Here is a 64,750-nt window from a genome sequence, read left to right on the forward strand (position 1 = left end):
ACAGGTTTCTGATGGCTCTGACACACTGCCGTTGGCAGGGTCAGGGTCTGGAGAACAGCAGTGCTCCATGGCAAGCAGGCCAGACTTTGCAGCATGGGGCTGGGAGAGAAACCATGTGGTGCTCAGGAGCCTGCTGAAGCTGACACTCGTGTTTGAAGGCTTGGGGGTGTCTGAGACGTGGGAAGGCAGCTCTGTCCTTACAGCAGGGTAGAGTGCAAACACTAGTTCCAGCTCAGAGATTTTGACTGGGGGGCAGCATCTGAGCAAGGGAACAACCAGGACCAGACCCGACTCAGGATGGAGGGCCACCCTTGTGGAGTGGAGAAGACCCTGGCCCATGCTGGGGCTTCCACAAGTCACTCAAACTCCAGCTGATGCCATGACCTTGCCACGAGTTCCACCATTCAATCTCAGCATTCTAAATAAAAGCTCACACAGGAGCTGGTGCTGTGCTTTAGCAGGTGAAGCCACCAACTGCTGTGCCAGCATCCCATAGGGGTGCCGGTGTGTGGCTCAGCTGTGCCACTTCTGATTCAGCTCCCTGCTAATGAGCCTGGGAAAGCAGCAGAAGATGGCCTAAGAACTTAGGGCTTGTCTAATACACTGCCCTTGGCTTTCCTCACTGACCTTAGCTTGGATTTTAGGGGCCTTCCTAAGAAGCAGGCTGCTTTCTTTGGGAAATGATAGGAAAAGGAGGTTTAGACTCCAACTGAGTGCCCTTCAACCTGGGATCCTGACCCCATCCAGGTCTCCCAGGCACTGAGGGATGGGGCTGTGTTTGCAGAATTGTGCACAGTCAAGGGGATGGCATCGGGGCAGGAGAGGAACAGTCAGCAGCCCAGAGGGCCTTGGGAGCTCTTCCTGCTGGAAGGGTCCATGTACTGGACCTGGAGGAAGTGACCTCATTTCCCTGGTGACGGGCCACAACAGAACATGGAACTCTGGTAACCAGGCACCCACATTCTAGTGGTAGCCATTGCCAGCTCACTTGATAGGAAACGTTGCAGGGAGAACTATGTTCCCTTGCTGCTTCTCATCAAGGCGAGGCTCTCGCAGAGCCAAAGCCCAGAATGAAGGTCTCTTCCAGTGTGTAACACGCTGGCTGAGCTCTCACTATGGATGCCTGTGGCCATGGGGGAGGAGGCAGCCACAGGTAACAGGGTTTAGCAGCCCTGGAAGTCCCATACAGGCCCGGAGTCTCTGGTGACCCCACATGGGCTGTCCTCCTGTCCCCACGAAGGGGACAAGAGGAGGGGCCCTTCCTGCACAGCACCAGGATTCAGGTGTTGGAGGACGGCTGTGGTGTCGTCCGTATCCATTCCAGGGATGGCGGATGGGAAAGTGGGTGTTGGGGCCATTTTGTCCACTCAGGAGTTACATCTGAGTTCTCATGTGTCACCTGGAGTCCTCCTAGCTAGGGGTATACCCAGATGTCCCTACATATGTGACCTGGAGAGTGGAAATACTCACAGAGTGTCTCCTGTGGGACACTGACGCCTTCTGGCCTGGCTCCGGGCACTCTGTTTGCAGGGCTCCACGCTGGAGATCAGCAATGATTCCCATGAGGAACTCATCTTCTCAAGCAATGGACAGGTGTGTCAGGCCAACAGCCATGGACAGTGCTGGGCTGGGCTGAGGGAGGGGCCTAGGGAGATACACAGGCGGGGACTCAAGATGAGCAGGCTGGGCCGAGAACCAGAGCCTGGATATAGGCACCTCTGGGCCCCGTCGTGGTGTTTTCCACCCGAGTGACTGACCCCAGTCTCGTTCCTAAGAGATCTCGCCCCTCTGCTGCCCACTGACAGCTGGGTTATGGCAACCCCATGTCGGGTCCTGGTGGGATTTTCAGGGGACAGGTTACTACTGGTTCCCTGGATACAAAGTCAAGAGCATCCGCTTGTGGGACAGCACTGTTTTCCCACCCAGCCTGGGAATCCCGGGCAGGGGTCAGCTCCGCTGTGCTTCCAGACCTCCCCACAACCCACGATGGAGAACCCAAACCCCACACACGGGTGAGGCTTACATGAGAGAGAGAGAGAGAGAGAGAGAGAGAGAGAGAGACTACTCCATGCACGTGTCAGCAGTGTGTCTCTTGGTCTCAGCCCTGGAGCCCACACACGTCTCCATCCTGTTCCATGGGAAAGGACATTTGATCTGCAGCTCAGCTGGGATTCCAGTGCTCATCCCCGGCTGCCCTGCTGCAGGTCACGACCTCAGAGAGCGCCCCTGGAAGCCTGGTCTGCTGGGCAGTCACAGCCCAGGGCCCACACGAGGGCGGCTCTCACACAGGAGTTTGCACACAGTGCTGGGGGCTGGATGTCCCTGTGTCTCCTGCTTGTACATGTCCATCTCTGTTCCCATGTTCTCGTGTTCTCCTGTGCTTCTCTGTGTCCTTGTCCCCTCTCCTTATCAGCATGGCAGAGCTGGGGCCCACACCATGGCCTGGCCTAACGTCCATCACCTCCTCAGGAGCACATGGCACATGCAACCACACTCAGGGACGCAGAGTCAGAGCGTCACCGTCGCTCTCACAGGAGCTAATGCCCTGCTGAGACAGAGGCCCAGACAGCACTTGCTGGGGAGAGGGGCTGAGGTGTCCCCCTGGAGCAGTCATGGTCAGATCACCATGCAGAAGGGCTGTGGCCGGGACACCGCCAGCTTCCATCTCTGCACTGCTGCTCCCAGCTGCTGGCCTCCCTGTGGGGATACTCTGCCCTCCCCACTCTCCCACGCTGCTCTCTATGTGGCCAACAAAGTCACTCTGGGCCTTTCATTCCCCACCCCCCAGGGATGTGAGGGGTCACTTGGTGCAGCTGGTTGCCCTCTGTGAGGGGATTTTCTCCCACCCCAGACTCCCGTGGTTGGGGGTTCCTGGAGCTGCCTCTGACTCCTGTCCCTGCTGGTCCCCCCTAGTTTGGAGGTGTGTCCACACTGCACCTGGCGGAGGTCTGCCCCCTGTGGAGCCTGCAGGCAGGCACCGGGGTGAAGCTGGAGGAGTCCCTGGTCCCGGCCTCCCCAGGAAGAACCATTGCTTACCTGTCCACTCTGCTGTGCTCATATGGTGACTTCAGCACTGTTCCGTATTTCCTGGACCAGATATTCCATAGGTGAGCTTCTGTGCTCTCCAGGCACATGAGGACTCTCCGCAAAGGAAAGGAGAACAGAGCTGTGAATGGGGTCCCAGACCTGTAAAGGAGAGGGGAGGCTGGAGCCCAGAGCAGCCAGGGGTCCATGCTCAGGACAGGTGCTTCCCAGCTCCACTCATGCACCCTGCCCACACCCCAGAAGGCCCAGACCTGCAGAGATCCTGAGAAACCTGCTCCTAAGTCTGCCTGGAGCCTCTGTGCTGAGCACCGGGGGCCCTCCCCTCAGGAAAGAAGGTCACTGGGAGGCTGTCACCACGGGGTGTGCACCAGCCCTGTTGACCAGGTCTCCCACGGCCAGGGCAGCCCAGGAGGGCTTGGGGGGTGGGGTCATGCTCTGGACAGGCTGAGGCATGCCCAGGGCCCCAGAGCCATAAAGGGGCCCAGGGCAGTGCAGTGTGATGGCCAAGGCCAGCCTCTGACCCCGCTACCCATGCTTGCGTCCCCAGCAACATGGCTTCCTTCCTGGGACACTGCAGAGACCTGTACAAGGCAGAGCTCCATGGCAACACCAGCCTTCCACTGCTGAAGATGAAGGTGGGCTGCAAGCCTGTCAGCCTGCCTGGAGGAGACCTGGGGACCCAGGTGTACTTTCTGTATGCCCTGCCCGGACACACCCAGCACCCTGAGGCCAAAGCAGATGGTGAGGCACAGCGCAGTCTGCAGGTCTCTCAGGGGTGGTGTTTGGGGCTGGAATCCCCTTCCAGGCAGTGCGACTTCTCGGGGTTTGCAGAGGCCACTGGAAGGTGATTCACGTTGGCAACCCTTTCTCTTCTTCCAGCTCCTGCTCTGCGTGCAGGGCCAGCACCCTTCTGCGCACTGGCTCTGGAGCCAGCTGCAGCACCACTGACTCAGCCAGGACCTGCTCCAGAGCCAGGGCCAGCTTCCCCATGGGGCCTGCCCCCATGTGCACAATCAGCACCAGGGCCAGCTCCACAGGCCTCCTCTGGCTGGGCTGGGACTGCAGAGGAGCTGCCTGGGGCAGAGATGGTTGACATCACCGCCTTCTCCCCCAGGACGATGGCAGAACAGCTCACACTTCTGGATGCGGTGAGCAGCCGGCTCTGCTGGGCAGGGCCAGGACCACGGCGTCCCTGTGGTACCTGCCGTCCCACTCAAGCCCTGGCCAGAGTCCAGTGTTCTGAGTCAGCCCAGGCTTCATGTCTCAGCCCCAGTGTGACCCGGGCTCGTTTCTCATGTCCTAACCCACCTGTCCCCTGTGCACAGCACAGATGGGACACACTCATGCCAGGTGCACAGAGCGACAGACAGAAAGCTGGGCACGGTGTGGCCTGGTGGTGGTGGAGGGCACTCACTGAGGTGCAGCCAGGCCCCCCGTCCCTGCTGGTCTGCCCAGAATGCCTACCTGTCTCAGCACTGATCAGGCTTCAGAGTTGGACGGGGTCCCAGAGCAGACACGCAAACAGAGCCCTTGTTGTAGCTGCCACAGGGAGGTGCGCTGGGATGGGCACAAGGAGCACAGGGCTGTAGGTGATGGGCTGAGGGATGGGGAGTTGGCCAGGATGTCCCGGAGAAAACACCTCTGTGTCTTCTTTCCAAGAATGGGCTCTGGGCCGTGGGGCTCTGGGCACCCTCAGGGTGCTGCTGCTCCCACCGCTGTGAGCCCCATGCACAGCACCCCTGCACTCTGAGTGGGGGTGGCTGTGCCCATGGGACACTCTCCTCCCCAGGAGCTGTTCCAGAAGGTCGTGCCCTTCCACTGCCTGGGCTCTGTCTGGACCAAGAGCAACAAGAGAGGCAAGGAACACCTGGCCTCCACTGTCCATGCCACCGTCCAGCAGTTCAACTGTGTGACAAATTGTGTAGTAACCACATGCTTGGGGGACCCCAGCATGAAGGCCACGGACAGGGCCCGTGTGGTGGAGCACTGGATCAAGGTGGCCAAGGTCAGCTGCGGGCGACCAGGGCCCTCGCTCACTGCACTCTGGGAATGGCCACTTTGCTTTATCAGCCCTCAGGAGTACACCCTGTGGCTGAAGACCCTGCACAAACCCTGGGCCCTCGCTGGCAGGGAGGGGCCTGACCTGACACTTCCCCCAGGGGTGCATGCTCCCCTCCCACCTGAAACTCTGTGTGGGTTGAACCCAATCCTCTCCCTGTGAGAGTGGCCACAGTGCCCTCGTGCCTTCCTGTGGCTCCATGGGCATCTGATGCAGGAGGGGGACGTCAGCCCAGGGGGATCAGGTGACTTCTCCCTCATCCGCTCTGCTCTCCAGGAGTGCCAGACCCTCAGGAACGTTTCCTCGGCCCATGCCATCCTCACTGCTCTGCAGACCTCCCCAATTTGTCGCCTGCAAGAGACGTGGGGAGAAGTCTCCAGGTGGGTGCCTTCTCCCACAGGAGCACCAGGGTGTACCTGGGACCCTAGGACTCAGCACTAACCCCCATGACTCTGGGAGGGGCCAGACGTGGACTCTAAAGGGGAGGCATGGGGATGGCACCTTCGAGACCCCTAGACCTTCTGCCTAATTTTTGCCGCAGGATGATATTTGCTTTGCTGTCAGGCACCAGTTCTTTAATAGTGCTCCTGGGCAGCACCAGAGCTCCCTGTGCAGGTGAACTTGAGGCAGAACAGTGTTGCTCAGTGGAGGGGAGGGGCCCAGGAGAACCACTTGAGCTCCCCTCCTGTCCCCTGGGCACCAGGGCTTAGGGAACTCAGTGGGGAACTCACCTGGGCTGTGTGCATCCTCCTTGCTCTCAAGCAAAGGGAGCTGCACTCACCACCCTCCCATCACACCGAGTAGCTCTTCCTGGTTTCCAATCTCCACAGGAATAGCTGCAAAAAATTTGAGCGCCTGTGTGAGAAGGACAATGGCTTGAGCAGAGATCGGCTCACCAAGGTAAGGGGGCTGGGAGGCGGGACAAGTGTTTGAGGGGTAGGGAGGAAGCAAAATGTCACCACCCAGAGCCTGTGCAGGTCCTGCCTGTCACTCAGAGATGATCCCTAAGGTTCACTCCCTGAGTGGCAGGGGAGATGTGCAGCAGAAGCTGTGGTTCATCCTCAACCCTGCCGGGGAGGGGGGGACCCAGTGGGGCTGGGTGGCTATCACCTGTCAGCCAGGCCTCCTGAGACCACCTGGCCCTCTCCCTCCATGGCTGTGCCTGGACAGGAGTGCAGCTGTAGTTGGGCTGAAGCAGTGGGGTGGTAGTCAGCTGGGGACAGGGCAGGTTCTCCTGTGTGGCCCTGGGCTGGTCACTGCCCATGGCCTCTGATTTCTCAAATGGAGGATGGGGCTCATGAACCTGTAGTGCAGGGCTCACGGGGGTCAGTGAGGCACCAGGAAGGGTGATGCATGGTGCAGGGGCTGGCCTTCCTCCCAGGGGACAGTGAGGAGGAGGAGGGCAGGCGTAGCATGCTGAGTCAGGACAGTTGTGAGGGGGGCACCCAGCACCGTCGCCAGCCAAGGACCAGACCCAGGGAGGCCCCTTGCACAAGGTGCCCCCAGTGAGGGTGGGAGCCACAGCATCCAGAGTGCACTTGGGGGAGGGGGTCAAACATGCAGGGCCCAGCAGAGGGCCCAGGTGTGGGCAGGCCCTGTGACCCTGATCTTGATCCTGGCAGAAGGGTGCCTTCAAGCTTGCTTCCCGGGAGAAGAATCCCCAGAGAGCGCAGATGAGGCTGCGGAAACAACAGAAGGTGTGTGTGCCCGGGTGAGGGGACTCCTCCGTCACACCGGGGCCCAAGCCACAGGAGCAGGGCTTCCACCTCCAGCCCTCCCTGCAGTCCCCACACTGCCTCAGTGGCCTCCACCGGAGAGACCAGAGCCAGGGTCTGGGGCAGCTGGGCTCTCAGTGCACTTGAGGCTGAGGTGGCGCTGGGGGCCACACGGCCTGTGTGCCCTTGGACATCCCAGCAGGAGTCCTAGGGGTGCCTGCTGTCCTGGGAGTAGCTGGGAGGATGGAGAATGGGGGAGGCTGCCAAGGTATGGATGGCTCCCAGGGGGAGACATGAGCCAGGGTCTAGGAGCTGGGGTGGAGGGGTCTCTGGGGCCAGGGCTCAGGGGGCAGCTGAGAGCAGGTGCTCATCACCACCCCCTGTGGCACAGGGAGTCGTCCCCTTTCTTGGCACCTACCTGAAATACCTGGTGATGTTGGACACTGTGATGGGGGACTCTGTGCATGTGAGTGATCCTGGGGCAGGTGGGGTGGGCCGGGTCCCTGAGGCTTGGGGGCGGGGCGGGGTGGGGAGAGTCTGGACTGCGCTCTTAGCCTTCAGCGCTGCCCCCCTCTCCTGAACCTCACAGCCATCCCTGGGGCTGGGGCTTCACTGCCTCTGCCCTGGGAGTGTCGGGGCCTCCAACCGGGTGCCCCTCCCTTTCCTGGTGGGACAAAGCTACACAAGGTCTTGGCTGAGCCTCCTTGGCCTCCCCTCGGGTAGGCTCCATGGGCAGGAGAGAAATTGGGCCCAGCAAGGTCAGGAAGCACTGACATGGCCAAGCACTGCCGCCCATCCCAGCCTCTGTTTCCCTCCTGTCACCAGGCAGGGGAGAACAGCAGGTGCCTGAGCCTCAGCTGCCACGTCCCCTCTCCAGAGCTCACCCAGATCCTTGTCCTTGCCTACCCACATCCCCTTGATGGCCTCATGAAGGGGAGGGTCGGGGCTGGGCCCAGCTGGGGGTGGTTCTTATGGACTCTGTCTGCCTTCCAGCAGGCTGATGTCAGCTTCCAGAAACTGAATAAGGTGAGCAGCTGTGGCCTCACTCAGGGCAGGAGGGTACTGGGGGTCACAGGTGGCCCCGGTCGGGACCCCCATGCATCACCCCTGCAGCTTTGCTCTATTAGGAGGGCTGGGTGCACATGAGGGGGAGACCCATCCCTAGGGTGGGTGAGGGTAGAGGACTGGAATCAAGGAGAAGCCCCTGGGGAGGGGCTGTTTGCACCCCCGTCGGAGGCCAGGGTGGGGCCTGCATGGGCTGGAGGGGAGGAGGCCTCTTAAGAGGAAACACCCAGAACACCACAGCCCCTCCCCTACCAGGTCCCCACAGCGTTCCTAGCCCAGGCCCTAACAGTGTCTTGTGTGTCCCTCTGTCCCCAGGAAATTAAAGTCCTGCAAGAAATCCAACTACTGCAGGTGGCAGCGAGCAAGTATTATTTTAAGCATGATGAGGAGTTTGGCCTGTGGTTCCGGTCTGTGGAGTTTCTCACTGAGAAGGAGAGGTGAGTGATGGGCAGGAATTAAGTGAAGCCTAGTGTGGGGGTGGGGAGGGCTCTCCCTGCTGTGCAGCTGCAGGAGGCATTGTCCAGGCCCCCTGGTGGGCAGCAGGCCCTGTCCCATGGGCACTGCTGGCCCCAGGACTGCAGCTCCTGGACAGGCCCTGGGAGGGAGGCCTGAGCTGAGGCTCTTGGTGGACTCATGGCTGTGCTCTCTCCGTTAGCTACACCCTGTCCCGCCAGCTGGAGCCCCCTGTCAAGAAGCCCACAGCAGCCTCAAGGCCATGAACACCATCGTGATGCCCTCATGACCAAGTGCTAGAACCTCAGGAGCAGATCTGAGCTCATTGTGAGCCTGGTGCCTGGGACAGTGGCCTCCCTGCTGTGAAGCTGAGGCCTGCGTTGTATCAGTTTAATTGCCCCACTTAATTTCCCCCATTTAACTATAGTCACTGTTAGTAACTCCCTACTAGAGTTTTATTAAAGTTAATATAAATATGTTGCACCATGAGTTTCACTCTTCCTCATCATTGCTTCCCCATAACTGAGGTTGTGAGCAGTGTTCCACCTGTGCAAATGCACCGCGGAAATAGACCCCTTCTAGTTGCAGCTCCTGGAGCTGCACCTCGCTGGTTGAGGTTCCCTGAGGTTCTTCTCCTAAGAGGATCTGGCAGATCATGTGATGCCTGGTGTAAAAACACTGCCTCACTCCTCCTGCACTTTCTGCCCTGGGTTTAGGATGTTGGGTCCAGCCTGGCCTGGCCTGGCTGTGGTGGGCAAATGGGAGGTGAACCAGCAGATGGAAGGTCTCTCTTTCACTTTGCCTTCTAAATATATAAAAGAGGGGCTGGTGGGCTGGTGCTGTGGCATAGTGGGTAAAGCTGCCACCTGCAATGCTGGCATCAGGGGTGTGTTCGAGTCCTGGCTGCTCTCCTTCTGATCCAGTCCCTGCTATGGCCTGGGAAAGCAGTGGAGGATGGCCCCAGTCCTTGGGCCCCTGCACCTATGCAGCAGACCCTGAAGAAACTCTGGCTCCTGGCATCCGATCAGCCCAGCTCCAGCCATTGTGGCCATTTGGGGAGTGAACCAACAAATGGAAGACCTCTCTATTTCTCCCACTAACTCTAGCTTTCAAATAAATAAATAAGTAAAATAATAAATTTTAAAAATAGAAAAAAGAATAAAAAGCATTTTAGATGGAATGTAAAAATACTACCACAATGTCAAAATGCTTTATCATAAAAGTTTGTTTTGATATCTGTATCACTACGGGACACATTAATGGCTAGTATCCCTAAGACATCCAAATGAATGTGTTGCTTATTTTCATAGGAACAAGCCGTCTGTTTCTGGAAATAATGGACACACTAAGGGCTGGGCTTCATGGCAGCAGGTGCTCCTTCCTGACACTTGCTTTGTTTTCTCATTCTCCATCTTCTCTGTATTAACTTTTCTATGTCCCCACATTTTCACTGGAACTTGCATCTTCAACCTGCGAGGCGACAGCAGTGCTGCAGGGTCAGCACCTGTGCCTGTGGATGGCACATTTGTCTTCAAGTCCCCTCAGGTAGAGCTGTCTTAGGAAACGTTCCTGACATACCTGGGAGCCACCAGCTCTGCAGAAGCTAGGCACACCTGAGGGGAGTCCCAGGGCCTCAGGCACCAGCACTGACACACAGTGGGTCCAACTGACACCTGACGCTTGCTGTAAATGATGTCGGAGGGCAGGGACTCGACCTGGCCTTTCTGATTCCAAAGGCTGACTTGAACTTGTCTTGCATTTTGCTGTGTCTCACCTTTGCCAGCGTTGAATCATTGCGTGAGTAGTCACCATCAGGCACATGGCAGTGTTTTCCGGTTGGGGCTCTGAGTGCTGGTATTTAAACTCTGGCACAGGTTTTGGTGACACGGCACAGATCTGTCAGGTATGTACATAGTGGAGGAGCTACAGTGTAGAAGCTGCATCTCTGCACCCTGGGAGACACTGCTGGGTTCCTGGAATGCTTGTAGCATTGCACACCCACAGCCCGAGCTTCCTTGCATGGCCGTGTCCCTGCCAAATGGTGCTGTCATTCCCATTGTGATTGCCTGACTGCTCTGTGCTTTCAGGCTCCATCTGAGTGTACCTGATTCCTAAAGAACTTGAGCATTGTTGCAGGTGTTGGTCACTGAAGAACCTCTTTTATAGAGACATTTAGGGGTGCGTGATGGGGTGCTGTGGGGTAGGCCGTTGCTTGGGACAGCTGCATGCCATATTGGTGTGCTACGCTGCTTCCCATCTGGCTCCCTGCTAGTGCAACCTGAGAGGTAACGGATGCTCAACCAAGTGCTTGGGTCCCTGCCGCCCACACCGGAGATCTGGATGTATTCTGGGCTCCTGGCTCCTGCCTGGCCCAGACCTAGCTGCTGCAAGCATATGGGGCCATCAGCAGATAGATCTCTCACTCACCTTGCCTTTCAAACAAATAGTTATTTTTAATTTATTTTAAAACATTGTTGCTGGGACCGGCTCTTCAGCTCACTGAAGAAAGCTGCCACACCTGCAGTGCCGGCATCCCATATGCGTGCTGGTTTCGATTCCCGGCTGCTCCACTTCCGGTCCAGCTCTCTGCTATGGCCTGAGAAAGCAGTAGAAGATGGCCCAAGTACTGCACTCATGTGGGAGACCCAGAGGAAGCTCCTAGCTTTAGATCCATGCAGCTCCAGCCACTGAGGACAATTGGAGAGTGAACCTGCAGATGTAAGACCTCTCTCTCTATCTCTGTAACTCTGACTTTCAAGTAAATAAATCAATCTTTAAAAAATAAACACATTGCTGCTTTTTAATTTTAGGTTTATTTTATTTACTTGAAAGTTACAGAGAGAGGGAAAGAGATCTTCCATCCATTGGTTTACTCCCCAAATAGCCGCAGCAGCCAGGGCTGGGCCTGGCCAAAGCCAGGAGGATGGAACTGCACCCAGGTTTCCCACGTGGATGCTGGTGTTGCCAGCTGTGACTTTACTTGTTACGCCACAGCAACCTCCCCCGCCCCTAAATAATCTGTCTACAGGCACCTCTTCAGCTGCCTCACAAATACCTTGTATATTTTACCCACCTCAGCTGAGGCCAGAAATGTCAGTGGTCAAGGGAAGGCAGATGCTTCTGCTCCAGCACCCTCGGGCCTGGTGGGCTGTGGGGCTGCAGCTTCTACTCAGAGAAGCCCCTGGCCATGCCCCAGCCCTGCAGGCTCTCCAGACACAGGCTGCGGTCTTCCTGCCACCAGGTTCCTGGCTTTGAATCACAGCTGGGCGCCCTGACAGTACCTGGGGGTGGGACTGCCTCCTCTGGGCTCCAGTCCATCACAAAGCCCGACTTGCAGGCAAGACACTCACCGGAGAGCAGAGGGCTTCTCTCCCAGCCAAGTGTCCACAGCCCCAGGGGAAATGACCTTCCTGAGGCCAAGGACATGCTGGGCACACACGGGTCTGGCCAGGATGTCACAGAGTGGACGTCACAGAGGGCCCATCTTCTGCATGGCGATGCCCCCATCCCGGCTGACTAGAAACCAAGGGCCTCACCAGTTCTCTGAGGTCTGACTGCAGGGTTGGACCATGCTTCCTGTTCCTAGGCCAGTGGGTCCATCTACCCAGCAGTCACTGAGGCTACAAAGCCTTGTAACTGATTGGGTGTGTGGCAGAGGCCTCTTGGTGTGAAGTGACGGGGTGACATGGAGCACTGGGCACCTCCACCCAGCCTGCTGCCCAGCGGTGGGCCAGACACAGGAACACCCAGCTGATCCTGGCACCCTGACTCATCTGCACAGCCCCCAGGCCTTCTCACTGGAGCGGAGCTGACACAGCTGCCTCCCGGGAGCAGCAGCACCAGCTCCTGGTGCTCAGCCTCACTGCCCGTGGCTGGCCATGCCTGGCCCACAGACCCTGCAGGGGATACCAGCCCAGGAGGCAGGCCCTGCAGTCTGAATCCCGCTCCAGCAGGCTCAGGAGGGAGGGCAGCAGTGCAGGTGTGGGCAGATGTGTGCTCTCCACCTGTGCCCTGTGACTGCGGTGTAGACAAGTTCATATGGGAACAGTGACTTACGCCAGGCATTGTCTGCTGAGGGCCTGCTTCTCGGCTCCATCACAAATCATTCCCCTTGTCTCACGTTCATCATCCACAAGGTCTGCCTTCCACAGGGCATGGATCGGGGTACCCCCGCTCAACCCCTCCCCTGTGTGACCAGGCCTCACCCACGCACGTGTCCACCAACAACCTGTTCTCACCGCACAGGACCTGAGGTTGGCCCCCGAGGACGGCGCTTCCCTGGCCCCGAGCCCTTGCCCGGGTATTCACAGCAACACAGCTTTTTCTAGGACACAGCCCAGACCCTTCCAGCCTCTCCACAGCACCCAGCTCAAAAGCCACGCCCACACATGTTCTGTCAGCCAGCACCTGCTGCCCTGTGTGCCAGCCTCCCCCAGGTGTCCTCGGCAGGTGTGCTGAGGGACCTTCAGGGTCACAGCGGCCTTCCTGTCACTGTCCCCGCTTGGCAGAGGGGCTAGGCAGCTGGCGGTCTCTTACCAGCTCTTACCAACATCTGCTTGGAGACTAGGATTTCAGACCCTGATTCTGAGGGATGCACACATTCAGACCCTTGCAACAGGGGAGAGGATGAGCTGGAGATGGGTGGGGAGGAGCCCCAGCAGCACACAGCTCAGGGCTGGATGTGAGGACAGGCTTTCTCCCAGTGCTCCCAGCAACACCTGCAGACCACCATGGTGCTCACCCCCAGTCTACTCTGAAGGTGCAGTGTGAGGTGGGCATCGGCTCCCACGCCCCCCTGAGAAGGGATGCAGCAAGGGTAGCACTGATGCGCCCAGCAAAGTGGTGAGGTAACCCACAGGCAGCCTCCAGGGACAGACACACGCGCACCAGCGAGAATGAGTCAGGAGGAGCATGGTGCAGAAGGCAGCCTAGCTGGTCACCGTGTGCAGGGCACCCAGAGAGAGGGGAGGGTCCAGAGCAAAGCAGACCCCAGAATAGACTATTCGATCACATGAACAGTTTAAACCATTGTTATCTATACTTTTCAATAACCTTTCAACATTCTGCTGCTTGTAGCTGGTGATACAAACAATTTCAAATCAATTGTGTGCATGGTCATTCGTTAATGTTTTTGATATACGGGTTCAGGATGGTATTTCCACCTTAATCTGCAACAGAAATACTTAATTTACAGCAGAATCAGCCCATTATGTCCCATCCTCCTAAATTTAGAATACCTATAAAGACTGAAATTGAGCAATAAACTAGGATAACTTTGAAATAAATGTCAATGAAATATTTGCATGATGGAAAACTTGGGATTTCATGGATAAAATAGGTAGTCACTCTAAGTAGGGTGACTGCATCAATCCTCCATGACTGGCATTCAAGGAGAAGTCAGAGAAATACTTTTGAACCCCCACACCCCCCCCCCACACACACACACAGACCTAGCTCCATAATTTACTCCTGGTCACAGCTGCAGCTTTTCAGCAGCCTCCCGAGTGTGACAGAGAAAGGAAGAGGAGCTGTGGCTTCCTTTGAAGGTCATGGTCCTGCCTGATTGTAGATCCAACTGAAGCTATTTGATGCCATCCCTATGATTAAGGAGAAACAATTCCAAGGCTTTGCAGCTTAGCTTTTAAGTGGGAAGCCATTGAGGCTTCTCAGAAATGGGCAGGCACTGTGACTCATGGGTCGGGAACTCATTGGCTCTATGATGCAGCCATGAGGACTGCTCCATCTCCTCCACTTTGCACTGTTAAAAATGGTTGGGCTCCGGGCTGGCGCTGTGGCTTAGCAGTAAAGCTGCCACCAGGGATGCCGGTATCCCATATGTGTGCTAAATCCTCTCCTGATCCAGCTCCCTATTAATGACCCAGGAAAGTCATCAGATGGCCCAAGTGCTTGGGGCCCTGCCTCCCACATGGGTGACCCAGATGAGACTCCTGACTCCTAGCTTCAGCCTGGCTTAGCCCTGGTCTTTTCGGACAACAGGGGAGTGAACCAATGGATGGACATTCCCTCTCCCAATCCCTCTCCCTCTCCTCATCCCTCTCCTTCTCCCCCTCCCTCTCCCTCTCCCACTACCTCTCCACCTCCATCTCCCACTCCCCCTCCCCCTCCTCTTCCCCCTCCCCCTCCCTCTCCCTCTCCCTCTCCAACTCTGCCTTAAAAAATAAATTAATTAATCTAAGAAGAAGAATGATGTTCCCATGAGTGTGAGAACTGTCCATTCTAGGCCAAGTGCACACTTGCAGAAATCTGGAGGTTTGGTCTGTGTGTTAGGTGAATATGAGGCTCACAGAATTTAGTGTCTCCAATTATCCTAATCCCATGCCAAGGGCTGGCTGTGGCATTGAGTTTTTGGAGTTTAAACATAGAGTGTGGGGGCCGGTGGGTAGGGCCACCGCCTGTGGTGCTGGCATCCCATATAGGCGCCAGTTCAAGTCCCGGCTGCTCCACTTCTGATCCAGCTCTCTGTTGTGGCCTGGGAGGGCAGTGGAAGATGGCCCAAGTCCTTGGGCCCCAGCACCCATGTGGGAGACCGGGAAGAAGCTCCTGGCTCCTGGCTTTGGATTGGCCCAGCTCCAGCCATTGTGGCCAATTGGGAATGAACCAGTGGATGGGAGACCTCTTTCCTCTGCCTCTCCTTCTCTCTCTGTGTAACTCTGACTTTCAAATAAATAAATAAATCTGCAGTGAGTTACACCCACTCAGGTGTGCAAGGATCTTCTCTTCACCCCTCCTCAGCAGCACTTGCTAAATCATCGGGTCTGAGGAGATCATCATATTGAGCTTCCATGATGATGATTAGCTGTTGCTATTTACATGTTTTCTCAGAGATATGTGTCTGAATGTCCTTACCCATTTTAATCGGGTTTGCCTGTTCCTGTTCACTTGTACGGATTCTTGATTCTATAAATACACCCCTTAGCAGATGCATGATTTCCAGATCGCCCATTGTGTAGGCTGCCTTTATTTACATTCAGTAATGCTCAATGAAGAAGCAAATTCATTGAGAAAATAACATTCAAGGTAAGAAATGTCACAGTATGTGGTTGCATGAACACAGCAATGGCACTTTGTAATGAATCAGAAGGTGACTTAAAGTAGCTTCAATAAGCAAAAATATATAATCATTTTTTTCCTGAGTGAATATCAGTATGATTTAAGTGGTTTGGACCACAGATGAGAGAGACCAAAATTAAAGTTGGTTTGTATTATTTAGCAACATTTTAAATTTGTACTTGATTAGAACTCACAATAAAGATCTAATTATTAAGCCCTTCTCTTACACACACACTCACACACATGTACAGACACATACATCCACAGTCACACACACACACTTACACATATATAAACATACATTCACACATACACACAGGCACACACACACTCACACATACATGTATACACCCACACATACACATTCAGAAACTTCTTTCTTACCATCAATTTATGAATTTGGGGATGGTTAGGCTACCATTACTTAAATATAAATTTTCCCATAATTAATCCTTCAAGAAACTGGCTTTGCTCCACATCATCTTCCCATAATTTCACTTTCTTATCCATTTACATTCTTGCCTATGGTTCCAGTAACAGCCTTATTTGCAAAATGGTTTAAATCTCTATGCACATATTATCAACAACCAGTCCAAAATGATTTTTGATGGGGATGCAAAATTTGACCTCACCAAAAGTGAAATTCAATGAGTCAGGTATTTGTCAAAATGAAGTAAAAAATGTGGCTACAGTCAGGTTGCTTACCATAGTTTTTAACAGAGATTATACTGTAAGAAATTAAACTGACACATTCTATGTTTCTTAGGTGGGGCCAAAAGAGTAACAAACAATGGAGTCACCAGAAAACAGAGAAAGCTCGAATATGACATCAAAAGCACAGGCAACAAAAGGAAAAAATAAGTAACTGGGCTTCATCAAATTAAAAACATCTGTGTAGGCCGGTGCCGTGGCTCACTAGGCTAATCCTCCACCTTGCGGCACCGGCACACCGGGTTCTAGTCCCGGTCGGGGCGCCGGATTCTGTCCCGGTTGCCCCTCTTCCAGGCCAGCTCTCTGCTGTGGCCAGGGAGTGCAGTGGAGGATGGTCCAAGTACTTGGGCCCTGCACCCCATGGGAGACCAGGATAAGCACCTGGCTCCTGCCATCGGATCAGTGTGGTGCGCTGGCCGCAGCGCACCAGCCATGGCGGCCATTGGAGGGTGAACCAACGGCAAAGGGAGACCTTTCTCTCTGTCTCTCTCTCTCACTGTCTGCTCTGCCTGTCTTAAAAAAAAAAAATCTGTGTATGAAAGGACACTATCGGCGGGATGAAGAGGCGACTCATGGAATGGGAATGATTATTTTCAAATAATATACATGATAAGGAATTGATGTTCAGAACATATCCATATAGGGAACTCAAGAATAGTAAAACGGCTCGATTAAAAATAACCCAATACAAAAATGGGCAAAGGATTTGAACTGACTCTCCAAAGAAGATATACAAATAGTCAATAAGCACACAAAAATACATTCAGACTCACTAATTATTAGGGGCATACAAATTAAGACCATACAGTGATAGCACTGTGATAAAGTGAGTTGTCTATTACTCACAAAACAACAGAAATTAACATTTGACAAGGATGCAACAAGTTGAAGTCTCTGCTCCCTGTTAGTGACAACACAGTGGTAATTCCTCATAAGTGAAGTGTGAATATCTGTCAGTTGTAAAAAATTAAACATTTCAATGCATGTATGATACATGAATTTCATTCTTGTTACGTATTCAGAAGAACTGAAAGCAATACTCAGCCAGGCGTGCTGATGGAAGGCTTTTCCCAACACCCAGGAGGTGGTGTGACCTGTGTGCCCATCAGCAGGTAACAGGACAAGGGGAATTGGATTATTCAGTCATTTAAGAAAATGAAATTCTGATCTAATTTAAGAGAATGAAATTCTAATCTCTGCCACAACAGGAATAAACCTTGAAACATTAAGCTAAGCAAGATAACATAGACCACAAAATGGCAAACATCTTTGGGTTCCGCTCACTAGAGGTTCCGAAAATACTCAAATGCATGCAAAAGGAATGTAGATAGTGTTTACTGGTGCCTGGGGTAGGCAGTGATGGGGGGGGGGGGGGTCCTGCTTTAACTGCTTCAGTTTGTGTTGACTGAAGATGTCTGGAAATGAGTGGTAATAATTGTACCACATTGTGAGTGTACATAATGCCGCTGCAATGAACACTCAAAGAGAAGAAATGTAAATTTTATGTTACATACTTCTTACCACAATGAAACTAGAACTATGCACCCATCGTCAGTCATGCAAATATTCATTTAGAAAAAGAAACCACATGAGGCTTGGGCATTTGGCGCAGAGGTTACGTCGCCACCAGAAGCGCCCGCATCCTGTATTGAAATGCTTGGTTCAGGTCTCAGCTGCACAGGCTCTGATCCGGCTTCCTGCTAATGCACACCCTGACAGGCAGCAGATGATGACACAAATACCTGAGTCCCTGACACCCACATGGGAGACGCAGATGCAGTTCCAGGATCCTGGCTTTGGCTTGGTCCAGCTCTGGCTGTTCAGAACATTTGGGAAGTGAACCAGCAGATGGGAGGCCTCTCTCTGTCTCCATTTCTCTCTCTCTCTCTCTCTCTCTCTCTCTCTGTTTCTCTGCCTTTCAAATAAACAAAGGTTTTAAAAATAAACTTAAAATGCTATTTAACCTCTCTATTTGTGCGTATGTGTAAACAACATATGAAAGACATGCGCACATATGTGAGAGAATTTATGAAAGTGCATGAGAACTTTGCAATCTATTTTTTTTCCAAAAACAACCTACAACATCTTTTTTTATTTTGTCAAAACTGCTCCCAAAACGAAACACAAACCAGGCAACACAAAATATGCTTTATTTAGATATTTTCCTGAACCATGCCAAGTAATCCAAAAGGGCTTTTAATTAAGGGGTTTCAGTTTCATGCTGTTTCTGCAGAAAGAGCTACTTTGGAAATAGTAATTTGTAAGTTCATTGTAAATAATTTTATTTAAAAAGTTTGTTTTTAAACATTAACAGAGAAGTTAAGAGCTGTATCTAATTAATACTGGATAATTCAAGCTTTAATGTTCTCTCAGCATTGAAATTTTAGCTGAATTTGAGTTGAACTTTAAGAAATGTTAACCATTGAAGGCACTGTGATTAACACCTCTGTATCCCCCAGGATTTAATTCCTGGACTGGCTCGTTTCCAACCAACGTAGACCCTGCAAGGCAGTGGTGGTGGCTGATGTAACTCGGTTCCTGTCACCTAAGTGAGAGCTCTGGATTGTGTTCCTGGCTCCTGCCTCCAGCCTTGCCCATGCTGTTGCATGCACTGGAGGAAGGAACCAGCAGATCGGAGATCTGTCTGCCTCTCACAAAAAATAATCATAAATTTGTAATAATTGTCCTATTGTAAAATGTGTAATTCATGTTTGCCTAGACAAAAAATTGTTGGAGGTGTTCCTTCACTATCAAAATTAAAGGATATGCATGTCGTTGCACACTGGAAAGTAGTCTGTAAACTGTTTATCATCTACAAATTTACACAAGAGATTCCAGTTCAAGTTGACAAACTAGGTTTAAAGTGCTATGTTAAAAAAACAAAAATACAGTCCATTTTGGGGCAACTGAATATTTCAGTTTTAAGAAATGACATTAAAAAGAATGAAAACTGCATGTATATTTTCATTCTATAATTCTTCAAATTTGCTTTTTTTATTCTGGAAACGTTGCCTTTTTCAGAACATGACAGCTAGCTGGTCAAGTCTGTTTAGACATTTATCTATACTTGACCAGAGGTTTCAGAAGCTACTCCGCCAGGTGGCTAGTCTTAATGCTCAAGTTAAATGTGAACATTACTTTTAAGTCTTCCTGAAGACTTGCATAGGCTTGTTTTAAATATTTTAAAGACTTGTAATAAGCTACAGAGTTTGCTACTGGTAGAGGCACTCTGGCTAAGGAACAAAATGGTGCAACCAGATGAGAAACAAGCATTATAAGTATGAATTCAATTCTTAGCAACACACACTGAGTCACTTTTCTCAATAAAAAGGCCGATCCAAAAAAGATCTTTCTATAACGATATGTCATGTCCAAATCACAGGGAAAGGAACTGGAATAATTTACCAATTTTGTTTCCTACTACGTGCCTTAGAGATACCTCATTCAAAATTGGTATTGGACACAACAGAATGGCATTTGCAGAATGTAAAATTGTAATGACAGTACTGAGGTTGATTGTGACATACCATTAAACTCTTTGAGTATGAAATGGCAACCTCTTAATTATGTATGTAGAACACTGGTCCAATAACAAAAATAGAGAACAACATCTGGAAATTTATCTCATTCAATGTTCGGAGATAAAAAGTTAGCCATGCTTTCCATTATTATTCTCTGCAGGTAAGTCCTTGTTCACAATGAAATTTAATGGCAATTACATTCTGGCCTTTCCCCAAGCTACTGTACGAAGAGGATGCTGAAGGCCATCACGACACAGCACACAGCAGCATAAGGACTCTTCACTCACCAATTCCAGCGCACTTCCAAAATATACCCAACAGTCCAATTTTATTTCTGTCCAGCAAGCTGGGTGCCAAGGATTGGATATAAGCACAGCTACATGTAAGCAGCAAGATTACAATCAATAGACTCTGAAAATTGAAAATGGCAGACATAGTGAGGTTGGCGGTGCCTCAGCCACATCACCCTTCCAGGCCTGCAATCTATTGTTTAAACAATCTTAAGCCGGCGCCGTGGCTCAATAGGCTAATCCTCCACCTTGCGGCGCCGGCACACCGGGTTCTAGTCCCGGTTGGGGCGCCGGATTCTGTCCCGGTTGCCCCTCTTCCAGGCCAGCTCTCTGCTATGGCCAGGGAGTGCAGTGGAGGATGGCCCAAGTGCTTGGGCCCTGCACCCCATGGGAGACCAGGAAAAGCACCTGGATCCTGGCTCCTGCCATCGGATCAGCGCGGTGCGCCGGCTGCAGCGGCGGCCATTGGAGGGTGAACCAACGGCAAAGGAAGACCTTTCTCTCTCTGTCTCTCTCTCTCACTGTCCACTCTGCCTGTCAAATAAAAAAAAAAAAAAAAGAACAATCTTATTTTTTCTTCATTTATTGGAGAGAGAGAGAAGGAAAGGAAGAGAAACAGAGACACAAGCACAGAAAGAATCAGAGAGAGCTTCCATCCATTGGTTCACTCTCCACACGTCCACAAAATCCAGGACTAGGCCAGGCCAAACTCAGGAGCTGGGCAGTCAATCCAGATCCCCACACAGAGACAGGAACCCGAGCCCCCAGGCCATCGCCTGTGGTCAGGAACTAATGCTGGCATGAGAAGGACATCTTTGTGATCTGTGCACTGAGACCCCCCTCTTACACCAAGAGCAGCCTTTTGGAATTACTCGTTCCCAACAAGATGCCATGGCCACTGTGAAGCACAGGATTTATGGTAGCAATGGGGACCTGGCCTTCATACTCAGCTCAGTGTGCTCCTTGGAGTAATTTCCTCATGTTTATAATTAATATATTTGAATTTTTGTTTCAAATAGTAAATAAAAAAGCAATGCAACCTCAGTCATGTTGACATTCTCAGATCGTTATTTTTTGACTGTCTAAACTTTATTATTTTTTAATTTTTAATTTTAATTAGTTTTTAACATGTGATTTATAGATACAATTCTAAGAACATACTGATATTCACAGATCATTAATATTAACCATTAAAATCATCTTATAAAAGTTTTCATGTTGAAAGTTCAGTAGCCAAGTTTCTAGGAAAGAATGCACATGATTGAACTGGGTGTTGATCTGGCCCTCCATGTCCACTGCACAATGGAGTGGACAGTGGGTTCTACTGTGTCCTTTGGCAGCGGGCACACCCTCCCCTGCAGACACTGAAGGAGGCACAATACACACAAAACCAGGGGGAAGCAAGCCTGAAGTGAAAGCCAAAAACTAAGTAGCTATTGTCATACTTCAATATCGGGCAACATTTAGAAGCTGGAACCAGAGTAGTTTTATTATCACATTAGAAAGGGACCAATTGCATTAATAAATAGAAAGTAATAATATTGAAAATAAGAAAGCAAAGAAGAAATGTTACACTAAAGCTGAGGACCTATGTAAAGCAGAGGTTCCTGATACAAGCTCTGCTGGAGCTCAGGTCACCTGGTTGAACAAGAATTTCACTTTTAAAAGACTGGAGGCACTGGGACAACAGCCACATATACGCCTTCACCTGTCTGCTCATCCATCTCTGTGAGTGATGGCTACAGGTGCGTGCTTTTCGATCTCTGTGATACCCTACAGAAAATTGTGCACTTCTCACGAGAGAACTGGACAAGGCTCAGGAAGAGTGAGTGTTGTTCAAGTTCCCGTTATCTGGGACAGCTTCACACAACTACAGGATTAGATGTGAAGAGTGTCCTTGGTAAAGCTGTCACTTCTGAGACCCTGAAGTTGTCAGCATACCGACATGCTTCTTGAAGGCATCCCCAAGAGCTTCTTTGACTTTCTTGTTTTGGAGGCTGTAGATGAAAGGGTTCCGCATGGGAGTCACAATCGTGTTGAGAACTGTGGCAAACTTGTTCACGTCCATCCTGTTGCCCTTCCTGGGGCGGACGTAGATGAAGATGGAGCTCCCGTAGTAAAGTGTCACCATGGTGATGTGAGAGATGCATGTGGAGGCCTTCCACCGTCCCTGGACAGAGGGGACCCTGACAATGGTGGTGATGATGCAGCTGTAGGACCCCCCTGTGACCAGCAAGGAGTCCAACAGCAGCACCGCAGAGGAAACAAAGTCAGCCAGCTCAGCCAGAGAGATGTCGGCACAGGCCAGCTTCAGCACAGGGCTGCTGTCACAGAAGAAGTGATGGATCACGTTGGGCCCACAAAAGGGCAGAGGAGCAGTTAGAACCGACGGTACCAAAATAGACAGAAATGCACCCACGTAGGACCCCAGAACCAGCATCAGACACATGCATCTGCTCATGATGATGGTGTACCTCAGTGGGTTGCAGATCGATCCAAGGACATGACAGCCAGGATGAAGAATTCTGTGGACCCCAGGAGGAAGTAGAAGAAAGATTGTGTGAGACACCCTACTAAGGAGATTGCTCTGGAGGGGGACAAGCTGGTGGCCAGCATCTTCGGCACCACTGTGGAGGTGATGGTGACCTCCAGGAAGGAAAGATTGGCTACAAAGAAATACATGAGTGAGTGCAGGCGGCGGTCCCCGCACACCAGGAGGATGATCATGGTGTTGCCAATCAGCAAAGTCACATACATGAGCAGGAAAGCAGACAACAGAAGGATCCCTGCCGCTCGCTCAGTCTGAAAGCCCAACAGGATGAACTCCATGACTCTGGTCTGGTTTCTGTGATCCATCAAGGTGTGACAGGAAGAGAAGCTTGTCATTGCCTTCGCATCTGTACCCTGGCAGCACCCCACCTGTACAGATTTACTCTGTGGTAGGCACAGAGGGCTGATGATGCAAACAGGTGACTGTCGCTCTACAAATAGGTGACCCAAACACGGCAAAAAGCTCAGGTGTGAGATTCTGCCATAGCTGTTGAGTCAGGTTCACACTAAGCTGATGAGCTTCCAGCTCTCCTCAGACAGACCCACGAGCCTCCTCCTACCGTGGGAACCAAACTGCAGCTCCCTCTGTACACAAGTCGTGAACTGGTGCAGGAGGAATGCCTTCTGAGAACAGACATCACAGTGCCCTTGATCCATTCAGATAGAAAGGTACGGACTCATGGCACAATTCTATGGGAGTGTTCATATGTGTGTATAAGGTGTCTTTATACTCTATTTATTTTATGATTAGGAACAAAAAATACAGAAAGAATAAACCAATCACCTGATCACATAATAGCTACCACCCCAAACTTACAAGCTCCAACCTCAGATGTGGTATGGACACAGTGGACTACTACTCAGCCATAAGGTAGGGTTTAATCTTCTCATTCACATGGGTGGAATTGGAGATCATTGTGTTAAATGAAGAAATCCAAGTGCAGGGAGACAAGTATTGCATGAACTCACTCATTTGTGTCATCTAAATAGAGGGCAATGTCATGGGAGTTAAAGCATCAAGGTGGTCACCAGAAGCTGGGAGTGAGGAGGAGTGGGGAGAGCTAGACTGATGGATGCTCACCTATAGCTGGACAGGAGTGAGAAGTCTTGCAGTTCTGCTGCACCTTGGGGTGACCACAGATGATGGAGTGTACAGTACATTTCTCTGTTTCAAAAACTGGAAGATGGGATTGAAATGTTCTTGTCATAAAGAATTGTTAAATGGTTGAATAGATATACGTATTTTTTCTCTGATTGGACATCACAGAATGAATACGTATTTTGAAACATCATATAATACTCCATAAATGCATATAATTTTATGCCTGTTGAGTTTTAAAACATCAAATAAACTTTAAAAATGAATCCTGTTCCTCAGAAAGCGCCTGCTAGCCTGCTGTCCCCTGGAACGGCCTGTAGCCCCACTGACACCACTCCCCACTTAGCTCCCGAGTAGATTTCCTTCTCTACCACAGTTGGAAGTCTGTGTCAGTGCTACATGCTCTTACCTCTACTGTATGAAGGGTCCTCAAGAAGTTCATGGAAAACACATATTTGGAAAAACTATGCCACATCTCAAGCTTATCTTGCACCAAAATGAACTCGTCTTTCAACTCCATTTTCCCCTGATCATTTTGAAGTACGCTCATATTATGTCTACACAAGGCCACCCACACATCAGAATCAGGAGCTAAGGGTCACCAGGGCCATCTTGAGGGTGATGACCACACAATGCAACCACAGTCTGAAGGGCACACTTGGATGAGTTCTAATGTACGTACCCATCCATGAAGCCCTCATCCCATCACCCCAGAAAGTCAACTTGTTCCCTTCTCACTCATCCTAAAACAGCTAATTATGTGGTTTTGTTTGTGACCATAGAACTCCATACATGTGGAAATATGTCTTCTTTTGCATCCATGTGTCTTTTGCTTCTTATTTCTAATAATCATCCATACTGTTGACTACTTCGGTGCTTCATTTTTAAAAATATTATTCCATGGCAGGGAATTTAATCTGTTTTACATATTTATTTTATACACTTAAAAACAGCATTCCATTGCACAGATAGATTAAAGCTCATGCAATGTGCACTGTTTCCAGTTTCTCGATCTTGTGACAAAGCTGCTGTGAACCTTCCTGTACGAGCACTTGTGTTTCAAGGAGTGGAGATGCTGATGACCAAGGACAAAAATGTGTTCAACTCTACGAGACACCACCAGATATGTTCTCAAAGTCACTGTACCATTTTCCATTTTTCTATTTCTTTTTATTTATCTGAAAGCCAGAGAGAGACAAATCTTCCATCTGCTGGTTCTCTCCTCAAAGGTCTGCAGCAGCCAGAGCTGCCAAGTCAAAGCCAGGAGCCTGAAACTCCATCCAGGTCGCCTATGTTGGAGGCCAAGACTCAGGTCCTGAGCCATCACCTGCTGCTCCCCCGGATGTGCACTACAAGGAACCTGGACCTGGAGCAGAAGCAGGGGAGCTGGTACATACACTGGGAACTCTGATATGGGATGTGGGAGTCCCGAGCAGGCACAACCACTGTATCAAACACCGGCCCCCATAGTGTCGTTTTACCCAGTCTGTGCCTTGTTTGCTCAATACCAAGGACTCTGGCAGAATGTGGCATGGGCTCTTCCTCAGAGGCAAAGTTAATAGCCATGTGTGCAAAAGGGTAGGGAACAGCCATGAGCTGAGAAACCTCAGCTACTGTGACCTTGGCTTCTCACCTACAAAGGAAGCCTAGGCTCACAACCAACAGGTGGAATTTAAGACAAGTTAAAAACATCGACTTCCTGGAAGTAGAAAGTAGAGCAGTGTTTATCATGAACCAGGGTGTGGCAGCAATGGGACACAAACTTTAAACTATAAAGGAATACAAACTGGGGAGCTAATTTAGAACACTGTTGGTGATTAATTCGGTTATCACTCAATGATACACTTTTTTAAAGATTAAGTCTAACTACAGTTATTTAAGTCATGCTATAAGACATGTACAGAGATAATAAAATAAACAAAAGGAACAAAACAAAAAGTAAGAGTTGATCAAATTTAAAACTTACAAACATCAAAATTCAAAATTAATTATCAGAATTTTATTGCAAGCATTTTGATAAATCATGCTGCAGAAGCGTGGGAATATATTTGTCATGCACACAACTGACAGATGGATTTAGCGCCTCCAAGTGTAAAACATTTCTACAAAACAAGGGAAACCTTGACAATCAAGATACACTAGGAAAATGACTTGAACAATCCCTTCCCAAACAGCCAATGAAATACAGGAAAATTGGACCAACACTGTTAGAGAAATGCTGATGAAGATTCTACAGCGGACAGCAACAGTGAGAATCGGGGCGCCAGGCGGGCCCGGGCCGCAAGAGTAACACAGAGAGCTGTTGGCCACGCCTGCGCAGAGCGCGCTGCACGTCGCGGTTCCTGAGGCTGTAGATCAGGGGGTTCAGGGTGGGGATGACCACGGTGTAGAAGACAGACACCACTTTGCTGTGCTCCAGGGAGGAGATGGCACTGGGCTGAGCGTACATGAAGAAGACTGTGCCGAAGAACAAGCACACGGCCGCGAGGTGCGAGGCACAGGTGGAGAACGCCTTCCGGCGGCCCTGCTGGCTGCGGATCCTAAGGATGGTGGAGACGATGCAGACGTAGGAGACCAGGACGACGGCGAAGGTGCTGACGATGATGGAGCCACACAGGCCGAGCAGGACCAGCTTGTTCACGGAGGTGTCCGAGCATGACAGGGACAGGAGCGGGGGCACGTCACAGAAAAAGTCATTGACCTGATTGGCGCCACAGAAGGACAGCGTGAAGGTCATCGCCGTCTGCGTGCTGGCATTCAGGACGCCCCACAGGTAGGACCCCGACACCAGCAGCGCACAGAGCGGGGGCGACATGCTGGCAGAGTAGAGGAGAGGGCTGCAGATGGCCTTGAAGCGGTCGTAGGCCATGGCTGCCAGCAGAAAAGCCTCCGTGGTCCCGAAGAAAGACAGGAAGAAGAACTGAGCGGCGCAGGCTCCGAAGGAGACGGTGTGGTCCCGCCGCAGGCAGTTCAGCAGGGCCCTGGGCGCAATGGTGGAGGAGTAGCAGAAGTCCAACAAGGAGAGGCTTTGCAGGAAGGCGTACATGGGGGTGTGCAGCTGTGTGTCCGCCTGGATGATTGCGACCATGCCCAGGTTCCCCACCACAGCTGCCACGTACAGCACCAGGAAGAGCAGAAAGAGCACCATCTGCACTCCCGGACCCCCTCTGAACCCAAGAAGAACAAACTCGGAGACGCGGGTGACATTTGTCATTGTGTAAGGGCAGCCGGAGACAGAGAAAGAAGGGGGCTCGGGGGAGAGCCAGGCAGCCACAGCTCCCTCGCTGGGGTCACTGGGAGCTGATTTCATCTCTCTAGAGTCATTTCTTCACGGCACACCCCTAGCATTCACAGTTTTTAATTTGGGGAAGTCTCAAAGTCAGAGCACACAGCCAGCATGGCGACTTCCACCCCCTTGCTCCAGAGCAGATCTGTGTTACAGGAATTTGCCCTTGGGCTGAACTGGGAGACTCGTGGAGCAGCTTCACTCAGACCCTGTGCCACACGGCCCCTGTGAGGCTCTCCTTGCTGCTGCAGCAAATGGTCCGAGTGTCTTGGCGTCCAGAGGACACACCTGCAGGTGAGGGCGTCAGCAGGCCCCTGTTCTGGACTCTCCAAGAGAGACCCATCTGCTGCTTCCAGCTCCCGGAGGCCACCTGCACCCCGTGGCTCAGGGCCCTTCTATCCTCACTGTCCACAGCGCTGCATCTTTTCTCCGCTCCCTCTGTTGCCAGCCTTGCATCTTCTGTCTCCTGCCATTCTGCATCCCCCTTGTGGGGACCCTGGTGATGACAAAACACACCAGCACTCTTCAGAATCACACCTGCACATCCCCTTCTGCTGTGCAGGGCGTGTGTTCACAGGTTCCCAAAGCACTCTGTGGACACCCTGGGCGATGCCACTCATTCTACATCACTGTCTATTTAATATGCATTATACAGATGATGACATCTTGGTTATAAGACAAAAAGATCAATGATAGATGCTAGGTGTTTTAAATGAATTAGACCTTTATAAAGGAAACTTTATTAAATCAGTGATTATTAATTTTGTTTTTACCTATGATGATTTCCTGTCTGCTATGTTCCACTAGTTTTTAAGTATTGAAAACAAATAGCTGTAACATACCTAAGCAGTAGATTTAGGACTGCTTTAGCTGCAGTGGGTTGGGATCCTGTTGTAGGGTGTGACTCCTCCTCTTGGAGTAGACAGCATGCATAGACAGTGTACATGGACATGTGTGCATGTCCCTGTGTGTGCCTGGATGTGTGTGCACATCCCTGTATGTGCACATCCACATGTGTACATGGATGTGTATGCATGTCCCTGTGTGCCTGGATGTGTGTGCTTGTCCCTGTGTATGTATTTGTGTGTGTGAACATTCATGTTTGTGCAAGTCCATGTGTGTGTGTTTGTGTGCATGCAGATTGCACGTCACTCAGAAATTCTCTGATACTATGTTCTGTTCTATACAAAACAGAAATAAATATGCGCTCCCGGGGAAGAGTAAAGGAGAGAGCACCTGGCAGTTTTTATTCAGAATGAACTTTCTTACAAACTCTACTATGGCATATAAAACTTGTATCACCAGTGCAATAAATGAATGTATTTTCTCAGCAAGAATGGCTCAAAACATTTTGCTTTAAAATTCACTACCAACTCTCATTCTCCAAGTCTTCAGGATTTGTAAAACTGAAAGCACAGTTCAGTCAGGCCATTTCCTTTTCCTGAGAACTCGAGCCAACTGCACATTTGTGTGGGGAGGCAGGGTTGATTCTCTGGAAACCCCAGTCCCCAGGAGGAGAGGGGATGTGCTATTCCCTTCACTGCCCTAAACTGAGCAACTGAAAAGTGCTTGGCTGATCAAGACCCAAATAAACGCATTGAACAATGAAAAAATAATCCCATCGGCAGCCACAACACTAAACAGGGCTTCGCAAGCTTTTTATAAAGCGCAGAGCTTAACACACACTGTTTACTTTGAGTATTAGGGTTTACAGTGTTCGATGTGTACTTTGCATCGGCGATCTTCAGTTTAAAAGATCCAGCACTGGTCTGTGTGCCCACAGGCAGAGAGCTGGTGGCATTTAACAAGCATAAGGCGAGCACCACCAGTACCGTCCAGTGCTGCTGCCCAGTGCTGCTTTACCTGGGGTCTGTATCAGCAAGCGGCGATGGACTTTGAATTTACTAGAATTTAAACTCTCTTAATGGGATGGATCACAGGGACTCTGACAAGCATTTTGGATTCTCAATGAAACAAACCTCACCTAAAAGTCCTTCGTGTCTTTCTTCCTGTTCTGACCGACTCCTAGATGCCTCACCAGCCCTGAGGTTAGCAGTGTCCACACCACATGTCCTCGCCAGCCTTGAGGTTAACAGTGTCCACACCACACGTCCTCACCACCCTGTAGTTGGCCGTATCCACACCGCACTTCCTTAGCGATGTGCACACCACACTTCCACAGCCCATTTTTCCCAGCAGCAACAATGAGAATTATACCAGTTTCCCAAGTGCCGGTCATTGGAGGTTTATCCCCCAAGGTGGCCTTTTAATGAGAGTGGTTTCACTCACTCAAGTTCTTAACTTGGCAATGAGACAGAACAAAGTCCCAAGGTAAAAATTTGAGAGCAAATCGAGCAAGCAACAACCACAAAATCATAATACCTATCCTTAAAAAATAACAAGTATGTCAACTTGTAGATGGTGGGAATGCAAATCTTGAAATTTTACCACCTTTCACATCAGGTCCATGGTCACTGATGTAGGACAGAGTGAACACGTGTGCCTCAAATCTAACCAAAGTGGATCAGGGCTCTAGCCTTCTGGCAATCTCATCAAATCCAAGGATAAAAATACAAGTACATTTTTGACACTCAAGTATTTCAGAATGGACTTTAGAATATGGTTTTTTAATTGATTCTGATAGTAAATCTGGTGAAAAGACTCTGTTCTCTGTATTTCTCACTACGACAGCTAACACAGCATGGAGAGGTGAGGAGAGTCTCAGACACAGGCCATACTGGCGCGTCCTCTTTCCCTGCAGACACAGTCTCTCCACGTGCCGCTGTGCTTCATCCCACATGGTCGAGTGTCTCTGAGCTGCATTAGGTGCTGTGGGAAATATCAAGTAAATGAATCCCCAATCTCTTTCCTTCCAATTGGTTATAGAGAGGTTCTCCCCCACTCTGGAAAAATATGTATGCAAAAATGTGTTGTGTATACGGGTGCATGTTGATGTACACACGGAGATTTTATGTATCATAGATGCCTGATATGTTTCATTTATATTGCACACTTGACATGTATGTAATATATACCCTACATACACACACACACACACACACATACACACACAGAACTCCAGAAGCTGTGTGGAGAATGGGATTAGGGGAGGGCATTTGGTTTAGTGATTGAGACACAGTTGCAATGTCCACATCCCATATCGGAGTGCCTGGGTTCAAGTTCCAGCTCCACTCCTGACTCCAACCTCCTGCTGTTGATCACTCTGAGAGTCAGCAATGCTGGTTCAAGCCTCGGGTCCCTGCCACCCACATGGTAGACTCAGATTGAGTTCCTGGCACCTGATTTCCACCTGTCCCAGCCCTGGCTATCCTGGGTGTGTGGGAAGCAGCATTTGGGCATTTTCAGCCGTGGCCGCCTCATGGTGGCGCTGTTTTCCAGCAGTCAAGTCACTCAACTTCAGACCCCGCCCCCAACCACCACCACCATGTTGCTGAGAGCAGTGCAGTCAGCTGTCTTGTGCACTTTGCTCACTCCATGTTGCACAGGCTATAGACATAATCTCAGAAAAAACCTCCACAAGTGCTCAGATCTCAGCAGCTGTGGCCTCTGTGCCTGACTCAAAGGGCACAGCCCAGTGACAAGAAAAGGTGTGTTGTGCCGTGGTCATGGCAGCAGTGATGAGAAGCCAGCTGTCATCAACATCTCCTTTACACTGGAAACTGCTCACCACTTTATAGGGCACGCGCATTTAATACTCACAGTAAGAGTGTAGAAAATTCCAAACTCATTTTTCAGGGTAGAAAAGTGAGTATTAGGAAAGCTAAACAGGATGCAGATACCATAGACTGTGGGCAAGAGTCTTTGCCTCCAGTATCTTAGTGCCTAAGTCACAAGATAAAGGTCTCTGCAATAAAATCCCTGAACACAGAGGACTGAAGTAAACTCCCCTGAAATGGGCCTGTGTGATGACAGCTTAGAACACTGCACTCTGAGGTAGCTTCTTCTGAACACAGCCTGGGTGAGTGAGGACACAGAACTCTCTACTCTGTGGTGTCTTTTCCTGAACACAGACTATGTGAGTGAGCACCCAGAACACTGCACTCGGAGTTAATTCTCCCGAACACAGCCTGTGTGAGGACCCATAGCCCTGCACTCAGTGGTAATTCTCCAGAACACAGCCTATGTGAGTGAGGACCCAGAAACTGCACTCTGAGTTATCTTCTTCTGAACAAAGTCTCACTGAGTGAGGACTTGGAATTAGATGCGCATGAGCTCCAATGTGGCTCCACCACATTTGGGGGAAAGTGTTGCTCTTGCTTTTTAAAGATTCGTCCTCTTTTAAAAATACTTAAACATGTACTCAGGATTTAGAGAAGGTCTGTTTCCTTCATGCAAATTTCACTTCAAATACTGGCTTCCAGCTCCTCAAATCATCCTTGGTGAAGTCAGGAATATAGGAGTACAGCCCTCAGCTCACAACTAGCTCTCCAGTTTCATAGGTAGAGGTTGCTCCTCCCTCCAGCCCTCAACACTAACACACAAACACCACGTGCCCCTCAGTCCTCTCCAATCTAGAAAAAGAGGTCAGGATTTCAGCTGTATTTTTCTTTTAGGGAAACCATTAACTTCCTCCAAGAGGAAGCCTTACCCCAAACTCGTGGGATTTTATGTAATGCTATTTTCATGAGAGAAAATACATAGCATGCAAAAAAGGATTCTATGTAGGGTCACTCAATTGATTAAACTCCATGTAGGATATTTGCCATCCAATCCAACATGGTTGTGGACTTGTCCATTCCAGTTCCTTTCTACATCACATCCAGGATTGAGACAAGATAATGCCTGCCTATGCTTGTCTAGACCTAAAATGTTTGCTTTGGGATCTCTGACAGTAATTACATGAATGGGTATGTGTGCTACATTATAAACTTACACACACACACACACACACACACACACATGTTTTCAAACAACGATGAAGATGTACGGACATAAAAAAGTAAAATCCATTTAGGAAAAAAAGTGTATATATGTATATATAGTAAGAATATAAAAATGTGTGAATGTCATATTATTTGGCATATGAAGTCATAAATTAGATGAATTATACCCTCTACATTATAATATACCCTTCTTTCCTCATTTTATGATCCCTGTCATAAATCACACGTTACATGATATTAATGTCCCCACTTTCAAAAAGACATACATGTGTTGGTATATAATGTTCACATATGAAATGAATATTAAAATATTATAAAAATTGTCAAATCTCAAAAATATAAAATTTTTTTAAATGTAAAGTAAATCCATTACTGTTAAAATGAATTACAAGGCAACTCATTACAAACACAGAAGTATTCTTAGGTTCAAAGGCATTGATAATTAAATTGTGTTTATGAATTCATTTTAAAACAAGTTTAATGATGACTTTTTCCCCACTAGATGCTTACAATCTCTCACACTAACAAATACCTTTAAAAATCTCTAGACATTAAGAATAAATCTGATATGCATAGCACAAACAAGAGGCCAAGAAGTTCTCAGGTAAGAGTAAAAGCAAACTTCTGGGGCAATATGAAAAGATGTGAGTAGTGTACATTAACCTATCTGTCCAATAAATATTTTCTGAATGCTTACTGTAGACTATATGCTCAGCTTGACATTAAGGATTTAAATGTGGAGAGTAACAATTTGGTTATAAAAAAATGCGCGGGACCGGCGCTGTGGCGCAGTGGGTTAACACCCTGGCCTGGCAGGTTAACGCCCTGGCCTGAAGTGCCAGCATCCCATATGGGCGCTGGTTCTAGTCCCAGCTGCTCCTCTTCCAATCCAGCTCTCTGTTATGGTCTGGAATAGCAGTAGAGGATGGCCCAAGTCCTTGGGCCACTGTGCTAACATGGAAGACCCAGAAGAAGTTCCTGGCTCCTGGCTTCAGATCGGGGCAGCTCCGGCCATTGTGGCCAATTGGGGAGTGAAATAGCGGATGGAAGATCTCTCTCTCTCTCTCTCTCTCTGCCTCTGCCTCTGTCTCTATTATCTATGTAACTCTGACTTTCAAATAAATAAATAAATCTTTTTTTAAAAAAAGAGACATGTGTGAAAGACTTAGAGAAATATATGTCAAATTGCAACTGAAGTAAGTTCCACATTGATCAGGCCAGTGGTGCTAAGAAATCATCTCATAGGAGAAACTGACAGTCTAGATAATCTTAGGCAAAGGTAATCTCATGGACAACACACACCATAAGATTAGGACTGGCAAAATAGCCCTGGGCCACAGTGGATTATGCATCCAGAATTTATGAGTACCTGGAGTTCTTTCTGGTAATAAACTCAGTTATCTTGGCAGCTGTTTTTGTCTCTCTGAACATACCATCAACTTAAATATATGAGACAGTAAATAAATAAATAAAGAGACTGTAAGTGAAAAGATGGAAAAAAGTGCTCCATTCAAAGGAAACTGAGGGGCCAGCACTGTGGCGTAGTGGATAGAGCTGCCGCCTGCAGTGCCAACATCCAATGTGGACATCGGTTAGATTCCTGGCTGCTCCACATGTGATCCAGCTCTCTGCTAAGGCCTGGGAAAGCAGTCGAAGATGGCCCAAGTCCATGGGCCCCTGCACCCACATGCGAGACCTGGAAGAAGCTCCTGGCTTCAGATCAGCACATCTCTGGCTGTTGTAGCCACCTGGGGAGTGAACCAGAGGATGGAAGACCCCCCCCCTCCGCCTCTCCTTCTCTAGCTGAGTAACTCACTTTCAAATCAATAAATAAATCTTAAAAAAAAAAGGAAACTCAAAGGAAGTAGGAGTGACAACACTGATTTCAAATAAAACAGATTTAAGTCAAAACCTCTAAGAAGAGACACTAAAGATTACTACATGATGATTGAGCAGTCAATTCAACAACAGGAAATAACAACTGTAAACATGTGTGCACTCAACTCAGGATTGTCTAATTATATAAACCAAATGTTTTCAGACCCAATGAGAAAGATAGGCTCCAATATCACACTGAAGGACTTCAACACCTCATCTTCAACAAAGTGGAGATCATCCAGATAGAAAATCAATAAAGAAACAAGATATCAATTACACCCTACACCAAATGGACATAACAGCAACTACAGAACCTTTCATCCAACAGCTGCAAAAAATACCATATTCTTAACAACATGTGAAATATTCTCCATGATACATGGTACAGTAGGTAAAAAATAAATATCAACAAATTTTGAAATTGAAATCATATTGAAAATATTTGCCAACCATAAAGAAATAAAACTAGAAACCAATAGAAAAGTAAACTTCAAAATGATGAAAACACATGGCAGTCAAACTAGTTACTGCCAAACAACCAATTGATCAAGAGAGAAACTAAGAAGGAAATTCAAAAATTTTCTAGAAGCAAGTAGAAATGGAAACACAATATATCAAAACGTATTGGATGCAGAACAAGTCGAACTAAGAGGGAAGTTTATAGCAATCAACACCAACATCAAAAAGCAAAACATCTCTAATAAAAAAACTTCCCATTACACATCAAGAGACTAGAAACCAAACCAAAACTAATGAAAGGAAAGAAATAAAAGTGAGAGGAAAAACAAACAAAATACAGATTTTCAAAACAATATGCAGAGCTGATTTTTCTAAAAGAAAAACAAGATAGACAAACTCTTAACTAGAGTGAGACAAAAAGCAGACTCAAAAAAATCAAAGATAAAAAGCACAACATCCACCAGCGCCGCGGCTCAATAGGCTAATCCCCCGCCTGTGACGCCAGCACACTGGGTTCTAGTCCCAGTCGGGGCAGCGGATTCTGTCCCTGTTGCTCCTCTTCCAGTCCAGCTCTCTTCTGTAGCCCGGGAGTGCAGTGGAGGATGGCCCCAGTCCTTAGGCCCTGCAACCGCATGGGAGACCAGGAGAAGCACCTGGCTCCTGGCTTCTGATCAGTGCAGTGCGCCGGCCACAGCGGCCATTGAGGGGTGAACCAACGGAAAAGGAAGAACTTCCTCTCTGTCTCTCTCTCTCACTGTCCACTCTGCCTGTCCAAAAAAAAAAAAAAAAAAAGGCAAAACATCATTGACATCACAAAAATATGAAGAATCATTAAAGATTAAATAAACAACTCCATACCACCAGATTTGATAATCCCTAGATACATGTGAGTTACCAAGATTGAATCATGGATAAATACAAATCTTGAACAGAAAAAGAATTGGTAACAGGATTCAGTCTATTCAGTCAGTAATACACATTATCCCTTTTGAGAAAAGCCCATAACCAAATGACTTCACTCCTGAATATGACCAAGCAGTTAAAGAATAAATAATACTACAGCTTCTTAAATTATTTCCAACAAAGATTCTTTGAATCCCATTCTACCAAGCCAGTGTCACCCTGATATCAAAATCAGACAAATATACAAAAGAAGACAAAGATAAGGCCCACAACCTTGATGAACATGGATGCAAAAATCTTCAACAGAATACTAGCAAGCTGAATCCAACAGCATACTACCGAGATTATTCACTGTGATCAACTGGGATATTTCCCAGTGATGCAAGGATGGTTTAATATATGCAAATCAGTAGATATGATACACAACACAGGACAAAAACTTCATGATCATCCCAAAGGATGCAGAAACGTCATTTGCTAAAATACAATATGCCTTCATGATTTGCAAGAAAAAGGTTAGAATAAATTGGGTATAAAAGGAATGTTCTTCATCATAATAAAGGCCAAGTATCGAAGCCCTTACTAAATGTGTAAAAAGTGGAAGCTTAATCTCCAAGATGTGGAACAAGGCTGTGATGCATAAGTTCAGCAGGTTTATTCAAGATGACACTGGGAGTCCTTGCACAAATAATAAGAAATAAATACATGGAACCCAGATTGTAAAAAAGGAAGCCAACTTTACACTGATGCCCAATGGGCATTAGTTCAAATACCAGCCACTCCACTTCTGGTCCAGATTCCTGCTAATGTACCTGAGAAAGCAGCAGAAGATGGCCCAAGTACTTGGGCCCCTGCCACCTATGTGGGAGACCCAGAAGAAAGCACCTGGCTCCTGGATTTGGCCTGGAAACCCCAGCCATTGTGTCCATTTGGGAGGGAACCAGTAGATGCAAGATCTCTTTCTCTCTCTCTCTCTCTCTCTGTAACCCTGCCTTTCAGATAAATAAATAAAGACTAAAGAACAAAAGAGAGAGAGAGAGAGAGAAAGAAAGAAAGAAAGAAAGAAAAGGAGGAAAGAACAAAAATGCCCATCAACTATGAATGGATAAATAAAATAAAATGTGGCTTGAACAAATAACAGAATATTAGTGAGCCATTAAAAGGATGAAAACTTGTCATTGTCAACTACATGGAAGTAACTGTAGATCATCATGTTAAATGAAATAAGCCAAGCACAGAAAGACAAAAGTCCCATGATCTGATTCATGTGTGCAATCTAAAACACTGACCTCACAGAGGCTTGGAGTAGAGTGGTGATGACCACACAATTGAACCCTAGACCATGGGTATGTGCACTGATCATCACATGGGAGCACACAAATATCGACAATTTTTGTGAATCAATTTTAAAAAATAAAAATTATAGCAACAAAAACAGGAAAATGTTTCCTTTTTTGAGTTACTTGTTATAAAGAGATGCCAGTCTAGTGCTTACGTGATTTCTCTTGTAGCTCTGCTATTGGAAAGGAAGAATCTTGAAGGTTGATCTAATTTACACTTTGAATGCTGAAACACAACTTTCTGCCCACACTCCTGGTGGCTGGAATAGCTGGGATGGATTTCTGCCCTCCTGTTCTGAAGGGCGCACACCAGAGGCAGTGGCAGCTAATGACGCTACTGAGAGTGCTCTCCCTAGGTTCCTGAGGCAACATTTCTGAGCCTCCTGATGCTCCCTGCCTCCTCCTGCTGCCAAGGGAGCACTCCCTGACCCTCACAAGGAAAGGCCCTGGGGAACCCAGGTGGAGGTCCCGGGTGGAGGGCGGCTCTCCAGGCCCCAGGCTCATGATCCCTGTGCTGCTCACGAGGGTCTCGCAGGCCTCACTTCTCCCTACTCACTGGCCACAGGGAAATCACAGCTGAAATTAACAAAAATGATATTAAAGAGTTTGGAGCTTATCCATAGTGCAGCAGGTCTGGACACCAGGACACAGCAGTGAGGAGACGCCTGGTCCATTCCCCTGTGATGCGATGGACACAGGATGCTCCCAGACACAGCCCTGCTGGAAAAGAGACTGACGAAGATCGACCTCATACCAGAACATTCTAGGAAAACACAAAACAGAACACAAGCAGTGAGTGTATCTCAGGGACACTATCCATGCTGTTCTCACCAACCCACTTAGTGAGGGAGGGGTGGGCCAAATGACGGGACCCCAGTGCTTCTGCAAGTTAGGATCCTCCTTTGGTCTGAAGCAATGCCCTCCCTCCCTCAGATACTCGTTTAGATATATGCATGCAGTTTACAAACTGAAACCGCAAAATAAAATTTAAATGTATGTAGATTCCTTTTTATATATAAGTGTTAGTTCATTTTCATAGCTGTATTGATTGATTATGATGAATTTTCTCTATCTTCTAGTTCCTTTCTAAGATTGTTCACATCTGAGGAATGTGCAATCCTTTTGTAGCTTAGGCTGAACTGAACAATCATGATCTGATTTAAGTAAAGCAAAGGGGTTTTTTTCATCTTCTTCTTTATGGTAACACTGGTCTGATTCTTTCCACAAGCTCTAGGTATTTTCTTTTCGAATTTTGTGAATAATAGGAGAGAGTGGTCCTCAGTATGCTTTTCATGATAGTAACCACAAAGCCTATGGAGCTTTGTTCTTGTATGAATCAAATAGCTCTGAGTGTTTTTCTTATGGCAGCAAATAATCAAAAATATGGGAGAATATTTTAAAAAGCAGTTCAAGTTCTTTCATGAAAAGTTTTCTTTTATAAGATTTATTTATTTATTTGAAAGGCAGGGTTACAGAGAGGCAGAGGCAGAGAGAGAGAGAGGTCTTCCATCCACTGCTTCACTCCCCAAATGGCTGCAATGGCTGGAACTGATGATTTTCAAAATAAGTAAAGTTAAAGTATAGAATGCAAAAAGGACAATTTCATTTCTGGCATTAACAACAATGGGGCAAAGCCTTAATGCTGTTGGAAATTGGGTCAGGAATTGGGACAGTAAAATGTCCCCACCACACAAACATCCCAGGACACCTTCACCAGGCATAAATTGTAATTTCAGAAAGTGTAGCTGAAAAAGGTCTGTGCCATATGAATGGAGCCCCACAGGGAGTGCCCAGACAGTGCACAATGCACAGGCACCTGCTTTCCTACAGTGTCAATGACTCAAAACCTTGAGAACAAATGGACACAGGCATCTACAGGCAGGAGACTGACACCTCCATGTTACCTTCCATTGCCATTTCCACTGTGAACACAGATGTCACGTCTGGATCTTTACTGCAGAAATTTAAATATGTTGGAAAGGTATTTGTCTAGACAAAAACAAAAACATTTTTATGGCTGCTAGGATGACTTTTCACTTTACTTTCACCTATTTTCTGGAAGCTTCAGCACTGAAGTGCATGAACACATCACAAGAGCATTAATACATCGCTGGTGGTGCCCATTTATCGAAGGACGAGTTTTCTGACCTTCTTTAAAATGTATTTGTTGACTCTTCCTAACCAATACAGGGAGACAGGGTGTCACAACCATTTTTAAGACAAACAGTCACAGATGAGGAAAGGCAGACGAATACTCAAGAATGAAACTTCTTAGCCATATTGAGTCGACCCTCACTTTGTCCTGCAGATGGGGTTTACTCCTGCAGCCATCTCCCTCCCATCTCTGACTCACAGGTGCACCAGGGGTCATGGGTTGAATGCTGTAAGCAACGTTTCATTCCTCAGGAGTCTCTCTCCACGGAGTAACTGTGAATGCAGAGGCCCCAGTCACCGGACCCTGCTGGCTTCATTGTTGATTTCCCCATTGCTGTGTTCACTTCAGGTTGTGAGATCATTATGGGGGCCAGGGCCATGCTCTTCCCCATACCCACACTCATGTACCAGTGTGGGCAGTGGTCCTTGCAGACAGCCCTCCTGGGCTCCAGACCTACCATGCCATTTGCGGGGGGGGGCCACTGAGGGAAAAGCTCTGAAACCTGAGTTCCTCTATTTGTAAACAGTGAGTTATTGGAAATATTTTTGAAAATCAAATAAGATAATCCATGCAAAGCCATCATTTCCTTTATTATCAGGGGCTCCATTACTAATTTCCTACACACACAGAATCATCCATTCTTGCTTCCTGCTTTCCTCCCTCTCAGACGACAGCAGATGAGACATGGGTGGAACAAACCACACGGCAGTGACAGAGTTCATTTTCCTGGGGTTCCCGGGCACGCCCTCTCTGCAGCACATGCTCTGCATGATGTTTCTCACCGTGTACCTGCTCTCCCTAGTAGCAAACACCCTCATCATTGTCATTGTTCTCATGGATCCCACACTGCAGACGCCCATGTACATTTTCTTGGGAAATTTGTCCTTCCTGGAGATCTGGTACACGACCACCACGGTGCCTAAATTACTGGCCACCCTCCTCTCCAAGGCTGTCACCATCTCCGTCGCTAGCTGCATCACCCAGTACCACTTCTTCTTCTCCATGGGGGCCACAGAGTGCATCCTGCTGGCCATGATGGCCTATGACCGCTACGTGGCCATTTGCAACCCTCTGCGCTACTCCCTCCTCATGAGCCTCCAGATTTGCCTGCGCTGCTCTGCAGGGTCTTGGATTGGGGGATTCATTGCCCCCCTTCCACCTACCATACTCATCACTCATCTGAACTTCTGTGGTCCCCAGAAGATCAACCATTTCTTTTGTGATGCAGATCCCATTTTTAAGCTCTCCTGCTCAGATACTTCCCTGGTGGAGGCCGTGGGCTACACTTGCACATCTGTTGTGATTTTCAATTCCTTCCTTCTCACTATGTCCTCCTACAGCAACATTGTGGTCACCATCATCAGGCTGTCTTCCCGGGAGGCTCGCAAGAAGACTTTCTCAACATGCGCCTCCCACCTCTCCATAGTCACCATCTATTACGGCACTATCATCTTTACCTATGTCCGCCCTCCCTCCAAGTACAACTTCACCACCAGGAAGGTGGTCTCGGTGGTCTACTGTGTGATCACCCCCCTGGTAAACCCTCTCATTTACACTCTGAGAAACAAAGATGTGAAGAATGCGTTCAGGAAATTCCTGCAACAAAAGAGATTTCTCTTGTTCAGAAACAGGCAGGAGTTTTGAGTTATCAACAGAAGTGAGCACTTCAGAGTAGATTCTCAAACCATATTTTAAAATGTTAAGTATCGAATATTTTATTTATTTATTTTTGACAGGCAGAATTAGACAATGAGAGAGAAAGAGACAGAGAGACAGAGAAAGGTCTTCCTTTTCCGTTGGTTCACCCCCCCAAATGTCCGCCATGGCCGGCGCACTGCTGCTGCGCCTATCCAAAGGCAGGAGCCAGGTGCTTCCTCCTGGTCTCCCATGCGGGTGCAGGGCCCAAGCACTTGGGCCATCCTCCACTGCCTTCCTGGGCCACAGCAAAGAGCTGGACTGGAAGAGGAGCAACCGGAACAGTATCTGGCGCCCCAACTGGGACTAGAACCCGGGATGCCTGCGCCACAGGTGGAGGATTAGCCTAGTGAGCTGTGGCACTGGCTGAATATTTTACTTTATACATTCATTTATTCATTTATTTAAAGATAAATTTTACTTATGTGAAATGCAGTTATAAAGCAGTCACTCCCCTGGTATTTTGTGAGAAATCAGAATATGGGAGTACTCTCTCTCTCTCTCTCTCTCTCTGTCTCTCCATCTTCCTCTCCTTTTTTTATTTTCTAGTCAATAAATAAGTAAAATTTAAACGGATATTTGCTTCATATCTATATACTTGAAAGACTGTCTTTCCCAAGGTTAGATGAACCCCTCATTAAGTTGCTAGGTGTACAGAGTTGTAGAGGGTTGTGGTGCTGGGTGCAGGAGGCTGCTGGATTCAGAGGTTATCTGTGTGAGGATTTCTAGCATTGCACAGGTCAGTCCTAGTAGGGTATGATGGCATGCCTTCAAATATTATATTCTCGAGGACTATGCCACCTACCATGGGTAATACTTCACTTTCATTCCTTTCCTTTCTTTCTCACCTGAGGTAGTCCAGTTCTCCACATTAATTTGTATTTCCTTTTGTCATTATTACTTTTTAAAAGATTCATTTACTATTTCAAAGAGAGGGTGACAAAGAGAGAGAGAGAGAAGGGTAGAGACACATAGAAAGAGAGAGAGAGAGAGAGAGATCTTCCATCTGCTATTTCACTCTCGAAATAACTACAATAGCCAGTGCTGGACCAGGCTGAAGCCAAGAGCCAGAAACTCCATCCAGTTCTCCTACACGGGGGACTTGGAGGGTGGGCAGAGACCCAGTTACTAGGGCCACCTTCCGTTGCTTTCCCAAGATGCATTAACGAAGCTGAACTGGAAGCGGAGCAGCAGGGCCTCAAACTGGCATTCATAGTGGATGCTGGCATTGCCAATGGCAACTTAACACATGGCGCCACAACACCATCTCCCACTTTTGTCAACTTCAAATCCTTAAATAATTTGCTACAGCCTCTCAACCACTTAGTAGCTTCTGAGAAAGAAAATAGTGATGTAGGTTTAATGAATTTAATCTTTTCTTCTCTAAATATCTCAGTAGCCAGCTGAAGTGCTTGAGATTATGCAACAGGAAACATTGTTTATCCACCCCTCAAAAATTCTTTGTGAAACCTAAGCTCCCTGATGACAGTGGACCTCGGTACATCTGAAATCCAGTAGGGATCCTGCAAGACATTGGCCCAGCGTGAATTCGGAGACCAGAATTAAAATGGACCGTAACCCAGACTGAGTGTATGAGGTCTCCACACCACCCCTGAGGGCCACGGCCTTACATAAATATGTGTGAAGAGATGTCTCCATTTTATACTGCATCACCATATAGCAGTCATTGCCATGTTTCAATGGGCTGCATCTGTATATTGATTAATTCTAAGTTTGTTACCTCAGCAAACCAGAGAAGCCAGGTGTAGTCTCCCAAACACATTCATAAATACGACTTCCAGGTATCTTTCCAACAGTAATTACCATTAAGACAGCACACTAGATTAATTACAAGACAACTGACTTGGTTATTTGTTTTCACCTGTGTTTCAGGGTAGGAAAAATCAGTTCCAGACTTAGCTGTGGACATTTTCCTTCCTGGACATGCACAGCACAGGTGGATGAGAGACAGGACACTGCAAGTCCTGTGGCTCAGAGGTAAGAGGGAGATGTGGGTGCAGACACCCAGGGCAGTCTCGTTCAGGAAATTTCTCTTTTTCTGACCCATTAACTGCTATTCCTTGCCCTGATCACCCAGTAGGAAATTTCAATTCCCACAAGAAAAGAAAATTTTTGAAATAGCCACAGCCCACAACCATATCGTACAACCACACAAAGTAATGCCATAGAAAACACAAATGTAGAGAATAGCTGTGATTATGTTTGAATTCTAACAAGAGGATTGAGCCTCAGAAGGGTTTTAGTCTTGCTGAATGCTGTCACAATCCAATAAGGGTGATTTGCAGCAAGAAAATGATAATGGAACAGCTGAAGAGAAATTTAAAGCAGATTCATATGTATTTTGTAGCATTGTCAATATTTATATTTTAATGAAATCTAAAAGTGTAATTAATTTCTTAAGCATAACTCACTTTGCACTTGGAATAAAATTTTAGGTTCCTTACTTCACACACATATAAACAAATAAATGATGATTAAAGATATGACATTGGCTGCTGTGTAGTATTTCATAGTGTACATATTCCATAATTTCTTCATCCAGTCTTCAGTTGATGGGCATTTAGTTTGGTTCCATGTCTTAGCTATTGTGAATTGAGCTGCAATAAACATGGGGGTGTAGATAACTTTTTTATTTACTGATTTAATTTCCCTTGGGTAAATTCCCAGGAATGGGATGGCTGGGTCATATGGTAGGTCTATATTCAGATTTTTGAGGTATCTCCACACTGTCCTCCATAGTGGATACAATCCCACCAACAGTGGATGAGGGTACTTTTTTCCCCACATCCTCGCCAGCATTTGTTGTTTGTTGATTTTTGTATGAAAGCCATTGTAACTGGGGTGGGGCGGAACCTCATTGTGGTTTTGATTTGCATTTTTCTAACAGCTAGTGATCCTGAACATTTTTTTATGTGTCTGCTGGCCATTTGGATTTCCTCCTTTGAAAAAATGTCTGTTTGGGGCCTACACCATGGCTCACTTGGTTAATCCTCCGCCTGTGGCGTCGGCATCCCAGATGGGTGCCAGGTTGTAGTCCCGATTGCTCCTCTTCTAGTCCAGCTCTCTGCTGTGGCCCGAGAAGGCAGTGGAAGATGGCCCAAGTCCTTGGGCCCCTGCACCCGCATGAGCGACCAGGAGGAAGCAACTGGCTCCTGGCTTTGGTGCGGTGCCAGCCATGGCAGCCATTTGGGGAGTGAACCAACGGAAGGAAGACCTTTCTCTCTGTCTCTTTCTTTCACTGTCTGTAACTCTACCTGTCAAATATATAAAAAAAAAAAAATAAAGAAAGAAAAATGTCTTTTAAGTTCTTTGCCCATCTCTTAACTAGGTTGTTTGTTTTGTTGTTGTGGAGTTTCTTGATCTCTTTGTATATTCTAGTTATTAGTCCTTTATCAGTTGCATAGTTTGCAAATAATTTCTCCCAATCTGTTGGTTGCCTTTTTACTTTCCTCACTGTTTCTCCTGCAGTATGGAAACTTCTCAATTTAATGCAATCCTATTGGTTAATTTTGGCTTTGACTGCCTGTGCTTCTGGGGTCTTTTCCAAGAGCTCTTTGCCTATCCCAATGTCTTGCAGGGTTTCTCCACTGTTCTCTAATAATTTTATGGTGTCATGTCGGAGATGTAGATCTTTAATCCATTTTGAGTGGATTAAGGTAGGGGTCTTGCTTCATACTTCTACATGTGGAAATCCAGTTTTCCCAGCACCATTTGTTGAAGAGACTGTCCTTGCTCCAGAGATTGGTGTTAACTCCTTGGTTAAATATAAGTTGGTTGTAGATGCTTGGATTGATTTCTGGTGATTCTATCCTGCTCCTTTGGTCTATCCATCTGTTTTTGTACCAGTATCAGGCTGTTTTGATTATAACTGCCTTGAAGAATATCTTGAAATCTGGAATTGTGATGCATCTGGCTTTGGTTTAGTTACATAAGATTGCTTTACCTATCCAAGGTCTCCTGTGTTTCCATATGAACTTCAGCATCATTTTTCTAGATCTGAGAAGAATGACTTTGGTATTTTGATTGGTATCACATTGAATCTATAAATTGTTTTCAAAAGAATGGACATTTTGATGATAATGACCCTTCCAATCAAAGAACATGGAAGATTTTTTCATTTTTTTGTATCTTCTATTTCTTTCTTTAATGTTGTGTAATTTTCATCATAGAGATATTTGACATCCTTGTTTCTGGTCATTTGCAACAAAATGGATGATCTGAAAAACATCATACTTAGTGAAATAAGCCAGTCCCAAAGGGACAAATTCCATATGTTCTCCCTGATCTGCAAGAATGAATAGAGCACATAAAACAAAATCTGCAGAAGTGAAATTGACACATCAAGAAGGGATGATTTGAGCTGCCCTTGTATTAACTGTCAAGGAACACTTGTATTCTTTTTATTTTTTCACTTTTTTCCCTTCTTACTATTAGTTGAAATCTTTACTTAACATAGAGTTAGTCATATGTGTATAAAGTCAATTAAGGATAGACCTCTATACTAAGCTGATCTTCTGTATATTAAGATAATCGAAAATGAATCCTGATGTGAATGGAAGAGGAGAGGGAGTGGGAAAGGGGAGGGTTGTGGGTGGGAGGGACGGTATGGGGGGGAAGCCATTGTAACCCATGAGTCGTACTTTGGAAATTTATATTCATTAAGTAAAAGATAAAAAAAAAAAAAAGGATAGACCTCAGTAAGAAACAAGAGCGGGAATAAAAGAGGGAGGAGGAAGTTTATAACTGTAAAGCTGTATAGTTCTACATACATGTTCCTAAGAACTAACTTCTAAGGGTACAGTATAAAAACTTGTCTTAGGACTCCAAATTCCATTAAGCTGAGTGACAAAAATGCCATCTAAGGTGTCAAAGTGATCACATTAAGTGTTAAAGTGAACATATAAATAGGATCAAGTGTCAGGTAATTTTTTTTTATTTTTTTTTAACTTTTAGTTAATGAATATAAATTTCCAAAGTACAGCCTATGGATTACAATGGCTTCTCCCCCATAACGTCCCTCCCACCCACAACCCTCCCCTTTCCCACTCCCTCTCCCCTTCCATTCACATCAAGATTCATTTTCGATTCTCTTTATATACAGAAGATCAGTTTAGCATACATTAAGTAAAGATTTCAACAGTTTGCTCCCACACAGAAACATAAAGTGAAAAATACTGTTTGAGTACTAGTTATAGCATTAAATCTCAATGTACAGCACACTAAGGACAAAGATCCTACATGAGGAGTAAGTGCACAGTGACTCCTGTTGTTGACTTAACAAATTGAAGTGTCAGGTAATTATAATAGAATTAAAAATAAGGGAATGCTCCAACATGGGAAACAGTCCATGCAGCAGACACATAGAATGACCATTGCTTTAAGTAACACTCTGTCCTCAGAGTCAGCCATTAAGTCTTCTTGGTCTGACTGAAAAGCCCATGAGAGCATTTCAGGCATGGAAAGCCAAGACACTGGCAAAAATATTCTACATGAAGATCTCTGTGAGTGAGATTCCCAGCAGAAAGAAGTGGCCATCAAAGAAGGATGTACTTTTCTTTGAAGGGAGGCCTTGTCTAAATACTGACGGAGTTTGTGGATTCAAAAGGCTTCCATCACATAGGCAGCTCATGTCAAGAGCCTTGGGTGGTCACTGATGTCATACATAAGAGTGTTAATTGTTAAATTAACAACAGGAGTCACTGTGCACGCACTTCCTATGCAGGACCTCTGTTCTCGATGAGTAGTATTATGAGAGTTAACTGTGATACTTGTTCTCAAACAATTTGTGTGTGTATGTGCGTGCATGTGTGTGCAAATTGTTGAAATATTTACTTAGTACAGAGTTGGCCTTCTGTGTTCAAAGTTAATTGAAAATGAATTTTAATGGAGAATGGGACTGGAAAGAGTAGAGGGAAGAGGAAGTAGGGTAGGAGTGTGGGTGGGAGGGCGGTTATGGAGGGAAGAATAACTATATTTCCTAAGTTGTAAATTTGTATTCATTAAAAAATAAATTGATTAAATAAAAAGATGACATTTGCAACAAAATGTGTGGATGTCATATTATTTGGCATATAAAAAGTCATAAATAATATGAATTGTACCCTCTACATAATAATAAGCCCTTCTTTCCTCATTTTATGATCACTGTCTTGAATTTCACTTTACATTAATTAATATCTCAACTTCCAAGAAAAATCATATGAATTTGTAGGTATATAGTATTCATATATGAAGTGAATATGGAAAAATGTTAAAAATTGTCAAATCGGCCAGCACCAAGGCTCAATAGGCTAATCCTCTGCCTGTGGTGCTTGCACACTGGGTTCTAGTCCTGGTCAGGGCACCAGATTCTGTCCCGGTCACTCCTCTTCCTGTCCAGCTCTCTGCTGTGGCCCAGGAGTGCAGTGGAGGATGGCCCAAGTCCTTGGGCCCTGCACCCACATGGGAGACCACAAGAAGCACCTGGCTCCTAGCTTCGGATCAGCGCAGTGTGCCAGTCATAGCTCGCTGGCAGCAGCAGCCATTGGGGGGTGAACCAACAGAAAAGGAAGACCTTTTTCTCTGTCTCTCTCTCACACTGTCCACTCTGCCTGTCAAAAAAAAAAAAATATGTCAAATCTCAGGATCAGCGCTGTGGCATAGCAGGTAAAGCTGCTGCCTGCAGTGCCAGAATCCCATATGGGCTCCATTTTGAGTCCCAGTCTAGGAAAGCAGTGGAAGATGACCCAAGTCCTTGGGCCCCTGCACTCGAGTGGGAGACCTGGAAGAAGCTCCTGGCTCCTGGCTTCAGATAGGCTCAGCTCCAGCCATTGCAGCCATCTGGGGAGTGATCCAGTGGAGGGAAGGCTTCTCCCTCTCTGCCTCTGCCTCTCTGTAACTCTGACTGTCAAATAAATAAATAAATATTTTTTAAATTGTCAAATCTGAAAAAATATAGCATTTTTAAATGCAAAACTAATCCATTACTGTTGGAATGAATTGCAAGGCAACTCATTACAAACAGAAACAATCCTAGGTTCAAGGGCATTGAAAATTGAATTTGTTCATAAATCCATTTTGAATCAATTTTAATGATATTTTTCTACCAGATGTTTAGAATCTCTCACACTGACAAATACATTAAACAATCTCTAGACGTTACGAATATACCCAACATGCATAGTTCAAACAAGTTCTAAGGTAAGGGTAAAAGCAAACTTCTGGTGCTATAAGAAAAGATGTGGGTATTGTCCAGTAACCCATATGTTCAATAAATATTTGCTGAAAATACCCAGTCATTTGTATGCTCAGCTCGACATTAGAGATTTAAGTGTGGAGAGTGACACAGTTTGCTCATAAAGAGACATGCGTGAAAGACTTGGATAAATAAATGTCAAATTACAACTGAAGTAAGTTTTACATTGATCAGGCCAATGGTACTAAGAAATGTCTCAGCCTGTCAAGAGAAACTGACAGTCTGGGATAATCTCAGGCAAACAACAGACACACTAAGCTCAGGACTGGTAAAATAGCCCTGGGCCACAGTGGGCTGTGCATCCAGAAGTTATGAGTACCTGGAGCTCTTATTGGTTATAAACTCAATTTTCGTGGCTGCTGTTTTTGTCTCTCTGAACATATTTAGGACTTAGATATGTGACAAAGAAGCGCCTATAGCAACTTCATCTACAAAGCAACAAGTGATCAGACTCCCTCTCTCCCTCCTTCTACCCAACCTCCAACTCTCTCCCTCTCTATGCGTGTCTGAAGTCTGTTTCCATCCGGAGTTGCCACCATCCACTCTGCACACTTCAGCGCTTCCAGAGCAACTTCACTTTAGTTACCAACTCAGACCCTTTGCTGGGTTTGGTTTGGTTTTGCACTCTCTTCTGTTTTCGCTTTGGTCTTCTCCTTTTCCAGGGTCTTTCGTTTTCCAGAAAATCAAATTACCTCTGTGCCCTGACATCCATGTCCTCCATAAGGTTGAGTTTTGATGTGTCTGTGTCTTCTCACTAGACTGCAAGAACACAGCCACATCAGAAAACACATACAGTAAGTTTGGGAAACAAAAGAGAAAGATGGATGGACAATAGACTCTTCTGTTTTGTTTTTAAGCTGGTGGCAATGCTGAGTCACATAACACAAAAGCAAGCATTTTCACTTCCCTGACTCAGTGGCGTTAAGCACAACCTCAGGCTATACAACCATCACCTCCATTCCCTTTCACCTCAGAGTAGGTCATGCAAATCATCCCACGTGTCTTTGCGGATACTGCTAAGAATGGCCCTGCGTTCGCTTCACCTGGGAGGCCCCAAGTGTGCTTCTGATGTCCCGGTTCCTGTTCATACATCACTTGTCACACACGAAGGATGACAGATGGAAGGTCCACGTCGACTGCTCCATCACCAGTGGAGGGCCACCCTCTTTCCCTGGCCATGAGGAGCCTTCCAAAGTAGAATGTGCATGAGTACAAGTGGCCTTTTCATACAATAATTCTTACTTTAAATACACAATATCGTGCTCACGCTATATAACCAGATTATTCAGATAATAACGTAGTGAATGAGGTGACCAGGGGGTGCGTGAGTCTCACTCTTCTAACCTGAAGGGCGGAATCTACCCCTGAGCAGTTTTCTCAATGCCTCCTTCATGTCCTTATTTCTCAGACTGTAGATGAGGGGATTCACGGTGGGTGGCACCACCGTGTAGAACACAGAAACCAGCAAATCCCAGAGTGAGGGATTCGAGGGCAGAGGGCGTAAATAGGCAAAAAAGCCAGAAGAGAGGAAGAGAGTCACAACTGCAAGGTGAGGCAGGCACGTGGAGAAAGCTTTGGCTCTGCCCTTCCGGGAGGGCATCTTCAGCACTGCAGAGAAGATGTGGATGTAGGAAGCGTCAATCAACACAAAGCACACAGAGTCCAGTGCTAGGCTGAGCCCTATCACCACCAATTCCCCCACGTTGCGGGAACAGGCCAGGGACAGCAGCTGTGGGACGTCACAGAAGAACTGGTGGACGTGGAGGGGTCCACACATGGGCACAGAGAACGTGGCCACCGTGTGCAGGACTGCATTGAGAGCCCCACTGACCCAGGAAGAGGACGCCATCTGCACGCAGGCTCCCTGGCTCACGATGATCTCATACCTGAGTGGGTGGCAGATGGCAACATAGCGGTCGTAGGACATGGCCGTGAGCAGAGCCACTTCTGTCGTGGCCGAGAGGAAGAAGAGGAATACCTGTGCCACGCAACCGAGGAAGGAGATGGTGTTTTGTCTCGTCAGAGAGTTTGCGACAGACTTGGGAACCGTGGCGGAGATGAGGCACATGTCCAGGAGGGACAGGTTCCTCAGGAAGAAGTACATGGGGGTGTGCAGCCGGCAGTCCACAGTGGCAAGGGTGAGGATGAGAAGGTTCCCGAGGAGAGCTGCCAGGTAAAGCACCAGAAAGAGCACAGCCTGGAGAAGCCAGAGCTCCTGGGCCCTGGGAAAGCCCAGCAGGAGGAAGGAGCTGCCAGAGGTGAGGTTGGCCATCGCTCTGGCCTTTAGCCAATGTCTCGAAAAGCAAAGTGGCAGCCTGAGACTGCCCACGGCTCCCCTGCCTTTGCTGTTAACTGCCCCTCTCCCACTCCCAGGTGCTTCTGGCAGAAAGTGTGAGGTCACCAAGCCCAACACTGGGATGCCTCCCGTGAGGTCCTCTCATCCCAGCACCCACACTGCACCTGTCACTGCTAGGGCAGCAGTGTGGCCCAAACCACACCCCCGTGGCACCGCCAAGGTTAAGGTTCTCCAGATCTGAATCCCACGGGACTTCAGACTTTGAGTGGAAATGTAGAGGAGAGAAGCCTTGGGCTCTGGAATTATCAGCCCTAAACCAATTTTTAAACAAGCATTTCCTAGTTCTGTGTCCCTGGATAGGTCATCTGAGTTTACTCCACCTTTCCCAAATAACAGCTTCCTCCATGCCTCCTGTCTTCTTAGCCCGAGTCAAGAAAAGCTGTGAAGGACTTTACAGCAGGCAGATCTCAGCAATGGACAAAACCATGTCTCTAGTACTGCCTCGGAATTCTTTCAAACTTCTGGAAGTTGTAGGCATTTTTCAATGATGCAGACTGTTCTTGCTCATAGAAAGACCTATGCTCAGTGGTCTCCCAAGCGTGGCCCTGGGTCAGCAGCACAGCATGAAGACTGAGCTGGCAAGGGGTTGGAGACGCAGCCCCTGCTGTGGGAGCACCCAGCAGGTGGGGGGAGAGGGGTGCCCCAAGCTGTGCAGAACCACGCTGCAGCTGGGTGTGACATGGGCTGAAGCTTGAGCACCTGCCTGGACTCAAGGCTGATTCCTCTCCCCCTCCTCCGGGAAGATTCTGACCACAGCAAATTCTTCACTAGCTTGAACCAAGCGTGTGCCTTTCCATTCCATTCATTCAGATAAACCAGTTACAGCAAATCCCAACAGGAACAAAGTCAGAGCTCACTGGATGGTGGTGGCCTCTGACAAGATCTCTGGGCTCACAGGACATTTCTTTGTGAGCTTCTCAGCTCTTCTGTTCTGGGTAATTCAAGGTCAGATCCCCAGGCCAGGCAAGGAGGGTGCACCAGGGAGTTCTCAGGGATCTCTTGGACCCTTCCAGAACCATGGGTGGCTCTTTCACTTTCTTCAGGGTAAAAGACTGAAGGAAGTGAGCCGCTGGCACCTTGGTTCAAGCCGGAATGAGCCACAGCACAAGACACACACCACTGGGACAGTAAATCCAAGACACCAGCCTCCCCAGCCCCACTCTGAGATGTCCTCAGATGTCAATCACTGTAAATGACATCAAGGCTAAAGCAACCCCTACCTGCCATCAGACAGAAGATGGGAGCAGCGGGGAACTTGGGTGATGAGTCCCACATCACCCCTGGCAGGGGGGGATGGGAGCACACGTGGCTTCGCTCCACAGCCCTGGGTGCCACTGTGTCTTCTCCCTGTCAGGGCCTCCAACAACCCAGTCCTGCCCCAGGAAGGTTTTGTAGATGGGAGATCCTGGTCGTGGCTTCAGCATAGCCCAGTCCTGCCTGCTGCCCCTATTTGGAGAATGAACTAGTAGCTGAAAGATCTCCCTCTCTTCTCTCTCCTTTTCTCCCTCTATCCCCTGTCTCACCCACACTGCTGTACCCTCTGGGGTGTAACATGTCCACGTCCTTTGGCTTGGCGAGGTGGCTGGGTGGGGCCTCTCCCTACATTCATGCAGGCAGCTAGGAGATGACCACAGCCATCACTGTTCACTCTCCTGGTGCCTCTGCCGGCTTCCAGGCAGCCCCGTGAACACAACGCAGACAAGGAAATAGCACAGGAGAGAGCCTCTGACTTCATGTGCCCAGGGTGTCAGGGCATGGCCAGAGTGACCCTCCCGGGATGCTGGCAGACGTGCACACCCTGGTAACCCAGATGGAGGCCGCCTGATGCTCCTCCTGTGTTTTAAAGCGACTCCCAAGTGCCCTGGGAGCACAGCCAAATTAACTCTCACATTGCTTCTAGAAAGGAATGGATTCTGGCATGGCCTCAACTATCTGCGGAACTGTGGGCTCAGTCCAGCATCTGCCTGTGCCCCTCACTCTGCTACATGAACACAGGAGGAAGGTGACGGTGTTCACAGATGCATAGGCATTTAACCGTCAGGCTGAGGACACATTACAAAGTGTTGAGCAATTTGTCTCAACACTTACATGAGAAATCTTCATGGGCTTTCTCATTCTCTGTCTAAAATGTACACAAGGAGTTGAAGGTCTGTGACTCATGCATCTTAGACATCAAAAACATGAACATGGGTTTTGCTTTTCCTCTCCTTCTTTGTAATGATATGTTGTCCATGAGGCTTTATTCAATACAGGTCTATTAATAGCCTCTGGTTTGGGGTCTTTCTAAGAAAGGATTTTCTCTCCCTCTACATGCTATGCACAAAACAATGTACAAAACAAGAGGTGGTTTCCTATTTGTTGTTCAAGCCTCCATACATTCTTTTGCCACTTTCCGGGAAGTATTTAAATTTGTCAGTTTTTGTCATAGTACTACTATCTTATACTTCTTCCCAGCTCATTTTCCAAGAGCTTCAACTGAGAATTTGGTAACTTGCCTTGGGTGTTTTATTCCATTGTGTCTGTAAATATTAATTGCCTAAATACATATTGGATCCCATTGCTTTATCATTGTAGCTATTCTGACAGCTAATTATTGAATTACCTCACAGTCTCAATATGTTACTTTTAGCTAATTATTAAATCGCCTCACTGTCTCAATATGTTACTTTTTGCTAATTGCTGTATTAATTGACTGTTCCAATATTAATTCTGGTTTTCTGAACATGAAGTCATAATCATCTGAAACTTAATCCTGCTAATTTTTAATCTCATACTTATTTCATAGATTTTTTTTTATTTAAAGTTTTTGATGGAAATAAAACTGTGAGGTGCCAGAGTGCTTTTTAGAAGTAAGTGTCATTGCAGAGAATTCACAAACTCCAGAATATGATGTTTTGGTTTTATGTCCTTGGAAGTGTTTTGTTGTTGATGCTGTTGTTTTTCTATCTATTTATTTGCTTGTTTGTTTTTATTTGAAAGGCAATGAGAGAGAAAGAGGGATAGGGAGACAGAGAGAGACAGAGACAGAGACACAGAGAGAGAGAGAGAAGAGAGGGAGAGAGATTGATTTTCCCTCTACTTGTTCACTCTCTAAATGGCCACAACCAGCAGGTCTGGGCCAGGCTGAGGCCAGAAGATTCATCCTGGATTCCCATTTGGGTAGCAGGGGCCCAAGCACTTGGGCATGGTGTGCTGCCTTCCCAGGTGCATTAACAGGAAGCTGGATTAGAAGCTGTTCTAACAGCCAGCACTTGAATGGACACTCCAGTGTGAGACACAGACAGCATGTGTGGCAAGGATAACCAACAGCACCACAACACTGGCTCCCACACGTGCTTTATTCCTAGTGTTTTTCACCAGAATGAACTTCTTTGCTCCACCCTTTTACTAGAATTCACAGGATGCTTTAAATCTGAAGATTCCAATTTTGGTATTAAGGGTTTTCTTATATTGTTGCCTTAAAATTGTATTTTAAAAAAATATTTATTGTATTTGGTTTTCTTCAGATAAGAAACTATGTCAAATCAGATCCCCATTAGTGACCATCTGCTTCTGTTAATGTCTCTTTTGTCACTTCCATCATAAACCTGGATTAATCATAAGTTTACCTCTGGAGCCAACGAGCCTTGACCAAAGTTCCCATATGACTACAGGTAAACCATAGTCTGTCACCAGACCCACAATGCTGGTTGCACACTGCTGGTTGCAGGTGAACCACACTCTGTGGCCAGGTGTACACTGCTGGCTGCAGGTGAACCGTGTTCTGTCACCAGGTCCACAGGCTGTTCTTCAGCCAGATGTGCTGCTCTGACAACACAGCTTATATAAATAATTTAATTGCAATTCACAACATGTTTGATGGTGAAGCTGGACACATAGCCAGAAGGGGATTAGATGGACCAGCTCTGGTGCCACAGTCCTTCAATCAGTGCCAATACTGTTCAAGACCTGGAGGCCATGTGGGTCCTGTGTGACCCAGAGTGGAAGGACACCACACAGGGTGTCACTGGGCACTTCAGATGCAAGAGATCCACCTGTTGCTCATTCCCCATTACCCACTGCCTGCCATGCCTGCGCTGAAGCTCCTCCCTACCCCCTGCAGACTGCTTCAGGTCTGGAGCCTTTTCAGCAAGCAGATGTTGAAAGTGAACAATGCCCACTTCACACACCACTGCTATCATCACACTAAATCCTTCTGGATGTTTCTCATCCCAAGCTCAGTGGTGATGACTATTTTCAGCACCGTTCACTCTACAACCTCTGAGTGCAGACATCTTGCCCACCTTCAAAGTGATTGTTTGGTAGCAACTTCATGATTCATGAAAAATGACTTAAGTTGCTTTGTTAGGTTTTCATCTCTCATTTTTTTCTCTGTGTCTTCCCTTTCACAATGCCTTAACTCTGTTGGCTCTAATTCGCCTGGAGAATCCCAGCCATGTTGTGCCTTGGTCTGATTTTGGCATCAGAGTGACACTGGTGTGGTAGAATGAGATTGGGGAGTCCTTTCCTTTCGCCGCCTCGGCCGCAGCCATGAGCATGCTCAGGCTTCAGAAGAGGCTCGCCTCCAGCGTCCTCCGCTGTGGCAAGAAGAAGGTCTGGTTGGACCCCAATGAGACCAACGAAATCGCCAATGCCAACTCCTGTCAGCAGATCCGGAAGCTGATCAAAGATGGGCTGATCATCCGCAAACCTGTGACGGTCCATTCCCGGGCTCGGTGCCAGAAAAACACCTTGGCCCGCCGGAAGGGCAGGCACATGGGCATAGGTAAGCGAAAGGGTACAGCCAACGCCCGGATGCCGGAGAAGGTGAAGTGGATGAGGAGGATGCGGATTTTGCGCCGGCTGCTCAGGAGATACCGTGAATCTAAGAAGATTGACCGCCACATGTACCACAGCCTGTACCTGAAGGTGAAGGGGAACGTGTTCAAGAACAAGCGCATCCTCATGGAGCACATCCACAAGCTGAAGGCCGACAAGGCCCGCAAGAAGCTGCTGGCTGACCAGGCTGAGGCCCGCAGGTCGAAGACCAAGGAGGCCCGCAAGCGCCGAGGAGCGCCTTCAGGCCAAGAAGGAGGAGATCATCAAGACTCTGTCCAAGGAGGAGGAGACCAAGAAATGAAGAGAAACGACGCCCCCTTCTGTCTGTACATAGCAGCCTTGGGGAAGCCGTGGGTCGGTCATCAAAATAAAACACGTCTTTATCCGAAAAAAAAAAAAAAATGAGATTGGAAGGATTTCTTCCTCTTCAATTGTTGGAAATAATTTTAAAAGCTTTCATATTATTTATTTTCTAAATGTTTGGTCTTATTCAGGAATGAAGCGATTTGGTCCTGGGCTTTTCTCAAATGGAAGAATGTATGTTACTGATTTAATCTTGTTACTCCATACTGTCCGGTTGTGGTTTTGTATTTCTCTAAGATTCAATTTTCGTACTGTGTCTGGGGATTATCAAACCTGCTTCATAAAGCTGTTCATAATAATCTCTAATGATTCTTAATATTTCTGTGATGTCAATAGTAATGTTTTCCTTTGCACCTTTTATTTTATTTATGTTTCTAGTCTCTTGATATGTAATGGTAAGTTTTTTACTAGAAATGTTTTGCTTTTTGATGTTGGTGTTGCCAGCTGTTCTATATCCAATTCATTTTGATACTGTGTTTCCATATCCACTTGCTTCTAGAAAATTTTCAATTCCGTCTTAGTTTCTTCCTCGATGGGTTGTTCAGCAATAAATAGTTTGACTTCCGTGTATTTTCATCATTTTGAAAGATTTTCTTTTTATTTGTTTCTAGTTTTACTTCACTGTGATTGGAAAAGATATTCAGTATGATTTCAATTTCAAAAATTTGTTGATATTTGTTTGTGACCTACCATACCATGTATCATGGAGAATATTTCACATGCTGTTGAGAAGATTGTGTACACAGCAGTGGCTGAATGGAATATTCTATGGTTGACTGTTTTGTCCACTAGCATAGAGTATAGCCAAATGCTTCTGTTTGCTGATTTTCCATCTGGATGATAACAGTACTAAAATATCCAACTGTAAAACGCATATGGAACCACAAAAAAAATCCTAAATGACCAGAGTAATCCTGAGCAAAAAGAAGCTGGCTCCTGTTGCCTGCCAGTACAGACCCTGGGATTCAGCAGTGCCGGATCACAGGACTGGGTTCCTGTCATCCCCGTAGGGGATCTGGATTGAGTTCTCAGCTCCCAGCTTCAGCCTGGCCCAGTCTTGGCTGTCACACTGTTGCAGGCATTTTGGGAGAAATTCATTCTCTCTCCCTCTCTTCCTCTCTCCCTCTCTCTCTCCCTGCCCCTCATCCTCTTCCTCTCTTTTATTTTCAAACAAATAAATAAATAGGTAGAATTTAAATGGATTTTTGCTTCATATCTGTATACTTGAAATTTGTCTTTCCCAAGTTTAAATCAATCCCTCATTAAATTGCTAGGTATAGAAAATTGTTGAGGGTTGCAGCGCTGGGTGCAGCAGGCTGCTAGAATCAGAGGTTATCTGTGTGATATTTCCAGTATCACACAGGTCAGTCCTAGTTTATGTCTATATCAAATATTATAGTCTGAAGAATATTTTACGGGGCTGGCACTGTGGCATAATGTGTAAAGCTGCTGCGTGAAGTGCCGGCACCCTATATGGACACCACTTCGAGTCCCAGCTGCTCTACTTCCGATCCAGCTCTCTGCTGTGGACTGGGAAAGCAGTAGAGGATGGTCCAGGTCCTTGGGCCCCTGCGCCTGCGTGGGAGACCCAGAGGAGGATCCTGGCTCCTGGCTTCAGATCAGCACAGCTCTGGCCATTGTGGTCAGTTGGAGAGTGCACCAGTGGATGGAACACCTCTCTCTCTCTCTCTCTCTCTCTCTCTCTCTCTCTCTCCCTGCTTCTCCTTCTCTCTCTGTGCAACTCTGACTTTCAAATAAATAAATAAATATCTTTTTTTAAAAAGAATATTTTACATGCTGTTGAGAAGAGTATACACTCTGCAGTGGCTGGATGTGATGTGGGTTATGTGCACTTGGTGTAAGGTGTAGTTGAATTCTTTGTCTTTGTGTTTCCATCTGGAAAATCACAGTACTAAAATATCCAACAGCAAAATTCCTATGGAACCAAAAAAGACCTCAAATGACCAAAGTAATCCTGAGCAAAAAGAACAAAATAGGATGCATTATACTCCCTAACTCCAGATTGCATTATAAAGCTACAATAATCAATACAGCATGATATTGCCATAAAACAGATATAGAAGCAGGTGAAATAGAATATAGATCTTAGAAACAAACCCACACATCTGCAGCCATTTGCTTTTGACAAGATGCTGAGAACATGCTTATAGAAAGGAAGTCTCAATAAATGGTGCTGGAGAATTATCTCTACATGCACAGAAGAGTGAAATCAGACTCCTTCCCAATCTCTTCTCATGTACAAAAACAAATTTTAAAGCTTGACTTAAATATATCACCTGAAACTTTGAAAGGACTAGGAGGAAATTCAGAGGAAATGCTTCAGGGCATTTGAGTGGTTAAGGATTTTTTTTTTTTTTCTTTTGGATAAGGCACCAAAATACAGCAACAAAGGAAAAATGGACCAATGGGATTTCATCTGACAGAAGTTAATTTGCAAACTATGTAAGCCACTTGAACAATTCATTAGCGAAAATACAAATTATCTGACTACAAAACAGGCAATAGACCTGAGTAAACATTTCTCAAATGAAGGCATAATAATGGCAAATAGATGTATGAAAAACTGCTCAACTTCACAAGTCATTAGGGAAATGAAAAACAAACCATGAGGAGAAATCACCTCACTTCAGGTAGCACGGCTACTATCAAACAGACAAAAGACTGCAACTGCCAATGAGCATGCAGAGAAACAGAAACTCTTGATTAAAAATGTTGGTGGGATGCTAATTAGAACAGCTATTGTGGAAAACAGTATGGAGCTGCCACAAAAAATCAAAAATAGAACCACATATGATCGAGCAGTCCCACTACTGGGAATATACTCAAAGGGAACAAGATGAGCATGTTGAAGAGACATCTGCACTTCCTGTGTGCATTGCAACACTATTCACAATAGCCAAGGAATGAGGGGCAGGAAATGTGGCATAAAAGATTTAACCACCATCTATGGCTTAGGTATCGTATCCCAGTGGGCATCGGTTCGAGACCCAGCTGTACCACTTCTGATCAAGATCCCAGCTAATGTGCCTGGGAAAGGAGCAGAAGGTGGCCCAAGTACTTGGACCCCTAATACACTCATGTGGGAGACTCAGAAGAAACCTCTTGGATCCTGGATTTAAAATGGCTGAACCCTGACCACTGTGGCCATTTGGGAGGGAACAGGTGGATGGAAGACCTCATTCTCTCTCTCTCTCTCTGTAACTTTGCATTTAAGATAAATAAATAAAGATTTTTGAAAAAAAGAAGAAAAAATGGAGAAAATAAAAATGATATGAATGGATATATAAATTAATGGATATATAAAATGTGGCTTGTACAAATAATGGAATCTTAGTGAACCATTAAAAGAATGAAACCTTGTCATTGTTAACTACATGGAGGTAACTGCAGATCATCATGTTAAATGAAATAAGCCAAGCACAGAAAGACAAAAGTCATATGATCTGATTCATGTGTGGAATCTAAAACACCGACCTCACAGAGGCTGGAAGTAGAGTGGTGGTGACAAAACAGTTGAACCCTAGACCATGGACATGTGCACTGATCATCACATGGGAGCACACAGATACTCACAATTCTTGTGAATCAATTTTAAAAAATAAAAATCATAGAAATAAAAATAGAAGAATGTTTCCTTTTTTGAGTTACTTGTTATAAAGAGATGCCAGTCTCGTGCTTGTGTGATTTCTCTTGTAGCTCTGCTATTGGAAAGGAAGACTCTTGAAGGTTGTTCTTTTTTTAAAAAAAAATTACTTATTTGAGAGGTAGAGTTACAGACAGTGAGAGGAAGACAGAGAGAGAAAAGTCTTCCATCCGATGGTTCACTCCCCAATTGGCAGCAATGGCCGGAGATGCTCCAATCCAAAGCCAAAGCCAGGAGCTTCTACCAGGTCTCCCACATGGGTGCAAGGGTCCAAGGACTTGAGCCATCTTGTACTGCTTTCCCAGGCCAAAGCAGAGAGCTGGATGGGAAGTGGAGCAGCCGGGACTCGAACCGGTGCCCACATGGGATGCCAGCACCGCAGGCAGAGGATTAACCTACTGTGCTATAGCGCTGGCCCAAAGGGTTGTTCTAATTTACACTTTGAATGCTGAAACACAACTTTCTGCCCACACTCCTGGTGGCTGGAATAGCTGGGATGGATTTCTGCCCTCCTTTCTGAGGGGTGCACACCAGAGGCAGTGGCAGCTAATGACGCTACTGAGAGTGCTCTCCCTAGGTTCCTGAGGCAACATTTCTGAGCCTCCTGATGCTCCCTCCCTCCTCCTGCTGCCAAGGGAGCACTCCCTGACCCTCACAAGGAAAGGCCCTGGGGAACCCAGGTGGAGGTCCCGGGTGGAGGGTGGCTCTCCAGGCCCCAGGCTCATGATCCCTGTGCTGCTCACGAGGGTCTCGCAGGCCTCACTTCTCCCTACTCACTGGCCACAGGGAAATCACAGCTGAAATTAACAAAAATGATAATAAAATAAAAGAGTTTGGAGCTTATCCATAGTGCAGCAGGTCTGGACACCAGGACACAGCAGTGAGGAGACGCCTGGTCCATTCCCCTGTGATGCGACGGACACAGGATGCTCCCAGACACAGCCCTGCTGGAAAAGAGACTGACGAAGATCGACCTCATACCAGAACATTCTAGGAAAACACAAAACAGAACACAAGCAGTGAGTGTATCTCAGGGACACTATCCATGCTGTTCTCACCCACCCACTTAGTGAGGGAGGGGTGGGCCAAATGACGGGACCCCAGTGCTTCTGTAAGTTAGGATCCTCCTTTGGTCTGAAGCAATGCCCTCCCTCCCTCAGATACTCATTTAGATGAATGCATGCAGTTTACAAACTGAAACCACAAAATGAAATTTAAACATATGTAGATTCATTTTATATTTTAGAGTTTATTTTTATAGACATATTCATTGGTTTAGGATGAATTTTTCTCTATCTTCTACTTCCTTTCTAAGATTGTTTACATCTAAAGAAGAAGCAATCCTAATCTTGTAGCTTAGGCTGAACTGAACAACCACGATCTGTTCCAGGAAAAGCAAACATTTTTCTTCTGGGTGGTAATACTGTTTTGAGTTTGTCCCCGAGTCTAAATGGTTTCTTTCTAAATAATAAATTTGCCCTTTTTGTTACCAGTAGGAGAAATGCACCTGCAGCATCTTTTCATGACAGCAGTGAGAAGCCCTCTGTTCTTAGTCCTTATGTGAAAAACAGCATTGTGAGTGGTTTTCTTATAGCATCACATAATCAAAGATAGGGGAAAGTTTTTAAAAGCATTGCAAACCCTTTCATAAAAATAGTTTTTTCTTGAGTTATCAATGTTCTTCATGTATTTTCATTTTTAGTTATAGCGTGGACTGTAAAGGACAATTTCATTTTTGTTATTAAGAATACAATGACACCGGCACTGTGGCTCAATAGGCTAATCCTCTGCCTGCGGCGCTGGCACACAAGGTACTAGTCCCGGTCAGGGCACTGGATTCTGTCCCGGTTACCCCTCTTCCAGGCCAGCTCTCTGCTGTGGCCAGGGAGTGCAGTGGAGGATGGCCCAAGTGCTTGGGCCCTGCACCCCATGGGAGACCAGGATAAACACCTGGCTCCTGCCATCAGATCAGCGCAGTGTGCTGGCCGCAGCACACCAGCCGAGGCAGCCACTGGAGGGTGAACCAACGGCAAAAGGAAGACCTTTCTCTCTGTCTCTCTCTCTCTCACTGTCCACTCTGCCTGTCAAAAAAAAAAAAAGTAAAAAATTTAAAAAATTTAAAAAAATAAAAAAGAGTACAATGGCAAAGCCTTTATATTTTTCGGGAATCAATGTGTGTGGGGTCAAATATTGGAGCAGTAAATTGTTCTCACCATATTTTCATTTCAGAATACAATCACCACGTCTCACTACAAGTTCATAAAATGTAACTCAAAAATGTCCTGAGTGCAAAAGCAGTGCCCATAGGGAGCCTTGATGCTGTGTAGCATGCCTGTGTACCTGTCCTCCTCACCAGTCAAAACTTCCAGAAAGACAACACAGGTGATCTACAGGTAGGAGCCTCATTGACTCCATGTTGTCTTCTGCCGCCATTTGTACTGTGGCAAACAGATATCAAGTCAGGATGCTTACTGCAGTTATTTAATTATTTTTCATATATATTTTTCCTATAGAGTACAAAAACATTTTTATGGCAACTACAATGTTTTTTCAATTTAATTTTACTTATTATCAGTTGCTTTGGTACTAAAGTGCATGAACACATCACAGGGGCATGAATACATCCCTGGGTGTGCACATTTCTCTTAGGATCAGTTTCTGACCTTCTTGAAAATTCTTTTCCTTGAGCCTTCCTCACCAATATTGGGAGACAGGGTATCATAATCATGTTTTAAAGATTATTTCTTTATTTGAAAGGCAGAGTTACAGACAGAGAGGGAGAGAAAAATTGTTCATCCTCTAGTTCACTTCCCAATGGCTACAATAGCCAGAGCTGGGCGAGTACAAACCAGGAGCCAGGGGTCTCCTCTGGGTCTCCCATGTGGGTGAGGGGCCTAAGGATGCCATCCTATGCTACCTTCCTAGGCCTCCAGCAGGGAGCTGGATTGGAAGTACAGCAGTCTGAACTTGAACCAGAGCACACGCTGGATGCCAGAACGGCAGGATCGGCTTCACCATCTACTCCCTAGCACCATTCCCAATCATTTTTATAACAAAGAGTCAAAGATGAGGAAAGGGAGAGGAATACTTACAAATGAAACTTAGATATTTTGAGATAGATGTTGAAATTCAAACAGATAATCCATGCAAAGGCAAAATTCCTTTATTATCAGGGGCTCCACTAGTCATTCACTACACAAATTGAGTCTCCCATTATCTTCCTTCCTGCTTTCCTCCCTCTCAGACGACAGCAGATGAGACATGGGTGGAACAAACCACACGGCAGTGACAGAGTTCATTTTCCTGGGGTTCCCGGGCACGCCCTCTCTGCAGCGCATGCTCTTCATGATGTTTCTCACCGTGTACCTGCTCTCCCTAGTAGCAAACACCCTCATCATTGTCATTGTTCTCATGGATCCCACACTGCAGACGCCCATGTACATTTTCTTGGGAAATTTGTCCTTCCTGGAGATCTGGTACACGACCACCACGGTGCCTAAATTACTGGCCACCCTCCTCTCCAAGGCTGTCACCATCTCCGTCGCTAGCTGCATCACCCAGTACTACTTCTTCTTCTCCATGGGGGCCACAGAGTGCATCCTGCTGGCCATGATGGCCTATGACCGCTACGTGGCCATTTGCAACCCTCTGCGCTACTCCCTCCTCATGAGCCTCCAGATTTGCCTGCGCTGCTCTGCAGGGTCTTGGATTGGGGGCTTCATTGCCCCCCTTCCACCTACCATACTCATCACTCATCTGAGCTTCTGTGGTCCCCAGAAGATCAACCATTTCTTTTGTGACTCAGACCCGATTTTTAAGCTCTCCTGCTCAGACACATTCTTGGTGGAGGCCGTGGGCTACACTTGCAGCTCTGTTGTGATTCTCAGTTCCTTCCTTCTCACTATGTCCTCCTACAGCAACATTGTGGTCACCATCATCAGGCTGTCTTCCCGGGAGGCTCGCAAGAAGACTTTCTCAACCTGCGCCTCCCACCTCACTGTAGTCACCATCTATTACGGCACCATCATCTTTACCTATGTCCGCCCTCCCTCCAAGTACAACTTCACCATTGGGAAGATGGTCTCGGTGTTCTACTGTGTGATCACCCCCCTGGTAAACCCTCTCATTTACACTCTGAGAAACAAAGATGTGAAGAATGCGTTCAGGAAATTCCTGCAACAAAAGAGATTTCTCTTGTTCAGAAACAGGCAGGAGTTTTGAGTTATCAACAGAAGTGAGCACTTCAGAGTAGATTCTCAAGCCACACTGAAAAATGGTAAGTCATAGATATTCTACTAGGAAAATGAGGCCATCCAGTACAGTCATGTCTGTACTCTATATTTTGGGTTGAATTCTACTGAGTTTCCCTAATCTTGCTCTGTTTAAGAACATTTAGTACAAAGCTACCTTGTCAGACATGTAAAGAAAGGACAGTCCCTGCCTAGGAGGTGAGCATGATTGGAAAGCAAACTTGTTTAGTCCAATTATTGCAGTTGGGTTCATTCACAATGTACACCTTAACAGGAACCATGGATTCATTCATAATGTACACCATAAGAGTAACCACAGCCAGAAGAACCCTACTGACCAGAGCAGTGTTCCTCTGCTGAGTAGATGGACTCACATAGCTTAACCCTTCACACCCCACAATATATCGCACTGGAAGTGGGCTTTTGGCTTAATGGTGAAGACACTTGATGAAGATGGCCACATCCCACATCAGAGTGCCTGGTTTCCCAATTCCACTCTGGCTCCTGACTGCAGATTCCTGCTCATGCAGACCCTAGGAGGTAGCAGTAATGGCTCATGTAATCGGGCTCTTGTCACCCACATAGGGGATTTGGATTGAGTTCCCTGTTTCCCGATTCATCCTGGTCCAACCCTCCCATCGCTTTTGTTAGGAAATTGAACCAGCAGATAGGAGCTCACTCTCTGTCTCTCAAATAATTTTTAAGCAATTTAAATATATATGTAAATTAATAAACATTTATTAAACATATATGCGGAGACTGACACTATTTATAAGCATTGATGATTATATAATTTTTATTATAGACACAGCTAGGTAATGTCATTAAATATATGAGAAAGTATTTTGAATAGTACAGAATTCAATTTCAAAATATTAGCAAGTGTAACATGGTGATTACATGGAGGGACAGAAAAGGAAAACTTGGTGCAGAAATGGTGTCTCTAACATAGCAAAATGAGCATCAACTCTCCCATAAAAGGTCCAAGCAGAGGCTTAATTCAGCAGCAACTGACTGTTCACCAAGTGAGGGAGAGAGGGACACACAGCACACTGGACTTCTACTATTCCTGTGTGTTCTCCCCTTCCTGGGCTCAGGAGAGCTGTATGGGCTTCAGGAAGGCGAGTCTGGTTTCAGACTTGAGGGTAACAGGGCTGCGGGAGGAAGTCAGGCCCACCTGTGCTCTTCAGAACCAGTGCCCACCCACCCTGGGACTGCCCCCTACTGTTCTTCTGGCAAACTACCACCCCTAGACCTCAGCCTCAGCTCCTCAGGGCTGGCTGCAGAGTGGCGCCCAGGTCCCCAAGTGAGAATCTGCCCTTCAGCCAGACCCAGGGGATGTGCAAGCAGATTAAATTTAGGGAAGCACAATTTCAGTATCTAGGCTTGTAAACAACCCTTTTTTACTGATAAGACAATAATAAAATCTAGAGTTTGGTGCCCAGGCCAATGTTTGAAATATTTTCTTATTTTAACCTCAATTGTGATTTTCTGGAACCTGTGAAAAGTGTAATAAAAATATTTTTTCTAATGCTAATTTGTGTTCATTTTTAAAGCAATATATGGTCATGGATCTTCCAACCCAATTCAGTCCTGAATGGCCACAACTATGACTGGGGCTTAGCTAGGTAGAAGGCAGGAGCTCAGAACTCCATCTGGATCTCCCATATAAGTGCCAGAGACCCAGGTACTTGGGCCATCTCTGCTGCTTTCATAAGCAGGGAGCTGGACCGGAATCTGAACAACCAGGACCAAGGTGGTGCTCTTATGTGGGAATCCGGTGTGAAAGCAGCAGCTTAACCCGCTGTGCTGCAACTCTGCCCTTTCAATGACAATTCAAAGACA

General features: G+C 47.0%; 7 protein-coding genes and 2 pseudogenes across 7 annotated transcripts; 4 read left to right on the forward strand and 5 right to left on the reverse strand.

Annotated features, from left to right (window-relative positions):
* Positions 1–1,326: 1,326 nt before the first annotated feature.
* Positions 1,327–8,751, forward strand: LOC103345960 (ral guanine nucleotide dissociation stimulator). The gene is made up of 13 exons (XM_089335687.1): positions 1,327–1,341; positions 1,531–1,593; positions 2,914–3,107; positions 3,593–3,786; positions 3,925–4,193; positions 4,835–5,050; positions 5,381–5,484; positions 5,935–6,004; positions 6,727–6,801; positions 7,211–7,285; positions 7,813–7,845; positions 8,200–8,321; positions 8,540–8,751. The coding sequence occupies exons 1-13, from the start codon at positions 1,327–1,329 to the stop codon at positions 8,601–8,603; spliced, it is 1,494 nt and encodes a 497-aa protein (XP_089191813.1). The 3' UTR covers positions 8,604–8,751.
* Positions 8,752–19,857: 11,106 nt separating this feature from the next.
* On the reverse strand, positions 19,858–20,087 carry LOC149125933 (protein kish-A pseudogene; annotated as a pseudogene).
* A 1,752-nt stretch (positions 20,088–21,839) lies between these two features.
* Positions 21,840–22,391, reverse strand: LOC149125934 (olfactory receptor 6M1-like). The gene has a single exon (XM_089335714.1). The coding sequence runs from the start codon at positions 22,389–22,391 to the stop codon at positions 21,840–21,842; it is 552 nt and encodes a 183-aa protein (XP_089191840.1).
* A 14-nt stretch (positions 22,392–22,405) lies between these two features.
* Positions 22,406–22,759, reverse strand: LOC149125935 (olfactory receptor 6E1-like). Its single transcript, XM_089335717.1, has one exon. The coding sequence runs from the start codon at positions 22,757–22,759 to the stop codon at positions 22,406–22,408; it is 354 nt and encodes a 117-aa protein (XP_089191843.1).
* A 2,812-nt stretch (positions 22,760–25,571) lies between these two features.
* On the reverse strand, positions 25,572–31,743 carry LOC100357193 (olfactory receptor OR9H1-like). Its single transcript, XM_070075958.2, has one exon. The coding sequence runs from the start codon at positions 26,887–26,889 to the stop codon at positions 25,810–25,812; it is 1,080 nt and encodes a 359-aa protein (XP_069932059.1). The 5' UTR covers positions 26,890–31,743; the 3' UTR covers positions 25,572–25,809.
* Positions 31,744–39,188: 7,445 nt separating this feature from the next.
* On the forward strand, positions 39,189–40,148 carry LOC100356936 (olfactory receptor 6F1-like). Its single transcript, XM_070075736.2, has one exon. The coding sequence runs from the start codon at positions 39,189–39,191 to the stop codon at positions 40,146–40,148; it is 960 nt and encodes a 319-aa protein (XP_069931837.2).
* An 8,645-nt stretch (positions 40,149–48,793) lies between these two features.
* LOC100356677 (olfactory receptor 14A16-like) lies at positions 48,794–49,726 on the reverse strand. The gene has a single exon (XM_089334645.1). It carries the CDS (start codon positions 49,724–49,726, stop codon positions 48,794–48,796), a length of 933 nt encoding a protein of 310 aa, XP_089190771.1.
* Positions 49,727–54,299: 4,573 nt separating this feature from the next.
* On the forward strand, positions 54,300–55,030 carry LOC100352118 (large ribosomal subunit protein eL19 pseudogene; annotated as a pseudogene).
* A 6,886-nt stretch (positions 55,031–61,916) lies between these two features.
* On the forward strand, positions 61,917–62,876 carry LOC100356418 (olfactory receptor 6F1-like). Its single transcript, XM_002723171.3, has one exon. The coding sequence runs from the start codon at positions 61,917–61,919 to the stop codon at positions 62,874–62,876; it is 960 nt and encodes a 319-aa protein (XP_002723217.2).
* The last annotated feature ends 1,874 nt before the right edge of the window (positions 62,877–64,750 follow it).

The sequence above is a fragment of the Oryctolagus cuniculus genome, chromosome 6 (assembly GCF_051225735.1).
Source record: "Oryctolagus cuniculus isolate XC-2025 breed Fujian yellow rabbit chromosome 6, ASM5122573v1, whole genome shotgun sequence".
Lineage (NCBI taxonomy): Eukaryota > Metazoa > Chordata > Mammalia > Lagomorpha > Leporidae > Oryctolagus > Oryctolagus cuniculus.

Excerpts from the sequence above, each read along its gene's own strand:
- LOC100356936 (XM_070075736.2), top strand. The coding sequence starts at position 39,189 with ATGGGTGGAACAAACCACACGGCAGTGACAGAGTTCATTTTCCTGGGG.
- LOC100357193 (XM_070075958.2), bottom strand. The coding sequence starts at position 26,889 with ATGAAATCAGCTCCCAGTGACCCCAGCGAGGGAGCTGTGGCTGCCTGG.
- LOC100356418 (XM_002723171.3), top strand. The coding sequence starts at position 61,917 with ATGGGTGGAACAAACCACACGGCAGTGACAGAGTTCATTTTCCTGGGG.
- LOC100356677 (XM_089334645.1), bottom strand. The coding sequence starts at position 49,726 with ATGGCCAACCTCACCTCTGGCAGCTCCTTCCTCCTGCTGGGCTTTCCC.
- LOC149125935 (XM_089335717.1), bottom strand. The coding sequence starts at position 22,759 with ATGGAGTTCATCCTGTTGGGCTTTCAGACTGAGCGAGCGGCAGGGATC.
- LOC103345960 (XM_089335687.1), top strand. Across the intron at positions 3,108-3,592 it reads CTGGACCAGATATTCCATAG|CAACATGGCTTCCTTCCTGG; the intron begins GTGAGCTTCTGT and ends TTGCGTCCCCAG. Across the intron at positions 5,051-5,380 it reads ACTGGATCAAGGTGGCCAAG|GAGTGCCAGACCCTCAGGAA; the intron begins GTCAGCTGCGGG and ends TCTGCTCTCCAG.
- LOC149125934 (XM_089335714.1), bottom strand. The coding sequence starts at position 22,391 with ATGAGCAGATGCATGTGTCTGATGCTGGTTCTGGGGTCCTACGTGGGT.